At 39.6% G+C, this 72,089-nt stretch overlaps 2 protein-coding genes and 1 long non-coding RNA gene across 5 annotated transcripts; 1 reads left to right on the plus strand and 2 right to left on the minus strand.

The window, feature by feature from the left end:
• The first annotated feature begins 4,789 nt into the window (after positions 1-4,789).
• tox (thymocyte selection-associated high mobility group box) lies at positions 4,790-54,701 on the plus strand. 2 transcript variants are annotated; one of them, XM_027027287.3, is made up of 10 exons: positions 4,790-5,270; positions 29,052-29,117; positions 31,837-31,947; positions 41,204-41,452; positions 46,364-46,615; positions 47,056-47,283; positions 49,331-49,411; positions 49,754-50,104; positions 52,659-52,807; positions 53,066-54,701. In XM_027027287.3, exons 1-10 carry the CDS (start codon positions 5,169-5,171, stop codon positions 53,100-53,102), a joined length of 1,626 nt encoding a protein of 541 aa, XP_026883088.1. In that variant the 5' UTR covers positions 4,790-5,168; the 3' UTR covers positions 53,103-54,701. The 2 variants fall into 2 exon arrangements, with proteins under 2 accessions (XP_026883088.1, XP_026883097.1); XM_027027296.3 differs by having other exon boundaries at positions 41,207-41,452.
• LOC145651868 (uncharacterized) lies at positions 50,900-53,184 on the minus strand. The gene is made up of 2 exons (XR_014117946.1): positions 53,099-53,184; positions 50,900-52,834 (listed from the first exon to the last, which is right to left on the minus strand). It is a non-coding gene; the product is annotated as an uncharacterized LOC145651868 (long non-coding RNA).
• Positions 54,702-66,172: 11,471 nt separating the features above from the next.
• On the minus strand, positions 66,173-69,895 carry cyp7a1 (cytochrome P450, family 7, subfamily A, polypeptide 1). 2 transcript variants are annotated; one of them, XM_081700602.1, is made up of 6 exons: positions 69,518-69,895; positions 68,774-68,834; positions 67,991-68,595; positions 67,554-67,684; positions 67,280-67,458; positions 66,173-67,171 (listed from the first exon to the last, which is right to left on the minus strand). In XM_081700602.1, the coding sequence occupies exons 1-6, from the start codon at positions 69,598-69,600 to the stop codon at positions 66,872-66,874; spliced, it is 1,359 nt and encodes a 452-aa protein (XP_081556728.1). In that variant the 5' UTR covers positions 69,601-69,895; the 3' UTR covers positions 66,173-66,871. The 2 variants fall into 2 exon arrangements, with proteins under 2 accessions (XP_081556728.1, XP_026883244.2); XM_027027443.3 differs by having other exon boundaries at positions 68,774-69,014; positions 69,518-69,885.
• Between the last annotated feature and the right edge of the window lie 2,194 nt (positions 69,896-72,089).

The raw sequence follows: 72,089 nt of genomic DNA on the forward strand, positions 1-72,089 counted from the left end.
GGGTAAGATGGAAAATATTTCAACCATTTTTAAGAATTTTAAGTTAGCCACATTGTGTTATTTTCTTTGTTTGCAAAGGGGATGGTGCTGAGTGAAACCACACAAGCAGTGGATGGTAAGGCTGATGTGGGGTGCTGTGGAGACCTACTGAAACATAACAGGAAGCAGGAAACACCCTGGGAGGGGGGGGTAGTCAGGGGATAACTAATGATAAAAAGCTAAATGCATTCAGAATGGACCTGAAAACAATATACCTGATAGACAATGAACTGACAAATCTACTGCATTATACCACAAGTAGATTATAATATACATTATACATTATAATATACTTTTTGAAAAAATTTTTTTTACATTTGTTCTAATGCAACTAAGATTGCAAAACTATTTAATTGCCCTGAATATTAATTATTTATTGTAAGAAGGTAAAACATTATAGGCATGGGAAATAATTCATTAAGTATTAATGCAAAGGCCTATAATTTAAAACTCTGTAGTAATGGATTGCATGTCATGGCATTCAGTACATTCCTAAAGGAAAGGCCACTGAAACAGAGCCCATGTGTCAGAATGGTAGATGGTGCATGCTATATGATATTAGATGGGCTGTCATTTATGGTTGCATTTTGCTGCATTTATGGAGGCTTTTCGCTTGCAGCGGTTAAGAAGCAAAAACTGTCCTGCTTCATTAGAGATATACTTCTGTGGGAAGACTGCTTTCAAGGATTTTTCCCACTGAGTAAAAATTAATTTTTAATGTGCTGCCACTGGGTTGTCACAGATTATTTTTATATGTATGTAAATAAAAACAACAACAAAAACAATACCACAACACATGGGCTTTTTAAGCCAAAGAGAATGTGGGTGTGAGTGTGCTTGTGTTGTAGAAACAGTAAGACTTAAGAAAGTTTGAGAAATAAAATTGTGTGTGTGTGTGTGTGTGTGTGCGTGTGAGAGAGAGAGAGAGAGAGAGAGAGAGAGAGAGAGAGAGAGAGAGAGAGAGAGAGAGAAAGCAGATGATAAGTTGAATGTAATCGGTTTTCATCTACGCATTCAAGTGTTACATGGAAAGCATAGGTACTAAGCAAGCCGAGCACATGTGTGATAGATAAGGGGTTGGTGGTTGCAGCCTATATTATTTCAAGTATGTCCAAGTGTATGGGGGAGGGTATGTATGTTTATGGGGGAAGGGTATGTGTGCATGTGTGTGTTAGGGGGATGTTTGAATGTACATAGTGGGGACTGCAGAGGGGGATGGGCCTCTGACATTCTACAGCAGGCTGTTACCACAGTAAAGTTCTGATTCTAACGGAAGAGTCCAAATAGGCTGTAGATTACAAGACCAAATACATAGATGACAGGAAAAAAACCCAGACTAGTGCACCATGAATATAATCTCTCTCCTCTTTTAAATGTTTCATTTATTGGATTATTATTATTATTATTATTATTATTATTATTATTATTATTATTAGTAGTAGTAGTAGTAGTAGTAGTAGTAGTAGTTAATTAATTCATTAATGTGTATTATTATTATCTGAACATTTCTGCCTATAATCCTATTCTGTATACCATATTTGTCTAATAATGTTTGCCCCTCATTGATTTGATACCTGAGAGGATCATATTCCACTATGATTTTGAATAAAATTGTAAATCTTATTTAGAAATTCCATTACTATACAAAATTTACTGTTTCTTAATCAAAATGCAATTAGTTCAGACTCCACGCACTTTTCATTGTGGGAGTTAATTGATTTTTGAATGTACAACAATTGAAATAAGATATTGATTTTAGCAGAACTTTACTATCTGTTTTACATAGATACTTCTCAAAGAAATGTCTTCTCTGTTCAAAGATGTTTCTGTGTTTAGAGCTTAAATTGTACACATTCTTGCACTAATATCTTCTCTTGTCCACACTGTTCACCCCTTGTCCTACATATGATTAACTGACACTGTGTAAGCCAATTTAAATGGTTCTCTCTATAAGCTCCCTCATGATGTGATATCTAGAAGTGTTAGTCTGCCCACATAATGTCTCAAATGCCAATTGATATTCAAAGGTTAATGGAACAGAAACCTCTTTGTGCATTTGTTCAGCCAATGTGCACAATATTTTGTTCCTTAAGGAAATGTCAGTATGGCTCAAATGTTAATGATTTCTGAATTTTTTTCAGCTCTTATGTTGTTTGCTGCATTCACCCAGCTCATAAAAACAAACAAACTGACCAAAACAAACAAAAAACCTAAATAAGCAAGAAAACAAAAACAAACAAGAAAACAAAAATAATCATCACTACAGAGCATTAGCAAACCAAGAACTGTTTAACTGTTGTTAGCAGAAAACAGGAACTTTTAAAAATCTAGAATGTGCAATCACATTACAGATTATACTTGTTTAGACAGCTTTCTAATGGAATCTTTCAGATGTAAGATGTTAATAATAAAATCAAAATATCAGATATCATAGCATAGAATGTCATAAAGTCAGGCTAGCTTTTTATGTTTGCATTCACACATTGTATGGAGATTAACAGCATTTGAAAAAAGTGCTGACATGGCTTTGACCACATAAAAGCAGACTGTTATAGCCTCTAGGTGGATTCAGAGACTCCATGACCAAGCAGAACCACAGCAGGTTCTCCTTTCTACCATGCTCTTTCATGCACTGGGCCCTCACAAACAATACATTCTGAATCGTTCTATTCACTCCTGAAAAACATTAGCCTAGTGGCAAGACTGGGCTATTTTTATCATCATCACCATCATTATCATACTGACATCTTTGGAAATGATGAATCACAGCAACACCTCAAACTGATGCAGAATAGAAACACCTGCTCCCTGCTCTTACTCACTCTCCTCTTTTGTCTGTATTTCCATTTTGTCTATGGGAATCACCCTTACCCACCCCAGACCAACATCTTCTCTTCCAGTGTCATTAGACTCTATTGTATTTTTGCAGCATTTCTTACACCCTGGATAACTCAGTTCTCCATCAGGAAGAATGGGTTGTGGGAAAAGAGATAGGGAAATGAGAAAGAGAATGGAGACAGAGAGAAAGAGAGAGAGAGAGAGAGAGAGAGAGAGAGAGAGAGAGAGAGAGAGAGAGAGAGAGACAGAGACAGAGAGACAGAGAACAAGAAAGAGACAGAGTGAGAGAAACCCTCCTTAAGATATTATCTGTAAGACTGTACAGCAAAGGGTTGTCAGACAGTCTTACCTGGGAGTTTTAATCTTCATAGAAACACAGCCCCTTGTGTCAACAGAATGAGAAGAAATGTAGGTCTCAGTCTATCTAAAGAAAAAATCAGTCCTGTGAAAAGGACAAAAGGGGACTGCATGGCTCTCCCAGGAATTTTCAGTTTCTAAATAGTAGATGCACTGTCAGAAAAATGATCAAAACTGCCTCAGGCTTTAAACGCAATAAAATATATGAATATCATTTTTGTTGCAAGTTTCATACTGCATTAAACAGTGTAAATCCAGCAGGATTAATAAATAATAAATCATTTTATAAATTTCCCTCCTATAGGCTGTGTAATCTAAAAACATTCAGACAACATCACTGAAGGTACAACAGTGTTGTCATCATCAATTTTATAAGATCAGACGTTATAAAGGAATTAATTAATTATTTACAGCATTTACCTGACAATTTTATCCAATGCAACTTAAAATTATGGCTGAATACAACTTGAGTAATTGAGGGTTAAGGGTCATGCTCAGGGACCCAACAGTGGCAGCTTGAACCAACAACCTTCCCACTAAATGTCAAGGACCTTAACTGCTGAGCTGCTACTAATTATTTAACATAGCGCATATATCATTACAGAAGATCTTTTATATATTTTAAAGGCAGAGGCTAAAATCAAAAATCGGCCACGCCTATCTCCTAAGCGTGTGTAGATCAACAGTGTGCTGAGATCTGGGAGAGAGCACAGCAGTCTGACGGCTCTGTTTTAATTCTGTAAAAGCAGCTCTGGCCGCAGCTTTCTCTCTTATGACAGGTTTGCGTTGATTGTATGCTAGTTTTTTTCTCTTCTTTCTGCTTTTCCATTTGAGATTCTGTGCATGACTACAGAGGACCTGATTATTTTAGAGAAAGCTATCGATTTTGTTTCTCCAGAATCAGAATTTTTACCATGCCTATACATCACTCAGCTTTTTTTAAGCTGTTCCCTGTGAGATGTACCTGTTAAGAGCATTGCTTAGGTGTGTAACGATGTTCCCTACTCCAGCACTTCGAACCTCAGTTGTTCTATTCGCTGTATGTGGCCTGTAGAGCAATTGGAAGGAAAGGAACTATGTGGATCTCATTAAAAAAAATAAAAAATTTATATATATATATATATATATATATATATATATATATATATATATATATATATATATATATATATATTAATGTACCAGCAGTCTTGTTTACCTTATCTTTTTAAAGTTTTGATCGTCAATAAAAAACCGTAATGACCAAGCAAGGCGTCATTGGCACCATAAGCAACGCAGTTTACAGCCCATTCGAAGTCCGCTAATACAGTAGGCTCACGCCATGCATGTAGTTTAGGCAAACTTTTGTTTTAGCTGCAGTGCGCTTTAACCTAACATTATATGAGTGCAGAGATATTGCATAGTAAACGTAGTCTGACTACACGATATCGTTATGCTGTTACTTCGTTATAGGCAAACCGAGTGAAGTACAAGTAAATGAAGTCGGTGTGCACGTTACAGCGCCCCCCACGTGCGGTTCACGGACACGTTCGCTTTAGCTCTGTATCTAGCGAGTCTTTTGTGTGTGTAGAGAGCACTGGCAAACCTCGCTTCTCTTGGGTTAGATTGAACAGCTACGCCACAGCTGCACCTACACGACACACACATCTACTCTCAGCCGTCCAAACAGAGTAACAGCAACGCTTTTACCGCATGCTCTTGTTTCCGTAAAAGCCGAGGCAGTTAGTTCAACTGCATTTGTCTATTTGATGACAACTAAGACACTGGTTCGTTTAAAAGTTTTTATCCAAACCGCGAACGGATGTGAGGTGTAAAAGTGAGGTTCTTTTTCCTTCATCGCACTCCAGTTTTACCTTCTAGTTTCTCGTCGCACCTTCTTTGTAATCGGGAAAACGAATTCAAGTGGGAAAGCGGGAGTTGATGTTTTTACTGAAATGGACGTGAGATTTTATCCACCTCCACCACAACCACCATCAGCAACAGATCCTTCCCGACTGGGACAGTCGCACTATTCGGATCCTTCGTATTGCAATAAGGTAGGCAAACCCACCATATCGTGTGCTTTTAATCTCTTCTTTAGATAATTTAAAAGGCACTTTTCATCAAGTTCTTTATGGACAACGTGCACTACGTGCTTAAACAGTTTCTGGTCCCGCTCTTAAGAACTGATCAAAGTTCCTAGTTAACTTAGTGTCAGACTCGCAGCGAGCGTTTGGAGAAAGTCGTGGGGATTAACACGGGAAACCGTAAATTAGCTGCGCAATAACCCCTCATTTTCGTCTTTAAAACCTTTGTTGCTCTGTTTGCCCGTGTACACTGTAACGAAGCTGTCTTGGAAGTACTCTTACGAGTTATCGCGAAGCAATGCACGGAGGAAACGTCGCATCCTAATTAAGTTGGTTGCTTGCCCCCGAACACCTGCTCACTTCTCCTAATTCAACATTTCTAGTTAAAAACATGCACATCAACTCTTTGCTGGTAGGATCTATTTTTGATCTAAGTGTCCTAGCTATCTTCATTGTTTTCTGATTTTTTAAAAACCTAATTAATCGTATTATGGTTGTGACATTTTAATCTGTGGACCAGTGACAACTTTAATACACGTCAGGTTCTCAAAGCCCCCCAAGAAACAACGGAGCTATGTCGTATTGTCTTTCTCCTGTTCCTTGTAATGATGGTGCTGTTACTTTGTGTGTGTGTGTGTGTGTGTGTGTGTGTGTGTGTGTGTGTGTGTGTGTGTTTGAATAAGGAGGGGGTAGAGTTTCTGTGGGGTGATGGAGTGGGGGTTGGGGGTTGCATTATTCTTTTCAGTGTCTCTTGATTCACTGCTATAGGTCTCATATCCATGTCTAAGGGAAGTCGCATTGTCATATGTACATTCAAGGTTTCCTCGTTGAATCTTACAAGTGGAGGCCAGTTACATACACAATTTGTTAACAAGTCATTAAAATTATTTTGTTTTTGTCCTTGGTTAAGTAAGGTTAGATGTAAACTTAAATGTTATATGTTCTGTGGAGCTAAAAGCCACATGTTTGTAGTGTCTGTACAGTTGAGAGAGGAGTGAGAGCTTTCAGATATTATCTATACAGTGTAATTTTTATGTAGAAGCAAGTCTGACTATATCAACTCCACTTGGTTTTTCATCCTTTTAGCAATTCAGAGAGCATGGAAGGAGGGTGAGTGTGCAGGAGAGAACAGGGTTTCTTATGAGGATGAGGGAGCGACAGAGAGAGAGAATGAGAAAGAGAGCAGGCAAGGGAGGGTGTGGGAAGAGACAGAAACAGGGAGAGAGCAGAAATGGAAAGAGGAGCATAGAGGAGCAGAAGAAAGTGAGGGAAAGAGAGAGGAGAAAAAGAGAGAAAGGGACCATAGCTGTGCAAACAAGTGTGATTGTGACAGTGGTGTGTGGTATCTCCAGAATAAACAGAGAAACTGATGGTATGTGGCTAAATGTGGCTCCCTCTGGCAGTGGAGTGAATCCAGGCTAGGCGTTCACTGTTCAATGGCCCATCTGACTACTGTTCTGTCATCCCTGGCTTTTCCACTACCACTAGCCTAACCACACTGCCAGAGTTCGGACTCATTTAGACTTGATTGGCTACAGACGTTTCATTATGGAATTCAGTTGTAGCTTTTAATTTTCAAGCTCTTATTTTTACTTTTTTGAGTTATGAGTTAGTTGTTCACTCTTGATGCTTTTATGCATATGCCTGGATCAGTCTTTTCTGGGACGTTCACGAAGGCAGACAGACGAACTGTGCATGTATTCAAATAGGCATCAGCGTTGTTCCTTAAGAAGTTTCTTGTGCAGTTCTGAAAATATCAGGTCACTGGACTGCAGGTCAGTCAGTTAGTTGGTCAGTTAGTCAGGCAGGTTCGAGCAGCTTTAATATTTTAAGGACTTTGTGAAATTTTTGCTTTTTTGTCTCAGCTGCCGAGCATCACGAGCTTTTCTGAGCCGCACCTGTGGCGAGAGTGATGCAGTGATAAGGCATTGCTTGTGTCCTGCCCAAAGTATGGGGGGGGGGGGGTCATGGGATTTGGCTCCTGGCCATTAATGGCCAAAAAAGCTACTCTGAAATAGCAGGTCCATATCGAAGGCACGATTTATTTCATGCCTAATGACTTTCAGCTGGCACTCTCCTTGCTGGTTTAATGGAGTTTGGAGGCCCTGAAGTTATTACAGTGAGTGAGATAATACACGCAAGCTGTTAACATGACCCATGAGTCATTGTGTTTTAAGCCTGTTCGTGACACGGTTGGACGAGGGCACAGCTCTTGTATACGAGGTTCCTTAGGTTCATTACACAACGTTGGAGGGACAAGGATGATTAAAGGTGTAGTCAGATCGTGATTGTGAACGTCGATCGCGAGGCTCATTGTAACTGCTTGGGCTGCAGTGACCATGTAGCTGCTGTAGTTGGCTACAGGTAAAGATGAGTCTCAGTATGGCTTCAAAGGTTCAAACCAAAACTGTGCCTATACTGAGTAATGCTCAAGAGTTACACTGGGGATAACACATGTGTATGCGCACACACACAAAATGCCTTAAAATTCCCAAAACTGTGCCCAAAGATCTATGTCCAATACTAAGAATGGGCACAGGTCTTATCCTATGTATATCAGGCAGAGTTCCTTCTCACTTCTCTGTAATTTGTTAAATTAAAAACAGTGCCAAATAAGAGATTGCATTAAATGATTTTATATATACTCCTGTCATAAACATGAACTAAGTATTCACCTATAGTGCCCCTTTTAGCCATTTCTAAACACTCAGGGCTTGGTGTGTTGACACTTGCCCTCATTGAAATTATTCACTACAATTCCAGTAATCAAAATGGGCATTGGAGGGGAGCAGCATGTGGATGATGTGGGTAAATGTGGTTCAGAAAAAGCCCAACTGTTCTTTAAGCAAGGACAATGTGCACAGACACTGTGCACTTTTTGACATCCATTATTCATGCTTATGTATAAATGATTATAGTCCATTTTTTAAAAACATGAAAGAGGACTTTGAGTGCAAAATTTGTTTGCAGAGTTTGAGTATAAGGCTAAACTATTAATTGCATACATGTCAATTTTTTAATAACAGATATGCTATATTGCCCTTCGAGCAGGTCAGTGGAATATTTTTCATTATTCATGATTTTTTGCTTACCAATAAAAGAGTACAGTGCTATTATTCAGCACTAATCTGAAAGTTTGGATGTCAGCTAACGCCACAGTTCAAAGTAATTCACACTATGTTAGTTGAGAATAGTAATATTTGAAGTAGTCAAAACCTCCAAAGAGTTTGCTCCACTTTGAGTGCATTCCAATTGTGAGTTATAATCTTAAGAAGATTGCATTAAAAATGAATAAGAAAACATTTGTTTATGTTTTCAGCCAATGAGACACACTTCATTGTGTGTGTGTGTGTGTGTGTGTGTGTGTGTGTGTGTGTGTGTGTGTATTACCAGACATTATTCAGATATTTTAAATCAAGTAAAAATTACTGATGTCTTTGGTGAACTTGGAAATCTGAGGGTCCTAGAATGTCAGTTGTGACATAATATATGCTCATTTTGGTGGGGGGACAGTCAAGAATAGGACCCTCAATACCCAATACTCAAGTCCTTGACTGTCTTTCCAAGTGGCAGCAACAGACCAATGATGTGAACTGAATGTCTGAACTGATTTGATTTGGCTAAAATGAGGACAGGAGAAACCAGAGAGAGAGGCACAGGGAGTGAGAGAGAGAGACAGAGAGGGAGAGATGGAGAGGGAGAGAGAAACAGACAGACTCATTCACTATCACTCCAATGCTCTCCATTTGTCAGGTCAGTGCTCTGCCGAAAGAGTGAAGTGATGACAGGTTGTAGGCCTGAGTAGCCCTCTCCTCTTTCTTCTGTCTCTGCATTTAGAGCATTGATCGAGAGGGAGAGCACCATCTGAGCTCACTCTTAAACATGAGTGGAGATAAATCAGTCCAGGTTTCCTTTCATACCCCACCATTCACATGCAGATGGCCCAATGCTAAGTACTGAAAGCATATCAAAAAATTCAAAATTATTTATTGCAGCTGGCTGGCCAAACCAAATTGATGTACTTGATACAGTCTGAGAAGTATGCAAGGAACATGTGGATATAAGAAAGTAGGATTTCTAGCACAAAATCTAATATTCTTTGCCATGTGTGCTCTATTAACATTGAGTAACAAAGCTAATTATGTGCTTTGAACCTACTCGTGGAATGGCAGTTCTCATGAAAACTCATCAGCCACAGCCAGACTTCCACTGTACTGTATGAAACTTGTCCTTCTTCTGAAGGATATCTGTGAGTTTTTCCTGAGTCAATAGCTTAAGTCAACAACACACAGGCAGGTCACACATGGGCGTAATTGTCATAAATGTGAGATGTTTGTTCTGGTTGTGATCTTTGCCCATGTTCTGGCCAGGATCAAGATACATGTGTAGAACTGAAAAATGGTTATTAGCAATTAGAGCAACATAATATGTTTTGTATGATTTTTAGTAAAGTTTCATAAAGTGCTGCTTTAATAAACCTCATGGAAAGAGCAAGACCTAGGTTCACATATAGTTAGGCTGAAATGATGCCTTTTGAGGTCATGGTGGTTGAGCAGGTTTTAAGATGTTTATGAGAGCATTTAGTTGAAGAATGTGATGCAGAAATTTATATTAGAATGCACCGCCAAGTGTGCCATAGGTGCTGGGTGTCACATGTTCCATTTAGTCCAGCAGTGTGCTTTTCACATGGCTGGTCCTTATTGTGTTTCCAAAGAGAAAACAGTCATTCTCAGTATCTGTATGACATGGCAGAGACCAGTGAACCACATCTGAATAAGCACAGTGTTTTAATCCAAACTCATAGCTAGGCTCTGCTAGTTTGTATCATTAAGAGCCATTTCTGACCTTGCATGTTACAAAGATGTTACAAATGTTAAACCTGAGGGCATTTGTTTCATTTCTTCCCTATGATCTGTAACATGTGAGCGGTATTAAGTGTGCACTGTTGCTCCTAGAGAGATTTGAAAATTTAGCACCTAAACAGTGACTCAAGGCATACATTGTCAGTTCATCTTACTTGCCAAAAAAGAGATCCTTATATATTGGGGGCCCAGTCTAATTGCTGCAGAGTTCGGCCTCGTCGGTAACAAAAGCCATTACTGTTTTGAGCTCCCGTTCAGCGGCAGGCAGGCACGGTTCACTGGCTACTGTCAAAAAGGATTTACTTCTGATCGACAGCACCAGAGGAATGTGAATGGAGTTCTTAATTACGTATCATGTGTTCATATTGGTGGGTGGAGGGCTTGAGGGTTGGGGGGCACACACGGCAACGCATACAGCTCATTACGACTCTACAGGTCGCCGTCGCGTTTGGCACAGCAACACAAAAAGGCACACACAAACATACTTGCCATTATACAGTGTAATTTTCAAGAAAGGCTATGTATCACACATATCAAAGCTTGTGTTTGTTGCTGTCTGACATATCTGGCTTTCGACACACATACATTATTTATTTCACAGCAATGAACAGGGAATGTAACTATTCTGCGTAGTTGACCTACTACGTGAACGTCAAGCAGACACTTTTCACAGCTTATGACGTGTCTGTGTATGTGTGCACTAAGGTGATAGAAAAGTCAACACCAAAGTCTTGAATTACATGATTGCATATACACTAGGTACACAGATGCAAAAGACTTGGGATATGTATAAAGGTACCAGATTTACATTCAGTAACTGAATGGATTGGTGGGAGTTAAAAGACATGTCCAGCTGTTAAGTGGCGTTCTATTGTGCACCCACAGTTATAACATGTGATATGTACATGGCAAAACAAATAGCTAAAGTAGCTCCTAGCGTTTCCATGGGGAACATGCCAACTAATTTTACAAACTCTCTTATGCCTAAGCCTTTAAAGGGTTGGTATGATTTATGTGTTTGTGAAGGACATACTGTCAAGTTTGCTTACTAGTGTGATTTGAAAGCTACCATGTGATGAATTGGTAGTCATTAGTTCACAGTCATATCAGCTCATAGACCCCAGTTTGGCTTGTCATACACACAAATACACAATAATTAACACAAAAAAACTAATTTGCTCTCTTTCTCTTGTCTCTTTGTAAACTGTGACTGAATAAAAAATTATAACCTCTTCTGAATAAAGTATGTTTTGAAGTTTTCTACAAAGCACGTTGTGGCAAAGGTGAATGACAGCAAGTAATAAACAGGCAATAAACAGGTGCCCTGATCACCAGACCAAAGACCTTGCTCTGGCATAGCAGTCAGAGCACCCATTGACAGTCTCTGTCAGTCCACTGCCTTCCCCTTCAGGGAGCACTTTACCCCTTCCATGGGTCCTTCATACTCCAGCCCTTCATCATCCAGGGTCATGCCCATGTCCCTCACCAGGGTTCACAAACTGGGCTTTATACCATCCCCATAACTGCAGGGGGTGGGTTCCTTCTGGCACCATGTGTGGCTAAGGTGGAGAGCAGCAACCCCACCAGAGTCTCGAATAAACACGTACCCTGACCACCTGACCAAAGTGCGAGCTCCCTGGCACTTTTGGTCTGGTGGTCAGGGCACATGTTTACCACCTGTTGGACGTGGGTTGGAGACCCAGGTATGGTTGTTGCCTTCAGCCTGCCTTTGTCACCCATATTCCATGCTACCTCAACACACTGGGGTGTTATGTTAGAAATCAGAAATTATATTTCCCTCTGCTCTCCCCATGGAATCTACCAAATGACCTCAGAACAGAAAAAAACTGACAGCTCAGAAATCCATGTTTTATAAATAACACTAAATGGCAAATGAGATCTAGGCCATGCATGAAGTAGGTTCTTATTAACTGGCGACTGCAGGATTCTGTGGTGCAACTGGAAATTGTGAAGATGCTTCTCTGTATTTTTTGCTAGAGTACCAAATCTACTGAGAACCCCTGGCACACCTTGTTTTGTCATTAAGGCCTGCAATTTCAGCTGTTAATTGCAGTTGTTGGTAATTAGTGCATTTCAGCACACCTGTGTGAACACCTGTGGTTTGTATAAAATGGTCTCTCGGGTGGCATGGAGTCACATGAGCTGTGGAGTCACGTGAGCTGTGGAGCCAAGATGGCTTTGAGTTTGGGAAGTGCATGTGCAGCACAAACATTCCCATGAATGGCCTCTTATTTGGTGAGTCAGAAGCACTTATACATGCTTATACTGAAATTGCTGGCACATGTGTCAAGTAGGAACAGCTGTAATTGTGGCCTTTAGCAGTAGCTAATTGCAGCCCCAGAAACTGTGATTTTGATTTGTATGTATTAATTGAGCAGCCCCATTTGACCACACAGAATTTCAGTTACACCTGTCTGAGAAGCTGTACCTAAATTACTGAAACAAGGAAAATAGCCATAGAGATTGACATTGAAGTGAGATGATTCTCCAAGAGGGGAGTCTATACAAATGCTGTAACACATAAATAAGTAGATGCTCAAAGAGGAGTGGCTCAGTAAATAGGATTGAAGAGGCAATCTCAGCCAATCAGCAGAGCCAAGCCATGGAGCGCGTGGGTACTTTGAGATATCACAAGCCGTCATTAGCACCAGAGGCAGAAAAAATTTTCACCTTCAAGAGTGTTTAGTCTGCTTTAACTGCACTCCAACTGTGATCTAACATGGCTATAAACACGTTACTAGCATAAGATAGAAAATTAGCAGTGGTTTATATACTAACGGCTTTGTGTTTACATCATTCACAATGTTGATTGTTTATCCCAGCTGTATCTGTGGTTCTGTGCAATTTGAATGAACTCATCTTAATGCTCTGGCTGTGCTTGCTACAGTGTAAGATTATTCCTTCAATATAATTAGCTTTCTATCCCTGCTTCTACATTAAACAGAGTAGTGTGGCAGAGAAAATGCCAGAAGATCAACTCATTAAGTAGCTGAACATAATGATCATAAAATCTGGACATGTGTTCATTCTGTTTTGGCTGGAGGAATGGGTTTTTGTCCGCCCTGCCATGCACATCGAGAAAACTCTGGCACAAATCTCTGATTTCGATTCAGCCGAGGCTTCTCTTTTTTGGGCCTGCTTTGCGCAATGACAGTCCACATATGAATGGTTGATTAGACTCCCAGTTTGAGAAAACATCCCAACAGATGGCTGTGGGAAAAGCGATCCAGAATAGCTTAATTGTTTGGTTTAATCTCACTATGAAACATATTGCAATCATTTTCGCATAAAGGCGTTTTTTTTTTTCCCTCAGAATTCACGCAATGAAAGTTGTGGTGCATGTCCAGACTTTCTGAAGTGGTGGGAAAATATAACTACCAGTCTTGGTTGCCCTTAGTCTGACTTCTCCCTTCTTTAAAGCAGCCTCCCTGTGGCAGTATGTCTGTGCTCCTCATGTGTTGTGCTGCCGCATACACATCTTTATGTATTTACCTTTATGTATTTATTCAATCCCCACCATTGTTCAATGTGCTATATTTGTCTTTTTGTGTTTTCATTCTTTGTGCATGTTTGTTTATGAGGACAGAAGTCAGCTCTGTGTGTGTGTGTGTGTGTGTGTGTGTGTGTGTGTGTGATTTAGACCTCTAACAATGGTGCAAGCTTTTCCATTGTGTAGCGCTACAGCATGGAAGGGTCTTGCACAAATGGTTGTCAAGGTAGCCACACACAGTACCTTTGTCCGAGAGCATGTCCTGGCCTTTGTGCGTCCATCTGTAGGTTCACTAGTAGTCTGATGTGTGTACTCTGACTCCGCCCATCCTTTGGTGTTTAGGTGGCACCTGTCAGGCTCCTGATGCTTGCCTCCTGTGCTCGAGAAGGTGGCACTTCGTGGTCCCAGCCCCTGCCTTGTGGCAAGCATCAGATCAGGTTTCACAGGGAGTGGACCAGGTGGCTTCCACATCTCTCCACTGGCAAACATGATCGTCAGAATGGACTTTACTCCAGAGAGCTTGTCATTAGTGGTAATCAACACCTGTAGGTGTAAACCACTACTGTGCTCTTGTATGGTTAGGATCTGGGGTCTGTAGCCTAAATCTGTTTTCTAGTATGAAGATTTGTGTTGCGTGGATTGTTTGATGCTGAGGCTTTTTGTGCCTGATGTGGGTAGAAGAACTGAAGGAGAGAACATTTCAACAAGGCTCCCTTTATTTTTGTGTATTTTGTGTCTTCACTGTGGTCTTTGAACAGCTGTGTTTGAGCTTAGAATCGACCCAAAATAGCAAACCTTAAAAGTGTAATTGCACGCTTGACTCGCCGAGAAATTCCTCCTACTCCTCACTCATGGTCTGGGGAAGCGCTTTGAAGCAAGTCATGTTATGTATGAGGTTGAGGATGATAGATGTGTTTGGGCGTTTACCCTGGTTAGGGAGAGATAAGATATAGAATATTTTTAAATGATCAGATGACACCTTAAATCACACAATTAAAATCCCTTAAAACAGGTTGTCATACATGAACTGTTAGAAATCAACACATATCATTTCGCACAACTGAGCAGTTTAGCCCAGCTTGAGAAGTACCAGACTTTGTAAAGTGGTTGGAAGAGAGGGTAATGCAAACAGACTTAAATGTTAGCAGAAGATGTCTGAAGTCAAAGGCACTGAATACAGGGCTCATTTCAACAGGACACCAGAATAAAGTCATACTCAATTTTCTTTCGTATTACTCATACATTCATAACACTTTGCTGCTGAAACATAAAAACCGGACCAAAAAACCTCCTGCAATCCCATTTGTTTCATTAAAAAGAGGTCTGAAAACTTTGTGGTTAGATCAAGTTGGACCTGAAACTGCTATTTTCAAACCACTTCAGGTAATTCATTTTTGAGTGAAATGCTTTGAACTCTAACTCTCATTTTTAAACAAACTGTGACTTTAAATAGGAAATGGGCTTTATTTTCCAATGAAGCTCAGGGTACTGGTTTGCTGTGTAAAAAAAAAAAAAAAAAGAAGATATGTCAGAATCACTGTGAAAGTTTCCAGCATATCTGTGATGTAGTGCAAATGAGTCTGTCATCACAAACATTACACAGGATTTATAAGTTCATGAATCGAAGAGACTTGAGGCCCTTAAGCCTCAAGCATTAAACTTTGCCCATGTAAATGCAAATGAGGACTACACAGGTGTTTCATGTGCTCTTTTACAAGCTGTGAATGGTTGCTTTTTCCAGTTCCATAACTTGATACGTTTGTTTCATTGCAGTACAAGCTAACCTCAGATGTATAGTCCTGTATGTTGCTGAAGGGCTAATCAGGAGTGAGTGGTCCCTTGTTTGACAGCAGTAGCTGCACTGCAGCACTCTACAAAGAAGGCTCTGAGGAGGGAGAAAGACATTTCAAACACACATTCTCTCTCACACACACACATAGAGAGAGAGAGAGAGAGAGAGAGAGAGAGAGAGAGTGAGAGTGAGTGAGAAAGACAGAGTGAGAGAGAAATATATGACTCTAGGTTAGATGAGGACCAGCTGCACAATTGTAATTAAACATGGGCAAAGAAAACCACACAAACAAATGAACCTTGAGTCATGGGTCTTGGCACACACACACGCACACACAGAAAGATGGTGTCAGAGCCTCTTACAGGTGGTTGAAACGTGAAATTGGTTGGTGGAAGACAAATGAAGCACCTTGTAAACATGTCAGGCAGAAAGTTAATGCTTCTACTTCAGCCAGCCGAGATCAGGCAGCTGCATTCACGGTTTGACACGAAGAGTTTCTCTCTGAGCAGGCTGGAAATTGAAAGAGCCTCTTATAGACCCAGAGTACTTAAAGAAACTGAAATATTGATATAATTACATGCCAGTATGGTGAGCTTCTTAATGTAGAAAGTGTGGATGCAAAAACAGATGTTTCCGCCTCAGTCTTAGGTTTTATTGTTGATTCACTCAAAATTAATTACAAAAGCGATTGGGAGAGTGTAAACAAAGAGAACCATTGCTATAAGCCAGATGGAAATGTTCACATGCAATTGATTTTTATCTGTTGTAGTTATGGGGAAGCAGTGCTGGAGTTGTGGTGCGGTTCTTGTACACATGATCTCTTCACCTTAGGTTTGTTTGTCCAATCTTTTGTAGGTACATTTTTTTTTATTTCACCAAAGTATACAGTCTAAGTGAAGAGTTTGAGTTCATTTGGGCATTCAGGTTGGTCCATAATTAATATTTTGTCAGAGATATTTTCAACAAGTCAGCTAATACGTTAGCTATTTGAATACATTCGTTTGTTTAGTAGATCATTTGCAACCATGGCAACACAGTTCCCAAAGTATAAGATAAGGCAGAAAGGCCTATTGTAGTGCTATATGGTTATAAACAGTTCCTGTTAATCAATGACTTAATGTAAAAACAGTGTAATGATGGTAAATAAATTCAGTGAACCAGTGTAAAACTTGATCTGTACAGCAGCAAGGTAGAAACAGTCCAGCCTTGCGCTCATAATCCGGGCTAAATTCCCCTAGAAAATACTGAGCATTAGACGTTTTTCCTGCATTCTGATAAAGGTGATATTCCCAATTATCTCCAAGCTGTGGTGTAGTCAACACTGCACCCACACTCATTTAAATCAACCCATACATTTCTTAATGTGTGAATAGCAGACACTTGCGAGTGGCCTGTAGAGATGACTCGTGGCAGTGACCAAGGTTTTACTTGTTTGCTTGCTTGCTTGCTTGTTGAGGCATCTCACTGGCCCAGTGGCATTAATGTGTATATGGTTTCCCAGTAGGAGAGCTAATTAACAGGAAGTTGTTGTGGTCGTGCACTCAGATAGGACAACTTGTGGTCAGGCATCACTGATGCTTATAACTCAACCTACCCCACCCCCACCCCACCACGTGGCAGCTGGAGAGGAAGCACTGCACCTTGGCAACAGCCAAGAGGAGCTCAACAGAATGGCAATGCCACTTAGTTTCTCTTCAGTACAATAGAAATACCAACTCTAGCATCCCGGTACTCATTGTCACCATTGTTTTAATGTGGGAAGATAATAAAAATGAATAAACAGTTGTCTAAACTTTTTCTATATATATATATATATATATATATATATATATATATATATATATATATATATATATATATATATATATATATATATATATATATATATATACATACACACACACACACACACACACACACACACACACACACAAGAAGGCAAGAGGATATGCAAAGCTGCTTTGTGATAGTGGCTGCTGTTAAGCACTATATGAATTTGACTCTGAAAATAATTTTGACTATGTAACCTTTTTTTTTTTTTTCTCTCTTATATATCAGGTATACATTGTGCCAAAAAAGGACTTTGATCAAAACTTTTAACTGAGGATCGATTCAGAAAGAAATACTGAGAGCAGAAGTATTGATATATCAACCTGTATATGCTCATTCCAACTTCTCAAAGCTAGGAATATTGCAGCATATTCAGTCTCTCACCTAAGACAAGTGCCGCTTAACAGTCTGTTCAAAATTCAGCAGTAGTGCTGCCAAATAAGACAAATGCACTTTATTTGCTAGAAAGTGTGTCATCCAAGCCTAACAGCCTAATCTAACTCATTAAAGACATTCAAGAGAGCCATCTTCTGATTTTCCTATCACTGGCCCAAAATAAGCAATTCTGTTTAAATCCAGAAAACCCGAGTGAGAGGATTGTTTGGATTTATTACACCAAGTGGCTTGAGCTTATAAAGAGTGGGTCACATCCACGTTGCCTTCACACTGAGAGGTGGTGGTGTGCTGATAACGCTTTCAGAGGATCAAGCACTGCGATAGTGATTGTTCAGTGCAGTGCAGAGCAGTGTGCTTCATGACACAGTGGGCACATAGAGAGGCCAGCATGTGAATCTCGCCAGCTCCTGCTGCGAGCTTTTGTCAAATGAAGAAGCCCTGTTCAAGAGCGCAGGGCTTCCTGCCCCCCCCACCAATACTTGTTTTGCTGAGGGGGATCGGAGGAGCAGGCCCAGCTTTCAAACAGGCCTCTTTTAATTTGCTATCATTCCTCCAAATACACCCAGCATCACCCTCCGTCAGTAACTTGTCAGATTAAATGATGGACTAATGGCTTGATTTTTCAGGATATTCCACTTAATTATCTAGTGTGTTTTTTCAAATTAGCCACAAAATGAACATGATTCTCTTTGTTGTTATCCACATTTCCACCAGATGGCAAGAGCTCTGTTATTGATTAGTAACTGTAAGTTGAACTAAATGCAATTGATAGAGTTCATTAAGTTTTCCTTCAGAGGCATACGTGGTTGTTAAAACTGACTTGTTAGCTGCGCTTGACATGTGGTGAGTTACTTTCTCTATGTCAGTTATGTGTCACAAGGGCTCTTCATAATTTAAAGCTAGGCCAATTCATATAAGACAACATTCAAGGCATCCCATTAGGAAATAAAGACCCAAATTTTGTGGAAGGTTAAATTTCAGTTCTCTGTACTGCAAGCTGGTGCTGATTCCTTTTTTTACTTCACAATAGCAGAAAAGGCCGTTTATTTTGGGCCATTTTTGACTGTGGTGCACAAAGGTCAGAGCTCCCGATTTCCGTCTCGCTCAGAATACAAAGACACTGACAAACATGCTCATCTTTTCAGCACATCGAACCTGTTGGTGTCCCTTTGAGGTCTATTGGTGTTGCAATAACTGCATTTTGTGTAGTCTACCTCTCTGCAGTAAGGATGGAAAGAAGTTAAAGAACATGTTTTTGTTGTTTCATTTCTTTGTTTTTTGCTGGAGAGAGATCCTCTGTTGAAAGTGCTAAGACTTGTCAGGGGCCCATGTCTGTCAGAAATACTACCCAACATAAATACCCACAAACTCCAATGAGGGGCTTGTGACTACATGCCAGGGTTGGAACACAACAGCACACCTGCTGTGAGTATATATGACTGGTATGGATGATTAATGCTCACAGGATTTGTTAAGGATGGGTACTACTGGACTGTGCAGGAAAAAAAATAAAAATAAATCAAAATACATTTGTATATATATATATATATATATATATATATATATAGTACATGCCATTATATAGACAAAAGACAGAGCTCTTTTCTGCATCTTGAAGTTCCTAAACTGTCATTGATCTCAGTGTATGTAGTGTTAGTCAAAAGAAGGTCTCTTAAGCAGTACAATTCTCCACAGTACTCGAGTAATGAACAGGTTAAAAATGGTTGCAAAAAAGGTGATTATAGCCTGATAGCAAGTTAGTTTATATAACTAGCTTTATCCTGCTTAAAGAGTTCCGCGTCATTAATGAGCACCAGACACCATTACTACTACTGGAAAGTAGCGTACATGCACATGCAGGCACAACTTGTTGAGTTAAAAATAACCTGACCTACCTTTCAGCTGTAAACATCCTCGAGCAAGCCGAAATGCTTAAACACACTCCCAGATGAGTTAAATACTGCTGACCCTACACAGCTGCATCAAAATTTGCACTATTTATCAAAGCGCAGAAATTAAACCCCCACTCAAGACAAAGAGAACTGTTGTCTTTTGGCCACAGTGCTGCAAGAAAACACTTGTACAAAATAACCTTATCAAACCAAATTTTCCTCTCAGCCAGTCGTAAAATAAAGCAATTAATTGTCTGTGTCACTCACTATCTATTGGTCTCTGGTGAAATATGTCTTAATTTACAGGAGCTCAGTCGGGTTGCCTGGAGCAGGGAATTATGATACACTGTAATTTTGTCTCACTCTGAAAGGAGATTTAACAAGCTAGTGGCTGCTTGCTCCAAAACTCAATCATTCTTATGCCTTCTGCCTTTCTTTTCTAGCTGGGTTGTGTTTCTGATGGGTCTCAGTGTTCCAGCATAACTAAGTACCTGGTAAAGAGGATAAAAAGAACATTAAAGGTAGCTAATGGTTTAAAAGCTAATTCACAGCCCCTGTTTAATTGTGCCAGCATATTATAGCATGCATGATTACCACAGCTACGTGGGCCCTGATAACAGGGGCCAGCATCATACAGCCTTCATAGCAGTGAGGGTTCCAGCAATCAGCATTACATGCTGAAAGTTTCCCGCTCTACCAGAGGAGGCACCAGAGAGAAGGAGGGCAGCAGCCACGTGTCAGCATTCATTAATCATTAAACCAATCAACGCAAATGTTTCCCAGATGCTTGGTGGTAATCTGAGTGGTTGATGTTCTTGTTACTTGGATGAAACTGGAGAGCTGGATCATCATGTTATCCTTGATACACAAATCACCATTCAAATATGAGCCACTAAGTTCCAGTGTGCTATGTTGAGCTCTTGTGGAGTTGCTCTTAGGTTCTTGAGGGGTTTTTTTTTTTTTTTCGTTCACTGGGTGGTGGGTGTGAAACTTGGGTTTATTCCCCATTAGTAATCAGTTGGGAGAAAACTTTTAATGATGAAATAGTGTTTTAAAAGTAATGGGTGGGAATACCTTACATACTATAGGAAACACCCTGTGTGGAACTGCTGTTCAATGAGAAATTGCACCAATCCGATAAAAGCTAGCCTGTGATTTATTCCTTATCCCTATCTCGAGCTGGAATGTCAGAGTGCCACTGTAGGTAGTGCGGAAAGTCACACATTCTGGCAGTAATAAATTACAGAGGTGGAACAGGGATGAAGATGCTTTCAGTTCAGCTCCCAGCTCTCAGAAAATTGCCATTTTGAGGATGAGACCCAAAAGAAAAAACTGAAAAAAAAAAACAAAAAGAAAAAAAAAAAAACGAAAATCACTTTGTGCTGTAATACAGTACAGACAAAGGTTATTCATCAGGAGGATGATTTGAAGTCAAAGATGACTGCCACTCTTGATATAGAAAGCTTGTGAGCAAAGGGAGAAACACTCGTCTCTCTTTCTGTCTCTCTTCCTCTCGCTCTCTCTCTTCTCTCCATGGCGACCCTGACCCACTTTTGTGGCTGCTTATTATTCAGGCTAGGGTTTATCCATGGAAAGAATGTGTGTAATTTGGTTTGACAACAAACCACCGCAGGTTCTTCTCAGAGATGGGCTAGCTGTCGTGCTATCGACAGTGCCTTCTATTCACTTTTTAAAAATTATTTTTTAGAAAAAGAAATCCTGAAAACATAATGTAGTCATATCTGGGGAATAAGCTATCATTTTCTTCACAGGATCCATATGAATGTGCATCTTTCATAGGGCACTATTGCTTTTAGTAACTGTGTTTGACCTTTAAGATTTCTGCAAAAATGAAACTGGGTGAAAACCCTTCTATTTGGTTTTATCAAATACATCCACACATTCTTCTCTGTTTAACTCTGTTGCAGGACTTTTTTTGCGAAATGCTCCTCACCATGCTTTGTAAACGTTGACATGTTCTGAAAGAAGAGTTTCAGCAGGGATTGCAGGGATGGTCGAGGGATGGTAAAGATGCCTATGTTGGATGTTGACGTCATTTGCCAGAAGATCAGGGCAGAAATGAAGAGCTTGGCTGGCATGTATCCAAGGCTGCATTTGCATATAAAAAGCAGGCATGGAAATATTCTTTATTGGCTGAAATAGTGATGCTGTATCTCAATGTCTGTCTACGCCAATGTGCCAAGTTCAAGAGGAGGTCGTGAAGGCCACGTGGGCAGTCTTGTCTGCTATGTCATATGGACATGCTTTCAAGTCATATGCTATAGTGCTGAAGACAGTTAGATGACAAGAGACCACCATGCAATCTTTTGCTGAATCCAGCATCTATAACAGGACTGCAATGTCTATTCATTTTATTTGTCATCCTGTGCGGGTTTATGCATTAGGGCCTGGTTGAGGCCTGAGGTTGTGGTACTGCACACAGAATGTCTGAATTATGGATTTTGTGTTTTCTCTTGGTTTTGGGCTCATTCTCTAGCAATGTCCAGAAAAACAGTTATAGTAACCAAGTGACAAAATAAGATTGTCTGTGTACATTCCTGTTCAAACCACACCCATCTCTGTTTTAATCTTGAAGACCTTTCACATTTAAAACGAAATGTGCCTTAGAGAACACAGGCATAATGTGGTTGTTATGCTTGTGTTTGGAGCTTATTTTTTGATTCAAGTTTATTTTCTTACTGACTGCTAACATATTGCTAGGGGAAAAAAAAGAGATTCAGAGATCCAAAGATAATTTGCTATTTGGTTTCCATCTATCCTCATATTTTCTCATTGCATACATTGCTGCCTAAGGGTGCATTTTTGGCGGATGCACATTTGCTCATATTGCAATTTATCCCAAATAAGATTTGATTTATGTGTTGCCATCGGTGTTTTACCAGCTCTGAGCATTTTTGATGTTCAGAGAGCTGGAGCTAAAACACAGCCTCAGAGTTTTGCGTTTATGAAGCACTTTCTTTTTTTGAAGACATTATAACCATTTCTGCCAGTTAAAGAGGTTTTTATAATATATATTTTAGGGGACCCATCTAGTCCAGCAGCCCAAAGTTCGACATAAAAGGCTAAGAAAATGAGGGGAGGTGGGGGTGAGTGTGTTTGAAACGCAGGGTGTGGAGAGAATACAGACACACACTTTGATTTTCCCAGACCCTGACCTTCCATAAGAAACTGATGAGGAATGAAATTGGTTCCAGTCTCCTGAAAAGAAAAAAAAAGAAGCTCTGATTCACATCTGGATATCTGCAAGAGGAAAATCACACACTCTGGCACACAGTGTTACATACACACACACATACTGAGAGAGAGAAACAATGTCCTGGTTGGTGTTCCAAAAAAAACAGAAGAAAAAAAAAGATATTCCTCCCTTCAAGGAAATGTGCACTTGTCATTCAGTAGGGAGCACAGACTACCCCACTAACAATTAGAACCCATTTTTACTGAACAATTTCACTGATTTTACTGCCTGAACCCTTTTCAAAGTGAAAGCATCACCGAAAAGATGATGCCATCCACATCTGCGTCACACAAAACGAATACATGGCAATAAAGTCAGAGGACAGGTGCAATGCCGGAAATAGGATTCATTCTATTTGATTACAGTATGTATCAGCGAGCAGGGGATATGTCACTTCCAGACACATCAACCTGTGCCAGAGAAGCAAATGCATAAAGCCAATTTGACAAAGAGGTCAATATACGGCAGCCAATAAAAAAGGAATCTACAAGATCTGTCAGGACCCATAAACATCAGAATAATGGCCTCACTGTTCAACAAATACATTCAGTTGGCTCCTCTCTCTTTTCTTATTTGCTTTGCTGGATCATTTTTAGATGTATATTTTTTTTGTTGCATTTTTTTTCTTTCTATTCACAAAGTAATTGAAGTCAAAGATGATACATGGGGCTGGTGAAAAGTATTCCATAGCAGTGGTGAAACGCTAGTCGTTTCCTTGCGAAAAGCAATCACTGGTGATGATGTCGGACACATTGATTGCATGCAAGTTGCATGATTATGTTCAGCACCAGGCATTCTGATGGCCCCATATCTCGTTACCTCTCTTCCTGAATGGCAGCCATTTTGATTGGGCTCCACTAAATCAAAAGACAGCGCTGCTTGAACCAACTCTCGTGCCCTTGTCTTTTAACAATAGATGTATGGTAAAAGCTTTATGGTATAAACAGTGCATGATTCCTGCTGTACGGCAGCGAAATACCTATGAGAAGTGAGTTAAAAATGGGAGTGGTAGGTAACATGCTGTTTTGTGTACCCAGTATGCTACAGTCTGTCTTGTTAAAACAGTCCTAACCAGTATGTTTGGAGTATCGGTAATGTATCTCTCCCTGTTCTGCCCCTCTTCTGGTTTCACTGTTCACACTGGACCAGTATGATATGAATAATGTAGAGAATTGGATCTTATTACCACCCTCAGATATAGAATACTGATTACTGTATACCATTTACATAAAATTATCTCTTATGAAAGGTAAGGAATTATTTCTTTCAATGGTTAAAGTTGTGTTAATTTTTGATAAGACAAATTAGGTTTCAGTTGCATGAAATGGCCTTGAATGTTAAATTTATGGAACTTTGTATTACAATTTAGCATCTCAAAAATGGCACCTATTGTAATATATTTTAGTCTCTGAGGGATTGCTTTTGTGATCTGTTTTTCCATACACTATGGAATACTACTGGTTTACTAGTTTAAAGCTATAGCTTGCATGCTTTTACAGTGAAAGTGTGTGTTAAATAAATGGTGTTGCACTGCGCAGATAAGTCTACTGTAAAGAAAAAAAAAATGAATAAAAAACATGCAGCTGAACAAAAGAAAGATGTTAGTCCTGGTGTGTGTATATCCAAGTTAGATTCAAACTTAAAACTGCCACATGGAACAGGATATAAAGGTCAGTTTACAATGCATTGACCGTGGCTTTAACCTTATGTCTTTACAGAATTTAAGAAGCATTTATTTCATTGTCCAGTTCCTGAATAACCAACTTGTTCCAATCCAGTATTTAATTGACCCACATTTTGTAGCATAGCTTCTGAAAGCAAAACATGTGTTTAACATGTTTCACATGATTTTCCTAAAATATAACACAATGAAGGAAACATGTTAATTCCCACTTTGGATTAATCGCTATCCAATCTTGAATGTTCTATCTCACAGGCACTGCTGATTAGTGGACTCACTTATGCAGTAACTCTACACATCCCAGATTCTGATAGGAGATGTAGAATGGCCAGTGGTGTGTAAGCTTGGCAAGTTCTGGTTCCTCCACCTCCTCAATAGCTAGCACTCTTATATAATGGCGTATGTACACTGTGTGTGTGTGTGTGAGAGGAATGGGGGCAGTTGTCAAGAGGATGCAAAAGATTAGCAAAAGTGTTTCTGTTTGTAGATATTTTATTTTCAAAACCTGGTGGCTTTCAGAATGCCCTGTCAGTTATGTACAGATAGCACTAACCTTATAACTCACTGTACACACCTGAACCACGTTGTGGATAATTGCTGCTCTTTTGATTCTGACCAGGGCACAGCATACATAGGTTAGAGGAGAAAAGATGACAAAGCACGCAGCAGAGCCCTGCACCTCTGCTAACAGTAGGCATATTGGCAGCTACAGTTGATGTAGTAAATTGCTGACACAACCATTCTTTTAAATGACATTATAATATTAACAAGTGAGCGTTTTTAAACCACCCCTCCCCACCACCCTACACACTCATTCAGAACCGGGGGAGTCATTTAAGGATGAACAGCTTAATTACACCTCTAATAAGTGTTGCCACAGACTTTCGGGGTATCTTTCCGGGAGAAGACTAGCATGTCATTTGCCTCCTCCCCCACAGGAACTCTACCTATTAATCATAATGAGGAATTTGTTAGCATGTGGTCGTGTCAGTTCAGATCAATTTCTTTTACACAGCTTCCTGCAAAGCAGCCAGATGCCCAGGCATTGTGCAGCGGGGATCGATTTACAGTCACAGGACCATTAGGCCCCGTTTTGTTTTTTTGTTGTTTTTGTCATTTGATAGGCCATTTGCATCGGCATGGCAGCTGCTAAACGCAGCTTCAGCACGGCTCTCCTACCTGCTAACGCGGATACCTTTCTCTCTGTCCCCCTCCACATCAAAACTAAGCACTTTTTAATAGCGTGCTCGAATGCTACAGGCCCGTGGTCTGACGCTACCCCCCGCACAAGTTGTTTATTATCTTCCGAAACCTGCTCCTGGCGCTGTTTAGTCTGTCGTAATCCCTCAAGCATTGAGACAACATCAGCGGCGATAATAAATGGATTCCAGCTAGCCGCAAGACGAAGGTCCTGCCTTGCGCGACTTGGAGCAACCTCTGCCGTAACTGTCTCGAGCAGCTCGGAAAATTAAGCGCGAGAATGCCAAGGTTTGCCAACTGTTGCTGGATGTACGTGACGGAAGCTCCGCAGTTTCTCTCCTGCACCCATGACTACCTCACGCTTTCCATCGGCACATTCATATGCAAATCGGGCTTGATAGACAAAGACTATGAGGGAGGTGGGGACGTGATTCAGACTCCAGCAAAATAAAGAAAATGAGTATGAAGGTGATTATTGTGGTTGTTGACTGTAGCTCTTGTAGTGCCTTTAAAGCATACCAAATAACTTGCCTATTGGAAGAACTGAGACATTGAAGCCAAAAACAAAAATGTCTGAAACTCCAAAGTTGCAACAGATTTTATTTTTCTCAAAACTCAGTAACCATCAAGGGTGCCTCTGGATTAAAATGTTTTCTTCTTAGTTTCCAATATGAAAGGTGCCACAGAATGCGCTTATTCAATATTTTTAAATTATCTATATAGTAGGTATGTGACTTCTGTCAGAGTGAAAAATGCCAAAATGCGGTTTTATCTACCCATTTACAGCACCTTTATTCAGCCCTGGGGGGATTTATGAATAATTGATAAGCTCTGCGCTGATTGGCTGGGTTACGTCGAGGTACACGACGTCCCAACAGCATTAACAGGTCAAAAGCAGTCGGTCGGTAACTGTCTGAGGAAAGTTGAGCGTTTAGGCTTTTAGCTGTATAAGTACGAGCATCGGAGGATATTTCAGTTTTCAAAGTGATTAGCTAACAGGTTGACTAGCTGCATGTCTTGTCAAATAACAACTGATTCCAGTTTAGTTGTGTAGAGACTATAAGCCTAGATGGGATATCCCGCAACCGAACTAGGTTAGCTAGCTGAGTTAACCTGTTTTGTGGATGGAACACAGATTAAATTAGACATTTACTTGACAAAGGGGTTGACATCTTATATTGTAGATTTATATACAACAACACAGACTATTTATCTGAATGATATACAACATATAACATGGTTACACGTTTATATAGCTTTTTTTTCCAGTACCCATGGACAGGCAAGAAAATAACCTAGATTTCTTAACGCTAATTGGCTAAAATGGCATCAGTTAGCTATGCTCTCTGCGTCTCGTCAACAAAACGTTTAGGCATCCAACCTTATATGTTTGAACCTATACTGGAATATAACGCAGGCTATTTCTTTGAATGGGACGCGGGAAGTAAAATAAAATGAACCTCAATGAAAATAAACTAGCCCAACGTTAGGGCATACTATTTAGATATTTAGAACTTCCTAGAAGCCAACGACAGCCTTATTAGCTAGCTAGGCAGTTGCTTTCTATCTCGACAACACAAATTAAATTAAGCATTTAGGTCACTGAAACGTTCAATCTAAGACGATTTGGCTTCAACTGACAAAAATTGAATAAAATCACATGGCCAGTGTCTCTAGCTAACTACTTAAAGGTTGGGGGCGGGATTGTGTTGCCAATAAAGTTGGAACTGCCCCTCTTTACAATATCAAACGCTGAGCGAAGCCTTATCAATATTGTCTAAGGTTTGAGAAACTGCCAAGAGTGAAATGTGCAGCGCAAACTATCAACATGGATCCTATTAAATATGAACATCAATCAGTTGACCCAGCAGTACAAGAACTGTAGAAAGCTCTCCTTATTCAACTATGCCAACGTAAATAGTTTTACATTCTATGACACCTTTAAAGTGTTGGCATGTCTGCTTGACACTGAACCTGATGGTGTTTCAGAAGGCTCTTTTGCATGATTTAAGAACAGGCTGACCTCAGATCAACCTAATCACATTAATCACAATCAATAAGCTAGCATGAAATTAACTGTCATCTTTGCGCAAAAACTAATCAGAGTGGTCCATCAAAGCATACGCATAAAAGGTCACAATGTGATAGGCTTTCATTAGAATTATTACTGTTCCATTTCCATAGAATTAGCCAGAGCAGCACTAATGCAGTAAGATGTCCTGCTTGAATGGGCAGAAATGCAAACATTTAGGTACTGGCAGTTTTCATCTATGTGTCACTGAGTTTCCATTCTCCCTCTCCCCTTCGTCATCTCTTTATTATTCTCTATCTCTTCTCTCCTGTTTCTAAGTATGTCTTCTCTCTCTCTCTCTCTTGCTCTTGCTCTCGCTCTCTCATCAAATATCCATGAGGGCTTTTGTATCCATTTGGATTCAGAGCTAAACTCGTGCAGTGAGATAGGCCTGTAATGGGGGGGGGAGGAATGATAATGCCTACCCCCTCTTACTCTCCGTCAGCTGAAAACACCGCTGATTTCTGCTTTTGATATTAATCAAACTTCTTTCATCACTTTTAAATCAACGTTCCTGTGGATGCTAAAGAGAGAAGGGCTGGTGATTTGGCATCTGGCAAGCTTCTGTCATAAGCCTGTCAGCATAATTTGCTTTGTAGTCTATGTGTGTGTGTGTGTGTGTGTACTGAAAGAACTAGAATAGCGTCCTTACCCAGGTGTGTAGCACAGCTGGGTTTTTAGTCTCAGTGGTCCAGTGGCATCATAGACACACGGTGATGTTTTGCTTCTAAATCTGTCAACCTGTAGCACACGGTTGTGTGGACAGCACTTGGTTTACATAGACAATATATACATAAACATGCACATATTTCCTGTATGCCAGTTAATGTATTGCGTGTTGTTTTTTGACATCAGACTTAGTGTGTCACTTCACCTGCTCATTTCCAGGTCCAGGCTTCTGTCTCCTCTTTATCACTCTGTTCAGATGAAAGGATTTCATTCATGCTCTGAACTATCCACTTTAATTACAGCTGCGCTAAATGCTTAAAATCACTGTGTTCTCCACTTGATAAGAATAAACCTGAAAGACAAATTGTTCAAATTCAGAATACATTGTTTGGAGGAGGGGAGTTAAGGAAGTCCTTCTGTGTGCGGTGAGGTGTGCATCAACACTGTCTGAATGTTTTTTCCATCAAATCTCTTGTGTTCATTTTAGCCTCATTTTCCAATGCTAATTTAACATTTTGAAACTGCCCCCCCCCCCACCCCCCACCACCCATCACTTTTCCTCTCTTTCTCTTTTGCTCCCTCTCTTTACAGTACGGCAGTGAGAACATGTTCATGGGTATCCCAGAGCCTGGCCAGGACTTTGTGCCAGCGAACCAGGTGGGTTAATTACTGTTCACTTTTTTTTGTTTCAAGTCGTAATTAAACAAATTTAAGCAGCCACATTGGAAATTAGAGCCGCTGTCAGTCGCTTCCATAATCAGGGGCTATTATAACATGTAAACAAACTCTTTAAAGCTTTGTCTTACATTAATGAAATGAAGCTTTAATGCATTGTCAGAGGCTTGTATTTCCTCTTCTTACACTTCTATAAATCATAAATAAATATATAAATAAATAAATTGATGAATAAGTAAAAGCAGGCAGAGGCGGCTGCAAGGTTGGGGGGTGCGGTAATGGGGGAGTCTGTTGGAGACACAGCTTGTTTAAGTTCTTTCATTAAGCTGTGTAGAAATTCTGAAGTTTACCAGTTACTCAACAAAGGTTGTTAGTGAATGAATTTGGTGTTTGCTGTGCCTGCAGTCAGCAGGACTAAAGGCGACATCATTGTGACAGCTGTGCGCAGGGTTTCTTCCCTGTTCAGACCCAGTGGGGAAAGAAGAGCATTTATGCCTCATTTTAGGAAAGCTGTTAACTATCTGGTTGTTTCATGGTCAGGGGTGGGTGTGTTGAGTAGGAGAGACTGTTGTGGGGCAGGAGGGGGGATATTTGCCATGTTTGTCTAATGAATGAAGACTGTGTTAATTAGCATCCCTTCGGAAGCATGCTAGGCCTGCAAAGTGGAAGCAAATGGGCCTGGCTTCTGGGATGTTCACACACTGCCTAAAGGCATGTGTGTGTGTTCGTCAGCTTTGTGTAGACCCACATACTATTTTCACTGCTGTATCAAGATGACGTTTGGTTCTGCAGGGACTAATAGGGTATAAGCATTAATGGCACCACAATGATGTGATAAGTACAATTTCTGTGTATAATCCTAAGTTATAGGAGACATTTTGTTCTCAGTAGCATATCAGCCTTGGTAGCATGTTTGTTTAGTTTAGCTAGAACAGATGAAAGGCCTTGTAGTTGCTAAATTGGTGCTTTCAGTATAATTCATCCCTAGCTCCATCAGCTAGCCTCTGATTAGATAATGTTCTTTTTATTTCTCCTGCATTGATGGTATCATTTGTTGTAGTCCCAAAAGGCCTTCCTGCTCATGCACTACCTAATGTTAGCGGGACAGTGTTGATGTGCCCCATTACTGAATATGATGCAATTGTGAAGTCTTCACAGAAGCCTGACAGCCCAGAAAAGCTCCACAGCCAACAGTTTCTAGCAGGAGTTTCACATGAGCAACAGAGCCTTTGGATTTACTCTATATTGTGGATCAAAATTTTGTCAAATGCAGCGATGTGTGGATGTCAAATGCAGCGATGTATGCACTCTCCCTGTGAAGTAATTTCACTTGACTTTAGTCCCCTTTCTTTTTCTTTTTCTCTTTCTTTCTTTCTTTCTTTCTTTCTTTCTTTCTTTCTTTCTTTCTTTCTTTCTTACACACTCTCTTTCTCTAACACGCTCTGATGTCTTCCCTCATTACATTCACTTAAATGTTAGGAATAATTATTCTGCTCAGAGAAATAGGTCTAATAACGATACCCATTTAAGAACTAGTCCATATGGTTTGGCAGGCAATTCTCAGTGCTGCTTCTCTTTTCTTTGACATAAGTAACATTTAACAAGTTGCTTTCCTCCCAAATGTGTGAAGGTGCTATTCACACCTTTCACATGCATGGTGAAAATAGTATGTTTAAACCTGATTGCTAACACGTTTAAGATTTGGAAACTTACAGCTCAAGAGTTAGGTTTGATACTTTTGTAATTTATACAGAATACAGCCCTAGTAAAAGTTGCATTTTGTAAATATTTTTACAGGCCTCATTTTTACATGACAGAAGCCTTCCACTAATGAGGAACAAAGTTGGTGAGAACAACACAACCTCTTGTAATGGTGGTCTTATTTACAGGGCAGGTGAGGGCTCTAGTGTAGAGGATGAAACAGGATTACAGTGTGTAATGTGCTAAAGAGAGGTGCTGTTGCAGGAGCAAAAATAAATAAAAGATATTTGAGACATGTATTATTTAGCATGGTGTGGAGAGTGCAGGCCACGTGGCCACTGGGGCCTTCTGTAGGCCTGACTTCCTGTGGAGTCATTCAGAGGCAGCCCTGAACATACATACAGGTCCTGTGCCGTGTTTGAGCACCACCCCTGCTTAGCGTCTTCTTGCACTAATGTATGCGATTCAGCTCAGCGTGCAGTTTTCGGACCCCTCGGGAGTTGACATGAATGTGTTAGGGCAGGGACAGCTCTGAGCTGCACACAGCTCAATTGGCTAACTGACGTGTTGAGAAGAGCTTTATGGGCTGGATAAGAGGAGATGAAATATGGTAGGAGCTGAACTCTGGAGGTAGGTGGATCCCCATGAGAGTCAGGGCCACTGATGCAAACTGTTCAGGGACACAAAGGGGAATGGGCATATTTTTCAGGTTAACTATGGTTTTGTAGATATGAAAGCTGTGTTCTATATATTGTACTGGGCCTGTCTTGCTTTTCCATGTAAGGTTAGTTGTCGGTAGTGACATGCAGTAATCCACATGTGTAAAGTAGCAGCTAGTTCAGAAAAAGGATATATGGTGACTCATTGAGAGAGAACTGAGAGAGAACAGGAAAAGCTGTGTGTATGTGAGTATTTATTTGTGTGTGTGTCTAATTATCTAGAATTGTTGCTTCTCATTGTGCTGTATGAGTTGAACCCTTGACCTTGTATTCCACTGTAGTTCCGCGTTCCCGCCAGCCCCAGCCAATCGCAGCAGCACAGTCCCAAACAGACAGGTGTGCAGTGGAAGCGAGACGGCCCTGCTCAGCCTGACGGCACACGCCTGCCCTGGGTAAAGAACCTGCACCAATACCCTTACCCTCACCCATACCACACCAAATTCCATCAGAAAGGCCCATTCTGTACAGCAGTACTGTGGTGTGTGTGTGTGTGCATGAGCGCTTGTGTGTGCATGTGAGAGCGATTTCTGGAGATATTTCTTTCCATTAGTTATGTCCTCATACCCAAAAATAGTCAGCTGTTGCTCTTAGCTCTCTACCTTTCTGTGTGGCTGTGTTTGAGATATTATTTTCCCCATTCCAGAACATTTTACCCATTCTCTCTGTACCTGTCTTTCTCTCCATCATTATATAAAAAAGATATATTAACAGGCGGAAACATCTTAAATGTAGGCAATATGTCCAATATTTCTCATTAGGACATTCTAAAATTATTATTTCGCTTATCTCTAGACGTTATTACTAATTTTAAGTACTCTTGTCAAGTGAAATTATTTAATTATCTAACTGCATTGGCAGGTAATATTGCTTTTTCTCCCCCAGAGACAGAAATGTTTGAGAAATGGTTTGCCAGTATATAAGATAATTACACTCTCTAAGACAATTTTTCCAGTTCTCTCTCTCTCTCTCTCTCCCTCCATCTCCCTCACTCTGTCTCACTACTGAGAGAAGGTAATTAGTTTTATTGGCAGCAACAGCTGAATTCACCTTGACCCCAGAGCTCAGCAGTGAGCCATGTGCAGCACTAGAGCTTTGCTTCTGCTTCTAATCGCACATTAGCCAAATCAGTGAGCAGAAGTGCTTCCCAGACCTTTTTTTTTTTTTTTTTTTTTTTTTTTTTTTTTACACTTCGCACTCAGCACGCTAAAATCTGTCTCGGTCATCAAATGTGCGGATTGCGTGCTGATCCAGAAACCTCTTTCTTCAGCCTCAGTTCCGGGGGATAAACAGAAATAAACATCAAACTACCTCCACTGCCCCCTTTGCTACATGCCTGATTCACTGGAAACACCAGACTTTCTGTCTGCTGTCCGATCCACACCGAGGATAGATCAAAGACAGCAAGGAGAATCATGGTTATTGATTATGCATAATAGATGATGTTATGTTATTGGCCAGAGAATGTTACTGCCTTAGCAATTTTGCCTGGAATTGGATTCTGTATTGAGACTGCATAATCAGATATGTGCTCTCTAGTTTTGGCCAATATGAGAACTGCCAGAGTCACAGTTGAAATGAGTGGTGAGGTGATTTATTGAAATGAGTATGGAGATGTGTCATTTGAGTCATTTTGTTATGAGATAGGAGACTGCAGGTAGGAGAGGTGTGTGTGTGTGTGCGTGTGTGTAGAGGTGTGTGTGTGTGTGTTAAGATAGAAATGTTTGCCTCAAGAGCAACAGAAAGCAGTGGGTGAGCAATAACTTAAAGAAAAAGACTTAAACCTTAACTTAAAAAAAAAAAAAACAATGTGAAACTCTGTATTGGTCTGTATTTGACAGATTCAGGAAGTGTTCTGTCTGCATTTTCAGTCTATATAGAACAAGGCTAAAAGCTGTCTGATGTTAATTGCAAGTAGATTATTACCACTAGATTATTCCTTTTAGCCACATTATGTTAAAGCAGCATAGAGCTCTATGAACACTGTGGCTGTTAACCATGCCAGCATTGCTGAGCAGCTGCAGTCCCCTCAGAGAAACATAGCAATATTAATACTACAGAAAAACTGTAATGGCATTGAGGTTCTATTTTACAGACCATACCACAGAGCAAGAGGACTGTTTGTCCCCACTAAAATCTTTACCATTTCTCTTTCTCTCTCTCCCTCTCTCTTCCCACTCACCCCAGCCTCAAGCCTTGTCATGTGTCTTTTGGCCATTAAACAAAAGCCACATTTATTAGTACAGAACGGTGAAGTGCTGAGCACAGTAAGCCCACGAGTGCCCTGAGCAAAGCTCACCTTCCGCATATTTATTTAGTTTAATGTGGTGGCAAGTGGTAGGTGTCAGTGGTGCCAGATACAAAATACACAAACACACAGATAGAAAAATGCCCAACACTAAAAATATACACATTTCTCATATTTCTGGCATATCCTGAGAGCCTCAGGAATGTGCTCACAGGCCTGTACATAGAATGCTTCTGTATGTTTATCCCATAACTACTGACCTGTTATTTTGTTGATGTTTTTTGGGGGTGGTGGGGGGCTTAGAATTTAGTTTAATTGATTCTTTCTGTGTGTTTGAATTATTGATCATCTGGAATATCAAGGTTGTGCTTACAATTTTTTTTTAATTCACACCATATATAAATTAATTCTATCCATTATCCATTGTGTTCAAAGTCATTTAATATTAATTTGCTATATAATTCATTTGTTTTGACACAGTAGAATCTGTTTGCACTGTTTGACATAGCTCAGCGAGCCCTGTACCCTGGCTCATGGAGAGCTGTTTCTGACACACACACACACACACACACACACACACACACACACACACACACACACACACACACACACACACACACACACACACAGAGAGACAAGTTTGCTTAATCCTTGGGGATCAGGAGAGTGCTCCACATGAGTGTAAGCCTACCTAGTGCTTTCCTGCAGAAGCCCAGAAAATCATGCCTTCCTCCAATATTGGGGGAAGAAAAATATTCTTCTTGATCAAACCACAACCCAGACTGTTTTAACATATTATTTCAGTTATGTCAATCACAGAGCTTCAAGGTTTTTATTTTTATCGGCTTTATGTAACTTTTCTAGATGTAATGGCACCTATTGAAGAAAGTGGGTGGAAGAAGGGACACTCGAGGAGTGTATTTGCGGGACAAGAGGTGTTGGATCAGATCCACATTTGTAAAAGCTGTGTGTGTTTATGCATGCCCCCCCTTGGCAGAAAAGTACCAGACTGGGCCTGAATTTCTCTGTCAGCATTAACAGGCAAAGAGAAAAAGGCCCTCTGATCACCTAACCTTGCTTTTAGTGGCTCAGCGTGCAGGGAAGACGTGTTGTACTCCATCTATCCGGAGACTCTCTGTGCTGATTGGCAGCCCAGGGGGTCTGGAGCAGTCACCGGGCCCAGCCAAGGGATATTACATTCAAATGATGGCCTCTCCTGGACCCCAGCAGTATACATTACGGGCTCAAGTCCTCTCACTTCCTCTTTTGATCATTCTCTCTCACAGACTCAGCCTGAGATGGGAAACTGTAGCTAGTTCTTGGAAAAAACAGGCCACCTTACCACCTTATTAAGTTTAACTACTGTAGCAATTAGTCTGACATCTTTTGACATCATTGCTTAGAATTGAAAAAAGAAGATGGCTCATGGCTCATCTTAGGCCACAGGTTTCTGTTGTTTGTGTATCCCACTTGCTTCTTGTTGGAGATGTAATTGGGTGGAGGGCAATGTGCCATGTCATCGCACCCCTCAGAACAGATGGAGCACCAGGAGATGATTTGCTGCCAATCATGGACTGAATGCGTAACTGTCCCTCTAAACAGTTTTCGTAATTTGCACTTTTTTGGTGACCTCATAGAGACAGAGCCTGTGGAGTGCTTCTCACATCTGTAACATAAGGTGTTGAAGTGTGCAGCACAGGAGGATACTTATGATCTCAAACGTGCTGATCTGTTCGCATTATATCTTACTTTACTGAGTCACAATGACCCAAATTTGTCAGAGCAAGACTGTTGATGTTTATATGTACACCTTTGCCCTCATTCAGTATGCATGTAACTATGAATAGGCTAATCGTTCCCACCCTCCGCTCCATCACTCATCTGCTCACCTTCTACTCTGCCCATCAAAAAAAAACAAAAAAACAACAACAAACTGTTGGTTTTCTAAATTGCTAGCTACTGTATGCTAGTAAGGTTTAAGTGGTAATATTGGAGTAATTCATCCAATTCAACCATGTTCGAACCAGAAACTGACTCAGAAGAAGAGCTAATGGCAAAGGGTAATCTAAAATCGATCTATCAGAATGGTAATGTATTTTATGTTTCGCTCTCTACAATATTAGAACCGTAGTAGTAATAGGTAATGTGAGCCTTTGTCTTGACTACGTTATGAAATATAATAACGTGTTGCTAATGTTAGACGACCTTGGTCCAGATTGCCAGCTCTGACAAATTAGCTATCTTGTAAAGATAAACATCCAGATGTGCTGTTAGGAAATATCTGGAGAAAAGCATCTAGTTCATAATTAATATGCAGTCTATATGCAGTACACGCTACAGAATGCAGGAATCATATTGACAGTGACAGTAGCTACACGATCATATATACATTTTAAAAGAATATCAGAGGATACGCTTTCCCCATTGAAAAAAAGTGTCAAAACAAGCAATCTCACATCTGTGTTATATGATATGTAATTAGCTGTTGTGCATGGTTGTTTTTCCAAAATGTGCTAACATTAGCTATTTCTTGACCGCAGATCATGCTAATGACCACACGTGGGAGAGGTTTGCCTTCAGGGCTATATGCCAGAAAGCAGCTTTTCCACATGCCGTACGCACATGAATTAGCTAACCTTTTCTAGATAACGCTATATCAATTTATGAGGATAACATTTATCATGACATGCTTTCTTTGCGCATAACCACAAAGTCACGTGAGGCATTCTGTCAGAATTTTAGTAATGAATATAGCCATCGTCTAATTCAGCAGCTATGTGAGAAACCTTTGATTAACATTCGCCCTAACTTTCTTCAACCCATATAAAAGGTTCTGTCAGGATTTGACATGAAGCGTGTGACTTGGCAGGCTAACGTTATCTAGCACACTGCAGATTTGTTGTACACAGTCACCAAATAAAACACAAGAAAAATATTTTTACCCATTGACCAACAGCGTCCAGCGAATTTTCTCCTTTTAGACTTTTTAGCCGAAAACAGCACACCTCTGCCATAGTTTCGGACATACTGAAACTTAGTTTACAGAATGCAATAGGTCCAACATCTGGCTTCTCCCCTTATACCCCTCATTTCACCATAGCAATATGCTAACGATATAGAAAGCACCACCCCGTAAATAGATTAAATTTGTTCCTTAGGTTAGTTATACATGAAACCCTGGATGTCTGAATACGTGTCGTTGAGACTGTCATAGGTATATTGCAGTTCCAAAGCCAAAATGCTTATTTCGTGGCTTATTTCGCTCATGATTTGTCGTTCGTAAAAAAACACATGTTAACATGTTAACTGGGTTAAAAATTCGATTTTCATTGGAGGGCGTCTTTCAACCCTACTGAACAGTTTTTATCATCAGTGCAGACTTAAATCTTTACTTCTGAGAGGCTTAATGAATTTGATAGTTTTTTGTTTGTTTGTTTGTTTGTTTGCTTACTGTGTTTCTAAATCATAGCACTGAGCTTAATGCTATGTACCGAAGTATAGTAATAGCTGATGGAAAAACAGAATTAACATAAGTAAATAATAGATAAACAAGTAAGTAAATGAAGGTACAACCAAACATATAGAACAGAACATTTATGTTTTTTGCTTGCAGACAGTATTGTACTACGTATCAAAGTCCCAGAGAGTCACTGCACACTGCTACTACTCAATCTGTTAACTCATGTTTAAAAAAATGAAGCCCACATTTGTCTTTGGTCCATTTGCTGTTCGTCTCCTCTGGTCTAGTTCCCTAGGGATGTCTGTCACGCAGTCATGCCCCAGGGAGATTTGTCGTCTGCTCTGAGGGATGTTGCTATGAAGAATGGTGGAGATAACTACCTTAAAATTTAAGTTTTTAGGTTTTGAAACTGATGGTCATGAACACTGAGTTGTTTGTAAAGGGAGTCTTTTTGAATCTAATGAAACTGAACTGAACCTATAGAACATGAGTCTCTGGTACTGTTTTGGCTTCTTGGCTTTTGTTTTTCTCTTTTTGGTCTCTCTGTCTATATTTCTCTAATAGAGGTTATATATATGTGGAATTAAGTGCATTGTGAAGTGCATTGTCTGCTTAAATGAATACCAGTAACACCTATCTTTTTGTTCCTGGATAGCCAGGTTAGATACTTTCGTACTGAGAGAACTGGAATCACAGTTTTCATCTCTTCAGTTAAAAGTGCAAATGATGGCATTTGTGCAGCCTAACAGGTCCCAGGTGACTGTGCCAGAGGTGTTTGTCTTTTACTCAAATTCAGATGTGGCTGTTCTGTTTTCTGCAAAGTCTTCCTCCTGTCATCTCTGCTACCATTTTTACATGAAATTTTGTTATTGAGAATATTGATTATTGTTATTGATCATGTTAGTAATCAAAAATCAAATCGAATTTATTAATATAGCGCTTTTTACAACAGATGTCACAAAGCAGATTTATAAACGTCCAAGTCCAAGCCCCCAGTGAGCAAGCCAAGGGTGACAGTGGCAAGGAAAAACTCCCTAGAGCGTGAGGAAGAAACCTTGAGAGGAACCAAGACTCAAAGGGGAGCCCATCCTCCTCTGGCTGACAACAGTCACCACAATAGTAACAATTCTAAGAGAAAAATAAATAAATAATAATGAAAAAATAAGCAATTAATGGCTAGTCTTGCCTAGAAAGTCTTGTCCCGATGGTGTGCACGTGTCTGAAATCACCCCGCAAGAGAATGTCCATCAAGGGCAACGAAGGAGTAGTTGGCTGGGCTGGAGGTGTGGTGGGCTACAGCAGGGGGCATCAGGGGGTGGTGGGAGTAGCCACGGCAGCTGAGACGGGTTGAGGCTCAGTAACATCGTGACATCAAGGGTAGGTGTAGCTCAGCAGAAAGAGAAAATAGATTATTAGGCATGTCCCGGTACGAGGGTATTTAAATTAGGGAACTATAATGTGCAAAGATGGACTCCAGCATATCCACAGTTAAAAGGATATTGCCAGAATGAAACACAGGCATGAGGGCACCCTGGAACATCAGCATTCTGCCGCTCCCAGTCAACAAACTTGAGTGACGAGAGGTGAAGTGACAGCCTCATAACATCCTAGTTTACCATAACTTTCAATGTCCAGGGACTCCCACATCTACACCTTTACCTAAGATGGGAAGTAGTTATTACAATTCTTGACTGTACAGAGGTTTTCAGCCTAGCATTAAATATTGAGACTGTGTCTTGGGTCTTGAACATTTACAGGAAGGTTTTTCCAGTGTGGGAGCTTTATAGGAAAAGGTTCTGCCCCCTGCAGTATACTTTCTTATTTTTGGTACTAGTAAAGAGCCTGCACCTTTTGAACTATGTAGACATGGTGGATCGTAATGTACTAGGAGTTCTCTAAGGTACTGTGGGGCAAGACCATTCACTGCTTTGTAGGACATTAGAAGTATTTTATAATCAATACGAATACAATAACACTGTCACTCTCTTTAACATGCAGTATTTATTTAACTTTTTAAATTTAAGCTAAGCTACTCAAACAAGTCACATGTCAGCATAAATCATTTTTCTGTTTCTCTGGGTCTGTTTCTCATGTTTACCTATATCTGTCATCTCTGAAAGAGAGTAGTCTGATAGAGGGTAGAAAAAAAATTTCATACTGACCTTTCTGTGAAAAATGCTCATCACCCATTTTACTTTGTTTATTTTACTTGAAATAAAATCATTCCATGTAGTAAAAAACCCTACCAACATTAATGCAACAAACTGCTTATAGTTTTGTTTTATAGCAGTTTTTTTTTTCTTCAGAATTTGGCAGTAAAAACTTTCCTCTAAGGACCTTACTGTATGAATTATGCCAACATATTTCCCCCAAACAAAAGTCGACATCTGTGAGGCACAACACAATCAAATATGCAAATGAGCATGATACATCGGCTTTTAGAGGCAGAAGTAGGAAGCTCATTAAATCGATTATTGCAATCCTTAAAAGTAACAGTTGGACAGTTATTTGAGTTGAGTTTGGATTTGGAACCAATTTCATACCTAATTGCCTGTAGTTGGCTGTCTGACAGGTTCATTTAGTCTGCTACAAATAAAAGCTATATATTAGTGCTAATAAACCGGCAGAACAGAAACCCTCTCTGAGCCTTTGAAGGCGAGAGAGAGGATTCATTTGAATCATCTGGAGCTGAATCGGAGCGAGCAGTAGGCCTGGCAGCAGAGTTGTTCTGACGTCTTGCTTGTTTGCTGGAGCTCGGCTGCTTTTTTCCACGTCCTGATCCGCGTATTAAAGACTTGAGTAAAACCTGACATGTTACCCATGCTGTCTCTCACTTCTGATAATAAACTCCACAGATAAGGTTGCACACTGGATCTTCTCCCCATTCTGCTGACAAATAAATACATTCATGCATAAAGAAACATGCACAAAGTGTGTGTGTGTGAGTGTGAGTGTGTGAATGCGTGTGAGTACAAAATAATTCATGAATATACAGGCTTTCATCTCCTTATCTGCTTTACATCTTTTTCATCGCACACTAAACTGATGGGGGCCAGAGCACTTCAAGAGCAAAGGACAGAGTCCGAGCCCTTTTACCAAAAAAACAAAAAAGAACATAAAGAAGATGAAAAAAGAGCTGAATGTGCAGCCAAGGAAAACTTCACAGCCAAACTTCACTGCCACCCTAATAAAAACACGTTTTGTGGTGGTCTAATGAGAGTGACTGAATGCTTGAAATTTCAGTCCCCAAAAGCCTCACATGCTAATCATAAGCCATTGTAATGTTCACTGCTCTTTGATGTGTGTTGTTTTGTATTTATGCTGCACAGTGTATTTGTAGTTACAATTTATCTAACTTTTTATCAGTATATTAAATTGTCGTAATGGCAGGGTTATTTCAGTTCCAGTATTAGCAAACCAGAAAATGTTTTGAAGAATATATTAAGAAAAGAAGTTGTACAACCAATCACTTGGTTACTTAGGAATGTCAAATAACCAGTGTGTGTTTTTAAACCTGGCAGAGCTGCTCATCACTGCAATGTTTTATATATTCAGAGTCCCATTGTTTTTGAGGTGCTTACAGTTTCCTCCTATGACTTCATGTGCTTTGTCAGATAGGATCATTGTAGTGTACCATTTGTAATTCAATTAGTATAAAAAGTAAGTGTCCCACAAATGGTGTTGTTGTGGTATGTATCATATGATCCCATATTCTGTGAGGTGTCTATATGCTTGTTTGTATAGGTGTTGTTATAGATTAGGATAAAACACAGAATTACCTACTGGCTTGTAATAAAGCATAGAATTTGATATATATAAATATATCCAAGTAATGAACTTTAAGTGCAGTTAATTAAGTCAGTGTATTTGTTTATGTCTCAGCATACTTAGCCTTTCAGTAACCTTCATGCTCAAATGATCTCTGTGATTGTGTCCATGCCAGCAGTCCTATCCTGTACCTGGCCTGGGAGATGAGGATTTCAACATCCCCCCGATCACTCCCCCGACCCTTCCTGAACATGTCCTGGCCCACCTGCCTGAGACGGACTCTGGAGCATACCACCCCCTTTGCCCCCCTGTCTCTCAGAATGGACTGCACCCCTTCCACCTGCAGGGCATGGACCTGACCGGAATGTCTGTCCCCAGCATGGTGGGCCAAGATGGAGGTCTTCTCACCAACTCGCTCTCAGTGGTACGTGTCTCTTTGTCCCTTTTTTCTCTCTATCACTCTGTGCCTTTCTCTCCTCAATATCTCTTTCTTTTCTTCACCCCTAGGAGAATACTGAACTCACACTTTCAGGCATACTGAGGATGAAACGTAGAGTTTACCCAAAGGGGAATCTTTCTTGTTGGAGGGACCCCCTTATTAAGATAGCTAGAGATCTACAGTGAACAGTTGAGACTAGCTTATTTTCCTCAGAGCTAATGTGAGAAGCGCACACAGCACAGGAGCCTCAAACAGTGTGGTAATTGACATGAGCAAAGTACGTTACCACTTCATGTTGGAAGCTTGAATTGGCCTGCAGTATGATTCAGATAGCACCCCAAAAATTAACACTAATTTGATTGAATACATACAGACACAATGCCAGTTTCTCACATGATAAAGATAACAGAATAAAATTTAATGCCATCTGCTGGTGCACTCCACTTATAGTGTGCTCTTAAAATAGTCTCAGAGCATTTATTGAGACTTTTCAGTGTCCTGCTTTTATATGTTAAATATTGGGGAATATTGGGGAAATCATCACGCACAAACAAAATATGCATGGTTTTTGTCTCAGGTTTGTTTGAAGAATATTTTGTCTTGGGAATTATTCTTTAAAAACACCCAAAGACACCCTCAATTGTCCCCATTTTCTGCTTTTTTTAAATGCTTATCTTGGGTTAGTGAAATGTCCCTTTTGCATAAATCACTTCTGCAGAAACGAAACACATAGCATGGAATTGACTTTGCGCTGCAGAGATCGGTTGATGTGATTCTGACACATCTGGGGACTGGCGTGGTGTGTGACTAACTGTGGTTAGAGTTCAGGAGGGGAGGCTCGGTTCTGCCTCACGCATGAGTCAGAATGGAAGCAGCTCTTTTCAGCTTTCAGCTGTTGTTTTCCACACACCTTGTATCTACCAGGCCGAAGCCCAATATTGAGTGGTACTTACCCCTTCTGTGGTGCTATTAACCACAGAAAAACATTGCTTATGTAGCACTTGGTTTATGTTAATACTTCTATAATCATAACTACACTGCCATTGTTTTGGCAGTTGATTCATCAGAAATTAATACATAGGTGAAAAATGGTGGTTTCCAAAAATTGTGACTACTGAAAGCATTGTTTCAACATTGAAACTTGATACAACCTCTTTTTTTATAAAGTGCATTTATCATTCCTTTGGTGTTCCTTTCTACTTTGGGTTTTTCTTATTATAGGTTACATCAAAACACATCTTTTTCTTCTTCTTCTTCTTCTTCATCTTCATCTTATTCATTCTTCTTCTTTTTCTTTTTTTAAGGCATGGAGTGACATGTACACCAAAAGATTTCAAGATTCACAAAGGCATTTGTTCTTTTCACCTTAATGTTCTCTGAGCTTGGAGAACATCCATTTAGAACGACTATGAATTATGGTTGCCAGGCAACAGGACAGCGAGCTTGTAGTTGCAGTGCAGAATGAAAGAGCTAGCTGATGGAATTAATTTTCTCTCAGCATTAGCCTGTTGGAGCTGCCTTCTCCGGATGGGCAGAGAGGGGCATTTATGTGTATGCTACATTTTGCGATCATTTTATAGGGTCTCGGGACTTGTATTGTTTTGCCAGCACAAATACTACAGTTCAATGTGCTTCTGTTAGATTTAAAGGAAAATCATATACAAATATTGCTCGATTTCAATTTTCATTCCATTAAAGAGGAAATGTACATAACAGAATATCTAAAGAGATATGGTGAGGAACATGGAATGGGGCTTTTGGATTGGTTGGAGCGATCATATCTCTCTTTGGTGGTAAGATGAAAGAAGAGCGATTTCTAAGAAACATTTATTGCGAAGTTATTGGGAATATGCTCTCGGACCGGGTGTGCTTTCCAGAAATCTGACTGTCTGCTTAAATAAGCACAAGGTGATGTGTGCAAAATGTGTGGGTCTAAACAAAACTGACAGTGGAGGAATGGGAAGGCGGTAGAGAGCGAGCGCCGGTAAAGAGAGGCCATGTTGTCCTTCATCAGCTTAGAAGCCAATAATTCCTCATCTATCAGTGGTCTAAATAACACAAAATCACATGCAGCAATGGACATAAATCCCCATTCATCGTCAATTTTCAGAAATAAAGCAAAACATTTTACTGTGTGCTACAAAGCAAACACCACATCCAGAAATGTAATATCACAATTTAAGTAATGGTGTTTCCTGTTGCAGTCTGAGGAACCGCACCATTGTTGTGGAGACATTTTTGTAGAGCTCCTCTGAATCTGCATAGTCAGAACCTGCAGGCATGCATGCTGTTTAAAATTCAGCTAGTACCAATTAAGCCCTGACATAGAAATGACATATGCTGCTATAAGTGTTTAAAATGGTTTTACCTCTCACTGCTCATATATATGTCAAATAAACTTTAGGCATTTTAAATAATCAACAAATCATTAACAATTGAATTACCTAGAATTATAGCCTCTGCAAGTTTAAGTCTATTAGCCAAAGGGAAAATAAGACTTTTGTTTTAAATCCTCAAGTCAGACATGTTTTGTATTCTTTGCCTTAACATTTCATGTACATTCACTGTTTCTGTGCTTCATGTACTGTTGCACAAGGACATGAAATACACTCCCATCATTCTGCTAGGAAGAGTCCTTATCGCTGCAATGTACTTTTATTACCAAGCACAAACAACTGGCTCTGATCTCGTGCAGCACTTCAGCTATTTATACCTTTTTAATGGAAACAAAAGGATGTGAAAGTGCCCCTGAAGTGACAGGCTGCATAAAGTAGACATGATTTCCCCCTTTAAAGTGTCATTGGAGGCCATGGTAGAGTTGTGCTGCTTTTTTCCTGCCCTCTTAGTACATCTCTTTCACCACACTGCAGCAGTATAAGCATGCAAATAGCCTTCTGCTGTAAGTAAAATAACAATTTGGCCCTGTTATTTAAAGGAAATTGATATCAAATGAATATGACCTACCCTTCAGCATGGGTCATTGAGTCGCCAGTCCAGCCAGGCGATTGTTAGTTAAAACTTAAAAAGTGCAGAACAGGCAGCCTTTGGGGCTTTTGTCTGTGACCTCGTCATGTGACCTCTATTCATTCCCAGTGAGCCATTGTCCTCCCTGTACTAGAGATTAATGGCCAAGCTAAGATGATAAATACCATCACAGGCTCTCGCTGACAAACACAATTCAATACTTTCTAGTATCTTCTAGTACCCATGTTGACTATCAATCCAGCTACATTATATCTCTCTCCATCTTTCTCATGGGAGACGTTTTTATATTTATATGCATATAGAGACTGCTAAAGTGTGTGTGTGTGTGTGTGCGTGCATAAACACATTCACTCACTTATTGTAAGTGCAACTTGATTAGGCATGAAAGTTTCCCTGCTTTCCTACTCACTGTGCAAAATGCTATGGGGGGATGGAAAAACATCAACTCTTACCTCTAGAGTTTCATTTGCTGAGGAAAAAGAAAGATGACCTTTATCACCATGCGGGGTTTAAAAAAACTACAGCACGGCATGACAGTGACCTCAATATCTTCCTATTCATGACACAAGGTGGGCACTGTCTGGTGTTTTTTTTTTTTTTTTTTTTTTTTTTTTTAAAAAGCCCCTCTTCTAAATAATACACAAATCTGTCGTTAAAAACAGCACAAAATGCTGAGTGTTCCCATGGTACAGCTGCTGTCTCAGCAAACACGTGTTTTGCTAAAAATGAAAGTTTTTCCTTTTCAATTTACAGCATATCAGAATATACCATATACACCTTAGCTCAGCATCCTAAATATTTCCGCTCTTGAAATCAGTTACTTTCATTTCAAGAGAAACTAGCATTTACAGTAAAGCGGGACCACGATTAGTCAGTTAACTGCCGGGAATGATTTGCCGGGACTGAACCAGTCCGGATATTTTCCTGGCAGAATCAGATTATTCTGTTGAGCTGCCATTTTTGATCAGCTCTCTCCATCAGCCAGCTCACAAACACTGTACTTGTGGAATTTACAAATGCACAGACCACTAACATCTATTTTTACAATTCTAGCATCATTCATACATTGCTGCATCTCAGAAAACACATTGTGATATAATCTATATTTTCAGTTTTGTCATAGGCTCAGATAGTGTGATCATCGGAATGTTGAATGTTGAAGTGTAACTGAAAATTTCTCGGCTGGGCAAATTTTTCTGTTTCCACCCTCCTGCCAGCGCTGAGCTTAGCACGGGGAGGGGAGAAAAGTCACCTGTCCAACTCCAGCCTTACCTTCAATGCTCCACCTGTTAGGGGCTTTGTGCCTAAAACAATGGTGGGCGTGGGGTTCGTGTCAGGTCACCTGCTGGTACAAGCAGTTTCGAGTGACACACCACAGTGGGCTACTTAACATGGAGGAAGTGATTTTTTTTTTTTTTTTTTTTTCCACCCCAGGCATAGAATAAGCAAAGCCATTCTCACAGCATTATTAACATCTTACAGTTTAGTGAAAAAACGGAACTCCCTAGTTAAAGTTATGCAGCTTATTTCTGAGGGATCAGAGCCTGATCTTCTCAGGAGTATATACTATATAAATAATGCATTACGAATAGTGCAGTTTTATGTGTTACAAATTAGATATTCAAAGCTTGACATGGGTCCTGGGTTAAAAGATGTGTTAGCATGTAGATGTTTGCATATGGATACCTATGCACCAGTAAGAGAACCAAGGAGATTGTTCTGTAGCATTCTGCTAAAGTTGTAGTTAAGCCACTTCAAACCATGTAACTCAACTTCAAAGAGGTTATAGTAGGGTTGCAACTCTGTCATTTGTTTTTGTTACAGTTGCTGCTTCAGTGCCTTTTTCTGTGGTTTGAAAGGGTGTGGTTTGGCTCAGTTTGGTAAGGCAAGTTTTTTCTTTTCCTCTGCCAGATGCAACAAATGGTCCACTCCGATTCACGGTACGGCAACCATCCACAAGTAGATGCACTCAGAACCAGGGTCCAGTCAGGCATGGTTCCCCAGGGTCAGCTGACTACCATCAACCAATCACAACTCAATACTCAGCTGGGAGTGAGCGGGAATGGTGGTACCCATGGCTCTCCATCTCCTCCCGAGAGCAAGTCGGCTACACCTTCTCCCTCAAGCTCTGTACACGAGGACGACACAGAAGAGGCTCTGAAGGTGAAACTAGCACCTTGGGTGCCTCAGATTGTCTATCAGATTATACACATACAGACACACATGCACATATTGTGCATACAACAAATATTTCTTCCCTTATGGACAGTTTTAATCTAAGTAGTTCCTGACCATATGGGAAGCAGCTTTCTGCATCACTCCTTGAGGCTAGTCCTGTAATCTCAGCCCTAAGATTATTTCAAAACCAATATAGCACATATAGGTGTATTACTACCAGCAAAGAATTTCCCAGTAATGGCACTCATAAATGGTACAGCACTGTTGAATAACTAGGCCCTTACTGATGAGTGTTTTCCTCGGCGGTTGCTGACTTAAGCAAGAGGTCGTTTCCATGTTCTTTGGATATGCCCCTGAGCTTAATTTCTCCCAACTCCTGTTTCCATATTTATGACACAGCACCTAAAACCCTGATTCTTCCACAGAATGGGGCAGAGAAGAGGCCGGCCTCAGACTTGGCCAAGAAGCCCAAAACTCCCAAAAAGAAGAAGAAGAAGGACCCCAATGAGCCACAGAAGCCCGTGTCAGCCTATGCCCTGTTCTTCAGAGACACACAGGCAGCCATTAAGGGCCAGAACCCCAACGCCACATTTGGAGAGGTGTCCAAGATAGTGGCTTCTATGTGGGATGGTCTGGGAGAGGAACAGAAACAGGTATGTGGTGGGTGGGAAATGCCTTACATCTATGCAACCTCAGGTGTACTTAACTGGATCTAATTAGTTACACAGCCTTGCATATACACAATGTTTCCATGGGCACAGGTGTGCTTGACTACATCTAATCACAGTTACATAAGCTTTTTCACAGCACATACAAAACCTCATGAATACACCATAGAATCTAATGATTGTTACACAACAGCTTCAAGTACATACAACTGGAAATTAAACTCAGGTACAGGAAACTGTTTATAATTATAGTTACCAGACCTTCAGTATATACACTACTGTGTACTGTGTACAACAGGTGAAAATGCCAGTATGGGAATTTCACTAATTTGTTTGAATGGATGGATTGAAAAGATTGTGATGATGTCTGTACATGCTAAAACATGTAATTGGTAAAACTAGGAGGTTTTTCAAAATAAAACAGATCGAATCTACATTCATTTCCTATGTGTTTAACTGAGTGACATCACTGAATTTGAGCTTAATCAGCACCTAAGCCCAATGGGGCAGCATCAAGAACAACTTTGTTAATTTATTTAAAATTTTATTTTATTTTATTTATTTATTTATTTGACCATTTTCCCATTTCCAGAATACAAAACACAACTGATGCTTTTCTGTAAAAATGTATCTTTAACTCTTCAATTCACAGGCGGGACAGTCCCTCCTGTTGGCAGTGGTGAACTGCTTTTGGCAAAAGCACCAGCTCAAACCAGCGATAATGCTGTTTAAATAGGTGCCAAGAGGTTAGCAATCCATGCTTTGCAAAAACAGAGCAGTTTTGTGCAGTTGGCCAGTGCATAAATGTGGTTATTTGCCTTGAGCATACCGCAGGTCTCATTTATGTTGCATGTTATGACAGAGGTAGTAGTGGAAACAGAATGCGACAAGATGTAGCTGCTAATTTCTTCCTGTCTAGACATACATGGACACATTTGGCCACAGGTTTTTTTTTCTCTTTGCTTTTTTTTTTGGTTGTTTTGTTGTTTTGTCATTGTCAGTCTAAAATCTGTTAGGTTTTGCATTAAGAGAAACATTGGTGTGAAATTGGTATGAAAACAGGGTTATACATTGTTGGAAGTTTAATATCAGGTGTTACTGATTTTATTTGTTTATTTTTGTTTGTTTTATCTGGTGTAAAGTGAGTTTGGTTTTATTGGTTTAAGTGCTAAACTGATACTTGGACAGAGCTTAAGACTTTCGCCGGCTGTTGCAACCAGTTGAAGCATGATATCAGCACTACTAATCTTAGTGCATGCAGTTTCAGGAAAACAGTCAATTATTTAATTGTTAAGTCAGTTTTTTCTCACCTATATTGTCGTTTGTGTAGGAGATTGGGTAGATATTGAGAATGATATTGAAAATTTCTAAAACATTTGCAAATTAAAATGTAGTCCTTTGCAGTTAGGGGGTGAGAGAGGCTATAAAAGAGTCAGTAGTGTATATTTTGCATTTTTCATCACTGTTCAAGCAAAGAAAACATTTTTCATAATGTTGTTTCACACAGTGAATAAACTAAAACTTCAGAATATGTTAATGTTATGTATCATAGACATTTTCACAATGACAATGAGTGGTCCAAACACCCCAAGCCTTTATTTTGCATCTCTTTCTTGATTTTTTTTTTCTGTATAATCCTGTTTTAGAGCCAAGCATTGTATTTATTTATTACTCTATAAATCACTGTGCCAGTGGAATAGAAGGAAGCTTAGGGTGTTTGCCTGGTTAGAGAAGACTGTGTCTCTCTGCTTTCAGTCGCTAGTTGGTGGAGGCAATAAACATTCAGATATATTGATGGGCAAATAATTACACATATGGAGCACCTGAAAAGGGAAACATGAAGGGACCATAAAGTCTGCATTGATGTCTAAAGTTTCCGTGCACTTAAGCAACACTCCAGCAACCATTTCACGTTGGAGCTCATAAACAATGTACCATCCTGAGTTTCCCCATGTACACGCACATAAGAATATGAAGAACTTCAATCTCAGTGTGCTTTTCTCTTTGTTTTTGACTTGTTTAATGATAACAGGTGTACAAGAAGAAGACAGAAAGCGCTAAGAAGGAGTACCTCAAACAGCTAGCCGCCTACAGGGCCAGCCTTGTCTCCCAGGTATGTGGCTACACCTCCTCAAGCCTCAGTCATGTCTAGTGCAAGAGTAAAATGGCTCCAGTGAACGTTGTGTTCCTGCTGATTCAGCTGCTCATTCTGTGATAGCCATGCGCCTCAGCATGCCGGGAGCTTTCTTTAGCACTTTTGTTCTTCTAGCTGCCACGTGAGCTTGCTCATAAAGGAATACATCACCCTGAGAAATGTGGTCATTGCTAATAATGACTGAAGGCTATTTGGAGGTGTGTTAGCATTATGCTGATGCTAACTGCTTCCAGATAGCTTTTAGCAATTATTAGCCATGTTAGCGGTTTTGGCTAGCGATTTACCCTAATCTGCCTCCAGACTTACAGTGACCCGGGCGATGTGAAAGTGTCTCAGGCTTCTCAGATGATGGGCCCCAAGCCTCCTGTGTTCCCTGGGGCAGGGCAGTCCCATGCAGGCCTCTACATGGGTTCCCCCTACCATCAGCAGCCAGGCCTAAGCTCCCAGCTGCCACCCATGCAGGCAGGCCTGGCTCGAGGGGGCCCATCCCGGCCCAGTGTCCCCATGCCAGGCACCGTGAGCATGGGTGGCATGGCAGCTACGAGCCCCCCTCCACTCCAGATCAGCCCCCCACTCCACCAGCACCTTGGCCTGCAGCAGCAGCAGATCAGCAGCCATGCATTGCCACTACACTCACCATCTATGGGCCAGGTGAGTATTCAGATAAATACATCCATGTACAAACACACACTGCCACTACACTCACCCTCTATGTGCTAGGAGAGTGTACAGACACTGCTTCTGGCATCTTCATCTATGGGCCAGTTGAGCTCAGGCATACACACACACACACATGCGCACAACTATGGGTGTGCACTGTATCAGTGTACACCCGTGTATGTGTGTGTATATGAGCATGTGAATATAACTACTGCTCATAGTGTGTAGTGGATGTGTATTTGTAGGAATATGTGACTATGGGAAGTGCTGTTTATCCACCAGATGCTGCTGTTTCATTTTTCATAATTTCCGGAACTTTCCTTCCATCTCTCACACCAGCGAATGAGGCAAGAAGAGAAGCCATTAATATCTGCCAGCTTGTTTTATGTCCACCGAGTGTGGGGGAAAAAGCCTGCCATATCACACAGACAGATTTTCAATTTTCCCTCTGTAATAAACAGATGCATTAGGATTTGGATGTGATTTAAGGTTGGACAGAAAAAACACATTGAGATTGATGAATACATCAGTCTAGAAGACAAAATACTTCAGCTATCTGATGAAAACAGTTTTTCAGATTGAAAAGAAGGAAATGAAATTAGTTCTCTGCTAAAGTATATAACTCGAGAAGGCTTCTTTTTGTCCATCCTCTCTTCCTTCTTGTGTATATTGGGCTACAAGCTTTTTTAGGACTACCCTCACCAACAAATAAACATCTCTGTCCCACACATACATAAATATACACACACAGAAATCCAATTAAAGACCAAATGACCCGTATTGACATCAGATTCATGAGGTTTATTGTTTTTTCCATGCTCTTTTATCTGTGTGTTTCAAACCAAGTACAGTGTCAGAAGTAGCAAGTCCTTTGAACCCAGTGAACACTCCCTCCCATTATTAGCAACAGTGCTAATTAAACACTTAAGAGCTCAGCTAGAGGTGGCTACGGAGAGGTTTGAAGCCTGCTTCTTCTCACCCACATACACAAACACACATACACACACACATATGTGGTGAAAGTCACGCCGATGCCATGTCAGAGCATTTCATGCTTTAATGGCTGTAAGTAGGGGTGCAACTGAGGGCCTGGGGAATCAGTCTGTAATGAAGATTAGCTTTCTGCCTGGGGGATGTGTGGAGTGGGGTGAAGTGGGGCATCTTCAGTGCCAAGCCAGGACTGAAGAATTCTTGGGGGAGGGGGGTGCAGAGAAGGTGAAATGTGACAGCAGCATTGCTCTGTAACTGTAGCTTTCATGATAACATAGTGGTAACCATTAGAATAGCTGTTAAGTTCGAAATTTCCTGTGTTTTCATCTTCCAGTTTGCATTCCACAGTAACATGGGGCTGTATTGATGCTATTACTTGCTGAGAATCACATATTTCGAGTTGAAACAGTTCCCATGGAAAAAAAAAAAAGTTAAACATTCCCATTTGAATATGAAAGCCTATTGTTATAAGTTTCTCTTCTTGGGAATTCTGGGAAAAGAGCAACTACTTGATTGAATTTCATGTGTTCCTTTTATCACCACTCAGCAGGCAAATTAACTGTTGCAGTGGATGATCATCATTATAAGCATTGAAAAAAAGGGGTCTAATTTCCATGCAGATTATAATACAAATTTGGCTAAGGTCCAATTTTAGATTACCACTGCATTACTTGTATGGCTGTGTCAATCTTCTGCAGGAGAGTAAGAATGCTTAAACTTGGCTTTTCTTCCTTTCCATTTGGGGAGGGTGAGGGGTCTAAGCCCGCTTCACAGATCCGTCCTTTATGAGGGAGCTTTAAATCCGAAGGGGAGTAATAATCCACGTTTCATTTTTGCATATTTGTGGAGCGCAAACAAAAACTTTTTCTTTTTCTTTCTCTTCTTCTTGCTGAGCTAAGACTAGCGTGGTGTGTAGGGAGGTGGGGGCTTGTGGGGGGAGGGGGACACAAAAGGGCAGATGGAGTCTTTGTGTCAGAATGAAGGGGAAGAATGTGCAGAACAGTCCATGAATAGGTAGAATCTCTGGAGAGGGAGAAAAAAAAACGCAACCACCTGCTGTCTTGGTCTTTCAGGCAGATTCTCTTGTGTACCGCTTAGATTAACTTCCCTTTCACACACAGTCTTTCCTGGGACTAAGAACAGAGGAAAAAGTCTTCAAATTAGAATATGCACTTTGTTCATTCCCCCCCCGAAGCTGCAGTAATGTTTAGTCGAGCCCATCTTTGTAGCACTTGCATCATGTCCACTTCAAAACATGCCGAATGCCAGTTACACATGGTGACATGAGTTGGATGAGATGCTGTTTTCATGTTTCTTCTATGTGGCTGTGATAAAAGGGTTTGAGTTCTAAAAGGATTTGGGGGGGGGAAAAAATACACCAGGGAATTCACCTTTTTGAAGCCATTGTGTAAATTTTAAATACAACATGTAGCTTAATAATAATAATAATAATAATAAAAAAACTAAGCATCATATCTTTCGTTATCTTTTTTTCTTTGTGCTTTCAATCCAGTCATCATGCTGCTAATCCCCTGTCGTTTTCTCTCTTTCACAGGGCTTTCCTCTGCAGGCGGAATATCAGAGCATGATCAGCGTGTCGTCCTCTGCTGGACCAGGTATGTCCCCCTCCATGGACTACCGAGCAGGCTGCAGGAATGGGCCGAATCAGAGCCTTGACTGGACCCCCGATTACTGCAGCAACGGGTGAGAGCCTCTAACAGATTTTACAGGCTAATAGATGAACAGAGAAAGGTAGTTAAGAAGCTAAACATACATGTAGACTGATTGAATGTGCTTGTGTTCCATCTGTTGTTCAACCATGTCCTGATTCAGCACATTCCCAATAGCAACAGCTGTATGCCACCATGCATTTTTAATGGTGGCTGTTTTTGTGTGTGCATGCTTGTGTGTGTGTGTGTGTGTGTGTGTGTGTGTGTGTGTGTGTGTGTGTGTGTCCCACAGTGCACTGCAGAGAGATAAAGCCTTGTATCTGACCTGAGTGAGACCATCATTCCCTCAACTCCTTCAGCTCTGCAGGACCAAGGCAGTTCCTCCTCACACTCCAGCAATCCAGTGACTGATCTCCAGCCTACTCATCCAGGCCTTAGACACAACACACAAAACACACACACACACACACACACACACACACACAAATAAAGTAAAAAATAACACTGCGTGTTCATGTGTGAGAGTGAGTATTGTTCTTTTGTCATGACTCACTCTTTTAACAGAACCCTTTCTCTATGGGGTTTGGAATACATTTCTTCTCTTAGCCTCTGACATTCAGACATTTGGGAGTTTAAAAATAGTGAAAGCATGAAAATGTAAATTCTAAAAATAAAATCACTTTAAATACAATCATAATCCTTCTGATGCTAGAGGTTTAGTGCCCCAGCATCCCACCCCCAATAACCAGTGTTTTGGTCCTGATTAATATTTAAGAAGCTCGTGAAATGTGTTATGGAGATTGGTCATGAATGAGTGAAAGGAATGGCGTAGGTCAAACTGTGAGCTTGTCAGTCCATAAGCACTTATTGCTGGGTCTTCAAGGCTCTAAGATCTCAAAGACAGAGACAGCGAATGAATACCAAAACTGCTAAACTTTTTTGTTGTTGCTGTTTTAAATAAAGAGAAAAATCACAATCTGAAAAAAAAAAAATCACATCAGAGAATGTGTGGATAATTTATCTCCCCCTACACACACTCTCCTTCTCTCTTCTGTCTCCCTCTTTCAAGCTACCCTACTCTCCTTTGTATATTTTTTGCTCTCTCTGTAATGCTCTTTACTAGTGAACTGCCTTAGAAACAGAATTTTGTTGTAAGTATAAAGTGATTGTTCATAGGGACTGCTATGAACTACTTAGTGGCTTTTAGCCCAGATTTCAAGCTGTAAATAGAATCTGTGTGATTATTACTCCTAGAGTATAAAGGTTGGATTTTTTAGTTCCAATGTGATTTTGAATTGGACCACACCGGTTCATTTTTAGAAGCAAAGAGGGGTAACTAACCGAAAGATGTTCCATATTCCCTTGGCATTGGTATCGCCAGCTGATTAGAGCAAAAATATGAAAACTGGAAATCTTTACTTTACCCAGTTTTAAAGATGATGATGCCACCAACCCTTGAGATAGCATGAAATGTTCTGAGTTCATAAAAAAAATAAATAAATTTAAAAAAATAAAGGAAAAAAGTTTATTTTGTACTACATAAAATAACTTCTTTTGTATCACTTCTGCCATATTGATTTATGTCATCCAAGCTATGTGTAAGAAAGTGTCAGAAGCTTGTATGGTGTTAATTGGAAGCAGTGGCAGACCGGAGAGTTGCTGTATATCCCTGACATATGGCTGATCAGTTACTATTCCTCTACACTGTGTCTATATGAAATCTTTTTATGGTACTTGTTTGCGCCTATTTATGAGAAAAAAAAATGTAACTGTAGGTGGTTTAAGTAATTATGTTAGCATTCTGGGGATGTTTTTCTGTTCATTCGTTTTTGCAGAATTGATCCAGGCAACAATGTGAATAATTCTTATTTAGTTTTTATTGTGTTTGAAGAATAAAGGCAAACCTGCATTTTTTGTGCAGTAATCAATTACCGTGCAATTGCTGTTCTTTTGATAACATTAGATATTTTAAACAGTAGGCCTTCAAATAGACCTACAGAGTATTATGACAGCCAAAACATTAGACCTAAAAATAGCGCATACTGTGTTGCATTATTTCTACGTTCATTTTGTGTCAGTATATATAAATGCTCACACTTGGGTTTGTCTGTTGTACTTTTGAATAAAAGGTTTGCGCTGTCACACAGTATGCAAGTGTAGGTCTATTATAAAAAGTGGATACCAGGAGACTGCTATACTCGCCTACATGGAAGAGCCCTTCTGTGGAGCTGCAGGAGCTGACTAGTCATTTACATCCTTGACACTGGTTACTCCTGGATTTAAGCAGTATAAACCAAAAACCAATTATCTCCACTTCATTGGCTGCCGTGTGAAAAGAAAAATGGTTCGTGAAATTGTCGGCTTATCGCAAAAATTAAACTGCCACTTTTTTCGACGGTACCTTGCAAGCGGTTAGCCACGTTCAGCTAATATTTTCCTCTAGCTGAAGCACAAACTTTTTGCTAAAAATAGTGGCAAGCAATAGTGACTGAACTACGAGCGCTCAGTACACGAGGAAGTAGGATGGTATCTGACATGGGAGCCCTAAAAGTAGCCTATTGCCGTATTATATTATATCTACCTTTGTTTTGTAAGTATTACAAGTTGTCCCTGTATTTATAATGTTCATGCGTTCTGAGTTCTTCGTGCTAAAATGCTAGCATTTCAAATTAGGTTGCGTTCAGACGTCCCTTCATGGCTTGCTTTAGCTTTTTTTTTCGTATTATGGCGTGATAAAATACTGCCATCTGGTGATAAATGAAAGAGTTGCAGATGGAAATGTAACCCCTTAGTCACGGTATAATATTTGTCACAGTGTAGGTTCAAATGTATGTGATTAAAGGCCAAACTAGTTCTTATTATAGGATTCCTTTGAATTGTCGGACACTAATACGTCAATTACAGCAGTTCACAACACTACTTTATTGCATTGTATTTGTAATGTTAGTCATTTAACACCTGTGTTCATCTGGTGTGCGTATGAGTAGAAATTAACGTAAAATTTTCTGATGTGTAATATATTCTCGCTCAAAACTTTGCTTCCTTCTTATCAATACTGGGAACAGACACTAGCCAGACAGTGCGGGGTGGTTCCCCTTTACAGTTCCACACCCTCTCAAAGTTCCATCTCAGCTTACTTGTTAGCAGTCTGAATCAAGACATCTGTAAAGTTGCTTAGTGTAAAAATAAATAAGAATAAAATTGAATTGAAGTTTTTGAAAGCAAAATTATTTATTTATTCCACTGGCATTCACTTATGATTTTTAAAAAGTGAAGTTTGTATGTGTCTTTTTCATTTGTTTTCATTTATTAGCTGTCTATAGAACTGTTCTAATTAGATTTAACAAAGTTTAAACAGAATGATTCCTCAGAAAGGAGGAGTAAGGTAGCAGTATAGAATTTAAATTGTGATTGTTTCAAAGCATAATTGTTTATTAAAATAAATGGACAATTGTTTTAAATAACTACAGATCTGTAATGAAGCCCCCTAATGCAAAAGCTAAACAGTGCTTTATTCTCAATGGCTATGTTTGTTCATGGGCACCTACCAGTAACCAAAGACAGAGTCATCCCTGTGTAACCTGATCAGAGTATTCACCAAGCAGAATTTCTCAGTTTAGCCAGACATCTTAAGCCCAAATTCAAAACGCTTAAATAGAAGAAGAGTTGAGGGACAATCCTGGACTTGGACAATCCTCAACTTGAGCTTGGTCTTAATTTATCAGTCTAAAGAAAAATCCTGCTTTTTGGAATACCCCTCTGGTTTCAGGTATTGTTGATGTTAATGTTTTAATTTGTTTGTTGTTTTCCCCAATGGCTACAGCCTGATGATCACAGTAGCACAGTGTAACATTTTAGCACTGTGAAAAACACCATAGGACATGCATATCATTATATAATGTTATGGCTCTACCTCATACAAAAGATGAATAGGGAGTCAAGGACTAGTGGAACAGGGCTGAAAAAAAAGATGCATTTAGTACCATTCAATCTAGTTTGTCAAATAAAGGTAAATAATTCTGAATACTCTTCCCCTGCTAATGTCAAGCTTCCTAACAAAAAGCCCCCTGGTGCCAGATGTCTCAAAAGATCAAGGTGATGCATCTTTTATTTTCTACAGTGATACTGATCTTTATCTCATACAAAGCCTCTTCTACCCAACCCACTCAGTATTTCTCTGCAGATCCACACACACTGGCTCTGCGCCCTGTATATTTCCTTTTAATTCTTGGCATGAAATAGGGTTTTGTTTTTATGAGGGAGCGGGGTGGGGGATAATTTGCTTCAAAATACAGATATTTTCTACATGGGTCTGGAAGCAAATTTCTGCAAAGCTGCTTTGTGACCTGTGTATTGTGTATTGTGATGCTGTATTGTTGTGATAACATTATCATCTAAGCATAACACATCCCTGTGTGAAATAAACATAAATATAATAAACACAAGACAGCCATTTAGTCATTAGCAGGAAAACAAGCCATTTTTTGTCTAGGTTAGACATTCTTTTGGGCTTTCTGAATATTCCATGCAGAGGCCTAGAAAAGAGCATTCTTTCCTTTCACAGCTGCTTTTACAAAACATCCTTATATGCTCATTTCTCCATCCTTCCTTTTTAATTTCTTCTTCTCATCGGCAGCCTGTCTGAACAAGCCTGTCAAGGATTAACAGGTGTCTGAACAAATTATTTTAGTTCTTGAAAAGGCCTAAACACTCCATAAATCTCACTTAACCTGTCACTTTTCATACTCATACAAACTCTTGACCTCTTGACCTGTTCAACCACTGCAAGATCAAAACTAACATTATGCACATCTTGATCTGATAAACTGTTAAATTCAAACTAACTTGCACACATAAAGCTGTATTGTTATACAACTCCTTTTTTATTTGCTACTGTTACGTTTCCTTCGTTATCTGCATAATGGCCAGTGGCATAATCTAGCAAATGTGTTGCTCCCATGCAGTTAGAGAGGAAGCTCATTAAGAGGTTCTTGAAGGCACCATTTAATGGAGCTGCTCTGACTAGTATTTTTGGAGAATTCAGCTGATAACTAAAATGAGTCTCATTGCAGCTATTAAAGACACTATTGCACTGATAGCTCTGTATCTTCCTAGTGTTTATTCTTTCTTCTCTCCTTCACTCCATACATCTTTTGTTTTGCTTTTTCTTTTGTTTGTTTGTGTGTGTTTGTGTGTGTGTTTTTCCCTCAGTAACTCTCATCTTTCTCTTCCTGTGCCCTCATGTACTTCCTCTATTCACTCTATTCACTATACAGAACTTTGGCTTTGTGTGCATGAGACCAGAACATAACACACACACACACTCTTTTTATTCTCCTAGTTAACTGTATTTATAACATTAGTCTCTGAATAAATAATCACAGGTAAGTCTGGTAACATTTAATCAGGTGAATACTACATGAAAGGCACCATGCACAGCTCTCTGCTGCTGATACCAAATTGAAATCATCTGGCTCAGTGGACAGAACATTTTACTGGTATGTGTACTACAAGACAATTATCATTCTTTTTTTCAGAGTTTGCCTCCAATGACAAAAGTTAATAAGGTGGTAAATATAAACACAAACATAAGATTAGAACTCGTCATTTCATTTGGTGTGCTTTATATGTAGTATTATATGTAGTGTTAATATTTATGTGCATAGTTCAGTGCAAATGGGAAACTATTTTGTGGTGCTAAATTGCAAGCAAATATCTGTGTACTATCTCACCAGCAGTGCTAACCAGAAATATAAATGTGCAAGTCTTTGAATTGTTTTAAGAGCTCTGGAACCCTGGCACAAACATTTCTTATAATCACCATGAGCACTTATTAATGTGTCTTCCACCCTTATGTAGTTGAATTAGTCATGTCAACTATATTCATAGTATTTATAATAAAATCCATATGACACTACAGAGCTGCCCAGCTCCAGACCTGGAAATCTACAATTTCATACCTAATTTAACATGCCAGATTGAGATCATTTGGTACAGTGGAGCACAAAGGAGTGCTTCAGCTACCCCTGAAATATACACTCCATACCACCCACACTAATCTTAGCAAAATTGCATATTATTTACACTCTACATTGTGTTGAGAAGTGATTACAGCTGATTTAATAGTGAATCAAATAAAATATTATATATTGTGACCCATATTTTTGCCCTTTGACATTGACGTTACATGATTTAATTGGCCCTCTCTTCTTCTGCTTAGCTTCTCTGCTTCTTTCCTCTGTTGTCTCTTATTTTGGTCTTTATTTTCAGAAGTGTTTTGTTTTTCAAGTTAGTGTTAGAGCACATTATTTACAGAGTCCAAAAAGGGACGTTTTTCCTTAAGATTTTTTCCTTAAGTATTTCTTGGCTACCAAAATCAGAATGTTGGACTATGTCTTTTAATTTACAGAATAGAGTGGCACCAGTGCAAGGTCTCAGTGTGGAATTTTGCAAAATCAGTGAAAATAACAGTAAATTTCAGCCAGTCAAAACCCCCTAGCAGAGTTACAGGTCCCCAGCCTGTGGACACACAGCAGCCACCTTCATCCTTGGGGATGACTATCAATGACATGAAACACCAGAAACTCATAGTTTGATGTATACTCAATATCACAGTCTCTGTGTTGAATGAAAAGCTCCCAACAATAATGGCTGAATACACAACAGTGAAGCTGACTATTGTGAATGTTGGCAAGAATGACACAAGAAAGCAGGAATCTGAGTTATTAAAAAGGGACTTTAATAATCTTTTCAACACAGTTAGCAAGTTCACTGTACAGTGATTTATCAGTGGGCTTCTTCATGCGTAGAGAACAAATATGTTTTCAAGGCTATATGGATTTAAACACTTAGCTACATAAAAGCTTTAGATCTAACAGCGTGAACTTTGTTGACAATTTTAACCTGTTTTATGGGCACACAAACAAGAGGGGTGTCAAATCTCTGTCAGAGAATTTAAAGGGTACTTATTATACTCATTTTCAGTGTTTATAATTAAATTTTTTGGGAGCTACAAGAATTTACATGCTTCAATGTTCCAAAAACACATAATTTATCATACTGTACATCTCTATTCACCCTCTGTCTGAAACACTCTATTAGAGCTCCAAAGTCTTTAAGTCCCGCCTTCTTTAAGATCACCCACTCTGTTTTAGACAAGCTTACCAGTAAACAGTCAAAAAAAAGATCGTGTATGAGATTACATCATCTTGTAACATAGGAAATGGTCTGCAATTCCAATGAGACATTTCAGGCAGCTAGGAAAGGTGGTTTCTATAGGAAAGAGATATTCTTTCTGGTGTGTACATTGGTCTTTGTAACTTTGCAGACTGTTTGCATACACACAAAGCTATATAACACATTAAAGGAAAGGTTAAAACCAGAAAAGCATAATATGCTTTCTAAAAAGCATATTATTAATTTTCTCAGTGAGCAACTTATCCACCCCTAATGGTGGAGATGCATCAGCACAAACACGCAAGGACTCCCTTGCATTGGCTGATTAGACCACTCCAGAGCTACATCCTTCCCTTACTGTGGATGCTCTGATGGAGCTGTAGACTTTGCCTGAAAGTCAGGGAGATGCTTGAGAAACCCCATGAGAGCTCTATGCTGTCCTTTATCTCTACTACCCCCTCATCCCAGCTGAACCTCCCGGCAATGAGGGAGAAGCTAATATCGGCTGGAATGAGACTGTCACTTTCCCTGTCAGCCAGCCTTCAGGTCAGCCCAGCTTCTTCTCTACCCTCTTCCACTGCCTCATGCCCACTTCCATCTGTTATGTCCCCAGTTCTGACTGTCTGGTGGGTCTGTGTTTGTGTGTCTCTATGTTTTCCTGTTCAGAGGGCACCGTGTTACCATGTTTGCCATTCCTGATTGGCTGGCCCTGCCCAACACTCCTGATTTCAACTCTTTCTTAGTATAACCCTGTTTGGTTTGGCTGGCAATTGTAAATACTTATAAATAGTCTTGTGAATTGTGAATCGTGTTATAATGCACTCTGTGGGTTATAGCATGTCACACTTTTAATCTCTACTCCATTGTAAGCAGGAGCCCAACCCACTAGCATCCACTTTAATGGAAGAAGACACCTTAGTTTTAAGCAGTATGGCACATTAATATTCTTTGGATTCATGCTACTACAGTGTGTCTGTAATTTCTTGCATGCCAGTGCTTATCAGAAACAGAAAGAATGGAGAGCACATATCAGATACCTTAAATGTATCCTGCAGTATATAAAATGTGAGCAAAGCAAACAGGTTACTAAGTTATTTCTTCTAAGGCTGTGGTGTCCCCCAGGGTTTGATTCTTGGGCCACTCTTTTTTAAACTGTGTTTTCACTTGGCCAAATCTTAGAAGATTGTAAAAACTGTCTATGAACCAAACTGAAATTGAATCTTGTATCCCACTGAAATGTAGCATCAATAAATTCAGGATTTTTTTTTTATGACTGAATAAAAGTCATACATGATTGAAAATATTAGGAAAAAAATCATTGTGCTTCTTCAGATTCTGTTTATCTGCAAATGCATTTTGAAAGCTGCCTAGTTACAGCAGATAAAGAATTAAAATCCTTTCCTCCAATTTGCCTTAGGGAACTAATTCCTCTGATAAATTCTTCAAAATCCTCCTTATGCATACTTGTTCCTGTTCTTACTTATTTTTAGGAAAAAGTAAGGGAAAGAGCCTTTTCCTATTCAAATCAAATCAAATCAAAATTTATTTATATAATGATTTTTACAAACCAGCTTTACAAATGTCAAAATCCAAGCAGCAATTGAGAAAGCCAAGGGTGACAGTGGCAAGGACAAACTCCCTAGAGCATGAGGAAAGAACCTTGAGAGGAACCAGGACTCAAACGGGGGGCCCATGCTCCTATGGCTGACAATGGTCACCACAATAATAACAATTTAAAGACTAAAATAAATAAGAAATTAAAACATAAGTCATTAATGTCTAGTCCAACTTTCTAGTGATCCTAGTCTTGTCCTGTGGTGTGCATGTGTCAGAGATCCATCCCACAAGAGAACATCCATTGAGGGCAACAGAGTAGCAGTTAGCTAATGTGGCGGTGTGGTGCACTACAGGAAGGGACATCGGGGGGAAGTGGGAGTAGCCGTGGCAGTTGAGACGGGTAGAGGCTCAGTAACATCATGACCTCCCACAAGAAAATGTCCATAAGGGCAACATAGAGAAGTTGGCTGGGGTGGAGATGTGGTGGGCTACAGCAGGGGACATCAAGGGGTGGTAGAAGTAGCCAAGGCAGCTGAGATGGGGTGAGGCTCAGTAACATCACGACATCAGATGTAGATGTACCTTGGCAGAAAGAGAGACTAGATTAGGCATATCCAGGTATGAGGGTGTGTAAATTAGGGAACTAATAATGTGCAATGACAAACTCCAGCAGATGTAGCTATGGCAGCACAGCTGAAAGGAAAGAGCCAGAAGGAAACACAGGGCACCCTGGAACAACAGCACTCCGCCACTCCCAGTCAACAAACTTGAGTGACAAAAGAGTGGTGAAGTGACAGCCTCATAACATCCTAGTTTACCATAACACTCAATGTCCATGGACCCCCACATCTACACCTTTACCTAAGATGGGAAGTAGTTAATAAAATTCCTGACTGTATAGGCTAGGTTTTCAGCCTAGCATTAAATATTGAGACTGTGTCTTAGTCTCGAACATTTACAGGAAGGTTATTCCATAGTTTGGGAGCTTTATAGGAAAAAGCTCTGCCCTCTGCGGTAGATTTTCTTATTCTTGGCACTAGTGAAGAGCCTGCACTTCTTGATCTAAGCAGACATGGTGGGTCTTAATGCACCAGGAGTTCTCTAAGGTACTGTAGGGCAAGACCATTCACTGGATTTTGTAGGTCATTAGAAGTATTTTATAATCAAGGCGAAATCTTACTGGGAGCTAATGTAAAGTAGCTAAGATAAGAGTGATGTGATCAAATTTTTTAGTGTAAGTAAACACTCTGGCTGCTGCATTTTGAACTAGCCGGAGCTTGTATAGGCACTAAGTAGTACAACCTAATTGTAGGATATTACAGTAGTCCAATCTTGAAGTAATAAATGCATGGACTAGCTTTTCTGCTTCATGTGATGAGAGTATGTTCCTAATCTTTGAAATGTTCCTAAAGTGGAGAAAGGCAGTCCTAGAAATATTATTTACATGAGCTATTAAACTGCTCAGTTACAAAATAAACTTCTAAGTTTAGACTTATTTAGGTTCCTTGGTTAGACTTATTTACCAAGCTTTTGTTTAGCTCCTCTTATATAAAGGCGTAAAACTTGGTGTCAAACATACATAAAGTTTTAATCTGAGGTGTTGGTACTTTCATCCGGGCACTTCACACATTCACTCGTTTGTGATGGTGAGTCTGGAATGTGTCAGAGATCCCTCAGGACTGTGGTGACCCACCCTCAATATTACAGATAGGCCTGTTGAAGATGCATATTGATAACTGGCACAAGTCCACAATTTATGGACTGTTCATCTGTTCATTTTTACAGTTCTAACCACATCTTTATGCATTATCTGCATGTCACAACTTAGATGATGAAAACACTGGATTAGACCTGATCATCAGTGTTGAAGAATTTGAAGCCAGAAAATGTCTTGGTGATGCCACTAGATATGATGATACTGCCATATCCTTCCACCTACTCCATCTACTCCAATGGATGCAGAAACAGTTCACCACCCTATACCCACCAGAGGCTCCAACTCCTAGACTGAAGTGAACTAAATGTATCTAACCATCTGGAATGCTGTGGAAATTTGCTGTTTTGCTCTCACATGGATTACACAATGTAATATAATAAGGACTGTTTATAAAATGGACTACCCAAGGAGGATGGGTTCTCTCTTCAGTCTTATTTCTCCCAAGGTTCCTTATTCCATTCAAGAAGTTTTTCCTTGCCATTGTCACCTCTGGCTTGCTCATTAGGGCTCTGGACCCAAACATTTGTAAAGCTGCTTTGTGACATGTGATGTAAAAAGTACTACATAAATAAATGGTAGTGGTGACTATCATTTGGCCTGTGGGTAATTTTTTTTAAAAATGGTCAGTTTACAGTTTGTCAATAACAGGTTATCTGTATCTATAATTGTTTTTACAGTTGCATATTGGTATGTCATGCTTAAAGGTGTGATCAGTGCTTGGTCATGTTCAGCTCTGTTAATTCTTGATGTTAATAGATCTGGCTTGCAGCAAAACTGGCCAAACAGTTCATTTATCCCAGAGCATCCCCTATACAATTTTCAGTAGCATTTGCATATTTAAGCCAGATGTGTTGGCATCAATTCTGGAGGAAAGTAGATTTCTAGAACTATAGCTGGACAATCCTGTGATACAGATATTGGTAGTATTATGAATGAGAGTGGAATTAAATTCCCCATTTGGACAACTCTGGTGATTAGGATCATATTAGTTATATGAGTCTGTATTTATAGCATGTGGCCTTATCAGTGTACTGTTCTGGCTTCTTCTGCATTTCCAAATATCCTTGTGCTATTTGGTGATCACCATGTGATACACGTCATCTTAGTGCAAGGCCTTGTTTGAACTCTTCTCCTAATGTGCAAGGTTAACCTTGTCTGGGCCATGACCGCTGATAAACCCAGAGTCCTGTCATCCTCTCAGTCTCAAAGTCAAATGGTACAGTATTTCCAGGTAAGGAAAGGAATGAATATATTATTATGAAATAATATGTTTCTAAAAGGGTATATTAAAATCATATTAATCATTTTGAAAACACACACACACACACACACATATATATATAAGTTAAATGAAGATAATTTGTGGCAGATTATTTGTGGTGGCATCCAAACAACAAAGCTGAACCTTTTTCAATTAAAGTACTGTAGTTTAGTATTTCTTTAATGCTAATTTTAGATTTTCTAAATTAATGTATAATGGGGATGTTTTTCAAATTAAAAAAAAATTATTTTACTTGATTTTAATTCATTCTAATTATTGTAATTAATGCTTTATGCTATTATTTATCATAAAGCAAAGTGAATTTGGTGTGTTTGGCTGTCAGAGAATGCATGTATGCCCTGGACATCTTTGGTTGATCAATATGATTGCATTATCTGCAAATGTAAACATAACCAAATTCGTGGAATGTTGAAGAACTGCTCACAAATGTGGATAGAACAGGGCTTGATTTAGATAACAGTTTACACTTTGTGATAAGACTGAAACCAAAGACCATGTCTGAAACTGATTTAGGAGTATCTTACAACAATAATTAGCTGTTTTCACATATACACATTTTCCATATAGAATTTTTATTGTATATTCAGTGCATAGATACAAAAACCATGCAATAGTCTACAGTCAGCTCTGCAGATTTTACCTTTACGGATAACATATAAGTCATAGAAAAACATCATATACTAATATAAAAAGTAATATTATTTTCTTGCAGTAATGGCCCTCCTAATTTGATAATTTGCAAAACAACAAAATCCCTGCATTAAGATAAACATGTCAGCTATGACAAAAGCAAACACCAAGTTTGGCTTTGTAGTTGACACGGACAAACAGTGTCTTTCTTCAGTCACCGAGTTCAGTAAAAGGCAAAAAAAAAGAAAAACCCTCAAAAAATAACCAGCACTCCCTTTGAGCCATGAACATTGCACTGTGACTCTGTTAACCTCCACCATATTTAGGCCTCACCGATGGCTTTGGCAGTTATCATTTAACTAGGTGATAAGGAAAATGTGAAGATTGAGCTGTATTAGGATATTCTCAAGCTGTACTAATTCATCAATTCATAGACCATATCTTTTTTTAACCACCAAAGTAATAGAGAGGTTCATATTTGCTCCAGTCAGGCTATTAGACTGAACCTGTTCTAGTTCCTTGTCCTGTGCAGGTTACTATCCCAAGATGTGTTGGCAGATTTATTGTGTAATAGGGGAAAGGTCATAATTGGTGGTAAAACACACAAGCTCATAGTTGTATGTTGGAGTGTGTGCCGGTCTGACGTAAGATTTGAGGTTAAAAAGTGTCAAAGGGATTGGAAATAGCCAAATGCTTTCTATGGTTGGATTTATTTCTGTTTAGTAATAACATACTTTTAAAAAGAGAAATACTAGAATTATTAATTGCTTGATATATAATAAAATTTAAGGTATTTTAGAAATTTCAATGGCTTTGACAACAACTTTCCATTTCCAATACCATCCAATACCAAAAGGAGGTGGAGTAGCTTTTATGTTAACATCAAGATTGGTTACATGATGCCTTGAGCTACACCAACATCACACAACATTTATCATTGCATCTTGAATAATGCTTAATGTTCATTTTGGTAATATATTAAAATAATGTACAGTACTGTAGAATTTGCAAGAACAGAGCTTACTCTAAACACAAAAGGCAGGAATGAGTATTTAATACATAGATGGTTAAATACTTTGCATAACATTACAATCTACTATAAAACATTTTTAATTGAATTCAGTGAAAAACAAGTATGAGAGATTTGGCCAGTTTATGTCTGGTCAAAATACACATAATCTTGGTAATTTCCCTAAAGGTTTCTTGTTAATCAGCATCCTATTTTTATATTACATTTTTCATGGAATGAATTCTGCAGAAACCCTGACTCATAAGCAGTAAATATTACTGAGTAAAAGTGTCAATTTGAGGTTTCTTGCAAAACAGTTTTAAAAGTGACAGTAAGAAACAATGTTTCAAATCAGCAAAGAAATTATTCATTTAAATGTATTTTAAATGTACACATATTTCATTGCTGCCATGAGAAAACATTGTATCGCCAGCATATTTAATAATTTAATAGATTAATGTTAAACACTGGATTGGACTGAGTATCACTGAACCTTGAGGTTGTAGGCCTCCTGTGGTGACCTTTACCTTGAAGTTTTACCAGGGAGTGTTTAATTTCATTTTACACTATATTTGTGTTTCATAAAAAGGCTGAAAGTGAAGGTTTCATGGTTTTCTGGTGATGGCAACTTTTTCTTTGCATATACATAACAAAATATTCAAAATATTCAAAAACAGTACTCAAAATTCTCAGAACAAAGAGTAAATATCAACAATGGGGGATAATCCTACTGTGTTTTGAGTCTGTATCTAAAATCAATGTCATATGTGGGCTGTAAAATGCCTAGGCCAGCACGGGATTGGTCAAGAGGCGGTACTTTCACTCCAGGGTCTAAGAGCTCTATCTCAAAGTAGGAGAGCGCCAGGGCCAAGAACTGTTTAATTTCGTGTACAGCAAAGAACCGGCCAGGACACTTGGTGACGCCAGACCCAAAAGGCATGTAGTAGTATCGCAGCTTTCGCCCCCCTCTGTAAAAGCTGGTCTTCTCCTGCCTGTTCTCATCCAAGTATCTGTCATACTTATATGTCTGTAAGAAATGGAACAAAAATCCTGATTGTGCAGACATGCATTTTTAGCCTACAGGTAATTTGTTATAAGCATCAATATCATTTATGAATTCAGTTCACTGACTCACCAAAGGATCATCATAGATTTCTGGGTCAAAATGGAGCATCTGAGGATACAAGGCTATGACGTCATCCTTGCGGATCCGGTAGGACTTCTTGTTGTCTAGATGGAGCAGGAAGTCTTCCTTGGCTACCCTCACATTCAGGGATGCACTGGACAGTCTCATAGCTTCCTTGATTATGCTGTCTGTTTGTCAATAAACCATAAAGCATTACATACTGTCAGTACAATAAAATGCTGAATCTCTTTTTCAGTGCAATGAAGGCAACGGTGTTTTCTACCAAGAACTGGCATGTTATCCAGTTGTTCCCGTGTGAGGGTGAGACGAGGATCCTTGGGGTCAACTTTCTGGTTGGAACTCTCGAATGTGTTCCTCACTTCCTCTCTAGCTGCTTTCATTGCTGCTGGGCATCTGAACACACACACAAATGTTAACATATTTTAAATGATGATTTTACAAATACAAAAATAGTGTACAAATAGTGTTTCTGCAGTCAATGCTTGTAATGTGCAAGGACGGCATTTCTATAAATGTCTATAACCAATAATCAAGTACAGCAAAGGACTTTGCCAAGAATAACTGCCTTTGTCAAGTATCCCTTATCTGCACTTCAATTAGCCTTGTTATCAGCAGTGTCTTCTATCTGCAGTGTCTGCAATGCTTGTTTATAACTCCAGGGAGTGACTACTGTGCTTAGAGAATTCTCAGGAGATTTACCTGATCAGGTAGAACAGTGTCCAGAAGGTGGCTGGTAAGGTGTTGGCCTGGGAGGCCCACAGGATGGCCACATGGGTCCTGGCTTTGCTAAGTTCATTGAAGGTGGATAGCGTGTCATTGAGCTGCATGCGCAGGGAGATGAGGTCAGAAATCTTTGTCCGTTTGCTCAGGTTTTCGTGCAGCATGCTTTTGGCCAGGTTCTCACGGGCATTGTGACCACTCTTGAACACATGAATAGGGAGGCCAGCAACCAGTGCCGGGAAGATCTTGTCGAATTCCTTGTAGTTCTCCAGAGCACTGAGGACCAGGGCTTTCTGGGCCTGCTGGCAGGCCACGTTCTTGTCTCTATCCAGCTCTTGGCCAAATAGTGTAAGGTAGCCAGACTCAAACATGACTTTGTAACAAAAGGCAAAGATCCCATCCACTTCCCACTCTGAGCATCTGGCTTTGAGCATGATGGACTGCAGCATGATGCTCTGAAGGTTCTCCATCATGTTCTCAATGAGAGAGGGCAGAGCTTCACCCTGCAGTGTCTTCAGGAAGGTCTGGTGCAAGTTCTCAGTGGTGTAGCCATGGCTTGGGTCCATGCTCTCATGGCCAAACGCCTGAGACACAAATCATTTTTGGATGACACAAATAATTTTCAGATGGATTGTATCAGACTGAATCAACAAGTTCAGATCACAGATCACAAAGATTATAAAAATGTTATGGAAGAAGGTATGGTATTGTGGGCTATTTTGTCATTCACTTCAGGCTATTGAAGAATGGGACTTTCTTTACCTTGACAGATGCTGCAAAGTGAAACTTCTTCCAGTCCAGATGTCTGCCTTGCCTGATTACACTGTGATAAGAGAATGGATCACAGAGGAAGTGGACATACTGACCAGCGATTTTACAGGTGAAAATGTGACCAAACTTCTTCTGTCTGCTGCGAAGGAACTCTAATGGGTTGGCCCCAAACTGAAGGGCACAACCAAGGTATGGGATCCAGCCATTTTCTATGGGTGGCTCCCCAGGCTGCCTGAAACATCCACAACAAAAAGCATTTAGGCATTGCTTCAGAGGATTTAAGATATTATTGCTTAAACATGCAACACAAGCAGGTTAAATCATGCAATGGATAGCAAAATGAATCTCATTTAGGAAGTAAGTAGATTTCTACACTTTGCCAACTTAAAATATTAATAATTAAGACATATCTTAGGATATGGCATCAATATTGTAGCTACAATGATGAATAAAAGCTCAAATGTAATTTGAATTATTTAATTCAAGTACATAACATAAAATATTAATCAGTTTAATGTATTAATGCCATCTACCTTTAAAGCTGCAATACAGATCAACTACTTCATTTAGCACAAAATCCAAATTTGAGATTACATCTCTCATGATATATAGATGTCATTACCTTGCATTACTTTGGTGTTTCCATAGGTACTTAATATCTTATTGTTCTGAGAATTGCTTAATGTCTTTCCAACATTACACAAGCACATATTTTGTGAACGAGCTCATACTTACCTCCGGCGAAAGCCCAGTATAAGCCACAGACAGCAACAGAGCCCCACCACAAAAGCCCAGATAAGGGCCACACTCATGATCATAGCTGTACAAGTGCTAGGATTGGCCCAGCCACAGATAATTTGGTTCCACTGAAGATGCACTGTGAGCTTTAGCCCTCCCTCTACTTTTATATACTCTACCACAAGCCACAGTCACTGACGTAGTCAGTGCTGTAAACCATGCATACTGTGGTGGAGTTTTGGGGGTCAGAGGTTATGTGGAATAAACAGTTGTACACCACTTGCAAGTAAAGCTAATTTCATTCGGCACAAAGACTAATGTCACACAGAATTCTCAGAGAGGAGAAGAGCCCCGAGGCTCTGCTCTCTCTTCCCTTCATAGTCCATCTCACACACACACACCACTGTGTTTAAATAACACCTTTATCCTGCACTCTAGATATTCACTACAAGTTGTCATTACTCAATCATGCAATACCAACACATATTTCCATTATTTGCATCCAGCTAAAGCTTAATATATTATTGCTATCTCAACTTAGTCTAGACTAGCCATATGCTTTCTTGGCATCCTGTATTAATCATGGTAGGAACACACAATATAGAATAACAGGAAAACTATTGCTACATAGGCACTTACATACATAGGATACAAGTACATACATACATCCTACATAGGTTACTTGTACTTTTCCATCTCAGTTTTACAATCTCTAAATGTTAAATTCCATCTCAGGTCAAACCTTTACTTTCTTTAAAAAACACTCCATATACCTCTAAGATATCGGGGGTTTGGAGGAGGGGGGGTTTGGGTGTGTGTGTGTGTGTGTATGTGTGTATGGCCTTGAACTGAGTCCAGGGACACTTCTACCTGATGCTTCCTAGACTGTACTTTGATATAATGCTGAGTTAGGAAACAGTTTCATGGTCTTTGATTTGTACGAAATTTTCAACCTAGGTAAATATAATAGGTTATCATATGAAACTTGTTGAAAAAAAATCAATACAATTTGCGATTTTGCAATGTGAGAAATTTCCAGATTTTCATACAATTTGCAATGTGCTCTATATACTGTAACACACAGAATAAATGATTAATGAAAACTTTGCATGTAGCACTCATAATAAAAGGATACATCACTTCAAAAAGAATGATATAGTAGTGTTATTATTTACTCACTGTCATGTCTGAGGAAAACCTGGTCTTTCAACATCTTTACACTAATGTAGCTGCATATTACTTAGTTGGCTTTGTGATCCTTGATGGACAGTTTGATTAACAAATTGTTTTGATTAACTAGCATCTAAATTAGTCTTTAATGGAACTGGAATTCATCATTATATGTTTGACAGCCATGACTGATTTTACAGTGAAAGTGTCACAAGACAGCCAGTAAGCATAGTGAGTGTGACAAGGCACTCAAGAATAAAGAACCTCTTGGGGATCATATTGTAACTGCATTTGCCTGTTCTCTGCCCTGACTGTCAAATGTCTTTTTTACATCAGGAATTTGCTGAAATAGGACTACAACTGTCCTGAGATGAGCTCTGTGTTTATTAAAAGTAATTTTTGTCACAGCAAGGTGATTCAAAAGCCATTGATTATGGGTGTAAAATGTGAGGCAGCAGTCTCTTTATTTTGGTCTTATATGTGTCTTTGATTTTGGGGTCAGAATGATCTGAATCATGCTTCATCGGTAACATCACATAGGTGTGACTGCTTTCTACAGAGAGAAATGTATTTGATATTATTGAGCTCCATATGCCAGTCCAAATATATCCCATATTTTCCATTGTTCCATTCATTTCCATTGTGTAAATTCTAACTATTTTATACTTCAAACAGAGTAATGAAAAGCTATTGAAATAAGACAAGCCTGACTCAACTGACTTAAAGGCGTGACCAGTATAGTGCCTCCTGCTGTACAGTTTGTAGTACAACATGTAGGTCTCCTACATTGAATGTCCTTTTCTAATTTAAACTGAAGAAGCACAGTTGGACACACATAACAATTAGGTGTCTCTGCCACCAAAAATGTAACTTTAGAATTAAGATATTTTATTTATTAAAGTTTATTGAAATTCTTATTTAGTTTTTTCTTCAGATAACTTATTTAACTTATTTATAAGGTCATCTAGTAAATGAGACACTAAGAATGCCACATCATTTGCATTTCCCTAACTTTCATACATTTAACACTAAAGCTTTGTTCAGACAATGGCAAACATTTACACAATTACACAATTGGTATTAGATGGAAAAGAAAACTTGTCTCATGGTCAGATGAATATTGCCAAGCATTTAGTCCATTGGCTGGATGGTCACTGAGCATAGACTGAAGTAACCTTAATTCAACAAAGGTCACTGTTGGATAAAGGGTTACTGAGGGTTGCTGGTCCTTCTGTGTAAGCATAACATGCTGACATCTTTGTCATTAATATGATTCAACAAACCCATTACAGAAAAGCAGAAAAGTTCAATAGAAAAGTTCAAAGCAGCTCCAGCTGTGAGATCTAGATCCGACTTAGTATGAGCAAAGAGCAGAAAAGCAAGAAGTGTGTTTCAAAGG

This window comes from Electrophorus electricus, chromosome 17 (genome assembly GCF_041902795.1).
Source record: "Electrophorus electricus isolate QZ-2024a chromosome 17, ASM4190279v1, whole genome shotgun sequence".
Taxonomy (NCBI): Eukaryota; Metazoa; Chordata; class Actinopteri; order Gymnotiformes; family Gymnotidae; genus Electrophorus; species Electrophorus electricus.

What these genes read in the sequence shown, in the direction of transcription:
- cyp7a1 (XM_027027443.3), bottom strand. Translation starts at nt 69,600, where the DNA reads ATGATCATGAGTGTGGCCCTTATCTGGGCTTTTGTGGTGGGGCTCTGT. An exon ending in ATACTGGGCTTTCGCCGGAG is followed by an intron (nt 69,015 to 69,517) that starts GTAAGTATGAGC and finishes TGGATGTTTCAG; the next exon opens with GCAGCCTGGGGAGCCACCCA. An exon ending in ACACTGTTCTACCTGATCAG is followed by an intron (nt 67,685 to 67,990) that starts GTAAATCTCCTG and finishes GTGTGTGTTCAG; the next exon opens with ATGCCCAGCAGCAATGAAAG.
- tox (XM_027027287.3), top strand. Translation starts at nt 5,169, where the DNA reads ATGGACGTGAGATTTTATCCACCTCCACCACAACCACCATCAGCAACA. An exon ending in ACGGCACACGCCTGCCCTGG is followed by an intron (nt 31,948 to 41,203) that starts GTAAAGAACCTG and finishes TGTCCATGCCAG; the next exon opens with CAGTCCTATCCTGTACCTGG. An exon ending in CCCGATTACTGCAGCAACGG is followed by an intron (nt 52,808 to 53,065) that starts GTGAGAGCCTCT and finishes TGTGTCCCACAG; the next exon opens with TGCACTGCAGAGAGATAAAG.